Below are 72089 nucleotides of genomic sequence, written 5' to 3'. Positions count from 1 at the left end.
GATCCTTAGCCTTTGGCTTCGGCTGCTTCAATGACTTCACAGGTGGTGGCCTTACAGGTGAAGGCACCCTTGCCGGCGCCTGCAAGTGCATCTGTGGCGGTGGTACATTCGGGTTCGAAACAAAGCCCGATACCCCTCCAATTCTATCAATTCTATCAGATCTCGACACAAAATTAGCCGAATCATCCCTATCGACAATTATCCTCTCACTATCTCTTTCCCTATCTTTCTTCAACCTATCAGGTTCACCGTGATCCCAAGAACTCGCCTGCAACTCTTCCTCGTAATAACCCCTTTCGGGAGGCTCATCTTGCGCCTCCAGTTTCAAGCTCAACGGCCGGAAAAGTTCCTCGAATTTTGCAAGAAATTGCTCGGCCAACACATAAACCTCATGCCCCTTAGGGTTATACAACATGGCGTTATTAAAAGTGAGCCTTACATCCGCCGCAAATTCCAAGGGAGACCCGTAGAAATTCTTCGACATCCTCGATTTCACAGTTCCCAGATCCATCGGGTTCTTGATTATGTCGTAATAGTCATGAAGACCCATTCCAACAACATCCACAGGCGAATTGAAGATGTAGCCGTGCTTGTTTTTCATCAATTTGGTCAAGATTTGGGAACAGCTTTTCATCAAATGAGCCGTGGAAGCTTTTCCGTTCTCTTGAGGGTTCAATCTCTTAAATTCTTTGCTGAAATTCGACGGTAAAGGCCGTTTGCTGCCGGAAATGTTTTTCTTGGGCAACGATTTCTTGTTTGAGCTGGATCTAACGTGAAAATCATTCGACTCGATCCGATTCCTCAATTCACGAATCTGCTCCAACTCGGCAACCAACTGATTTTTCAGATCAATCAACTCCTTCCTGGAATAAGAGCTGATGCGAAAGCTGACGTAAGCGCCCGAGCTGAAATCATTCAGCTTCCGATTAATCGACGACGCATCATCAGAAGCTGCGGATTGGGTCACGGCGGGAGAATCATCCACGACATGGCCGGCTACATCATCAGGTGGCGCCAAATGATGGTGGAATTGACGTTTCTTGTTGAATTTAGGGTTAGGGTTTGGTTTCGTTGCTGTGAAGGGAACCTTGCCCATGAATTTAGCGACACTGCCTTTCGGCTGCGGTGGCCAATTTGAATCGCTCCGATTCGCTAACACGGCAGATGCCATTAAATTATCGGGAGCCGGTAGGGTTCCGGCGAGGGATTCCCGATTCAAATTGACAGGATAAAACCATGAAAGAGGACACCGTTTCCGACACGCGCCACCTCAATAACCACCACGCGCCGACTTACACCAGTGTAGCGAAGAATTCAACACGAAAAAAGCCTAGAAAATTATTAAACGTGAAGACTGCGTTTGGGATCTAACCCCTACGTTGAGCGAGGAACAAGAGAAGGCTAGGCTCGGTTCTTAAAGGCGATGAGATCTGCCCGGTTGAGTTTCGGGCAACATTATAACCGTTGGATACAATCATCTTATTGATCGAAGGGCTGTTAGAGGTTTGAGAGGTGACCGAAGGGCTGACCGGGTGATCTGGCGTGAACGGTGGAGATGAGGCATTTAGGTACACGTGTAAGGCGTGGGACCGTTGATGGAGATCGTAGATTTGGGTTTAGGTTTGGGGTGAATTTGGGGTGCATGTGGCGTGAATTTAGGGTTTTTTATGGGGGGCGAGTGCGGCCCCCACCACGGGGTGATGACGTGGACGGAAAGCCAACTGGGTGGTCCGGCTTTAGCCGGAAGCCACACGGCATGTGTGTTCGTGAAACATCAAGGGTAATATGGTAAAATAAACTCAAAAACTTATGGATTAATTGCACTAAACATCTTTAATTATCGTCTAGATTTTAAATTAATCCCCGAACTTCACAAAAGTTCTAATTGAATTTATAAAGTATCAACATCATATCAATTTAAATCATTCTATCAACTTGAGCGTTAAATATTAGCTCCAATATGAAGGAAAGCATATTTAAAATGTAAAATTCAGAATTTCATCTCTTTACACTGAAAAGTTAGTCTATCTACTTCAATTTGTCAAATTTTTTCTTACATATTATAAGAATCGTTAAGTTAATCTAATTGTTAGTAAACACGTAAATTTGTGTTGTTGATTTTCGCAAACTTGTTGCAAATAAATCATTGGACTGATGATTTTATTAATTTCATGCATATTCATTGTTGAATTGCTATGCATTTAGGCGTGTTACCCAATTGGAATAACTTCTTAGTTTTTATAAAGCATGATGATTAAATTTTGATAAAATAAAGTAGAATGATTAACTTCTTAATTTTCGTAAAAGTATAAAATTTATAATTAAATCATATTTAAAACACAATGATCAAGCTTTAAAATCATCATTACTCATCACATGAATAATTTGGGTATGAGATAATAAAAATATTCAATTTTAATAGCGGTCTTTTCTTTTTCTTTTTTAATTTACACATCAAATCTAAGTTGCCAATGTAAAAGGTATATGCGTCTTTAAAGTTTTTTATCCACGTATTTTAAATATACTACAATCAAATTAGAGTTGACAATTAACACTTGGTGTTATGCTGATTAATGATTTAATTTAATTTTTTTTAAATTAGGATCAATTTAGAATTCGAATTATAATTTGGAGACGTCTTGTGAATTAACCCATTATATATTAGTTAATTGAAAGATAATAAGAATGGGGTAAATCAGTCAGCCTCGGTTCCCTAAAAATGTCCTCGTGTTTCTTCAAATCAGGTGTTCAACTACTATTAAAGTTCCCAAAAATACCTTTATTTTTCTATTTTAGTATTTTCTTACGATTAAATCGAAATAAAGTAATAATCAAAATAATTTAAACGAAAACTCACACGTAACAATTATATACAATAGAACTCAGGTCTAGATATTGAAAAATTCAAGACTTCGACTTTTATCAATTTATTTATAAAATTTTAAATTTTATTAAGTGTATGAATTTAGTTCCACGTTGACGATATTAAATAAGTTAAGACGTTAGATTAGTATAAATTAAGAATCATAGTTTGAATTTTTCTAGCTAGTCTAAGAAGATTTTACTATAACAATCTTTCTTTTTGTTATATAATATATTTTATTTCGACTTGGAAAAAACCCTTTACATACTTTTAAAGACTCTTAGAATTGGGGTTCTCCGAACTCCACTTTTTTCATTTTCTTCACCAGAAAACTCATTCCTCCAGACTTTAATCACCTCACCAAGAAGAAGATGAACTGATCAATTAGAGCTACCAAATAAATAATGCATCAACACTTTCTTATTAGTTAATTTTTGAAATTTTGATAGAATGAAGTTAACAAAACTATATAGTTTTAAAATTAAAAATTTTCATTATTAAAATATAAAAAGGAAATTATAATAATATATTAATTGCATAGTTATTTCCTTCAACAATTTCATATTATAGTTTTTTTTTTATCAAAAAAGGTTCTTTATTTTATGGGTAAACTATAAAAATAGTCACTTTTGTTTACTTCAAATTACATTTTAGTCACTTATATTTGAAATGTTACGTTTTAGTTACTTACATTATCGTTTTTTTACGTAGTGACCACTCTTCCATTGAGCTTTGTTACCTCTCCAACGGCAATCCGAATGGGTTTTAAATGCCAACTGGGATAAGAATAATTTTTTCAATCAAAATGGAAAAGAAAACTAAAAGAAAGGAGACAAATGATTTTTTTTTCCAGTTTAAGGTGTAATTAATTTAAAATTTTTAATTAATTAAAATTATTTAATTAAAAACCTGTTCTAGTCTCAATCAGACATTCAAGTTGGTATTTAAAACCCATTTGGACTGTTGTATAGGATTGTCGTTAGGGAGGTAACAGAGCTTAACGGCAGAGTGATTACTTTGTAACAAAACGGTAACGTAAGTGATTAAAACGTAATCTGAGATAAATAAAATTGATTATTTTTTATAGTTTACTCTTATTTTATTTTCTTTGCTAATATATTTTAAGAAAAAAAACTTAAACTAACACATTCTTTATAATTTAAATTTAAAATAAAAACACTTCAGAAGAAATCCTAATACCTGATTTACAAACAATGTTGATGACATGTTGAATTGTCAAATTTATACATTTATAAACAATATTGCATTATCTTTTATTTATATGTTTTTTCTTCAACACATTACTATAAAATATTTTCATCTGATTTTGAGATTTATTTTTTATTTCACGAATCAATATTTTAAATAATATACGAATGAAACTACTATTATTGGATTTCAATGTCAATTTTGGTAGACAAGGAAAAATAATAATATTTTTGGTCAGCAATGAGTATTCTTTAAATATTTAGGCAAAGAATTTTGGAGAATATTTATTTAAATATATCTCTCATAGAAAAAAATAAGATAAAATATTGTCAAGTCTCATTAGGTGGTATTTAAAAATGATATTGAATCAAAAGAAATAAATCTCTTATTTGTGTCCAATAACAAATCACAATTTACGACTTATTGATCAGTTGCTCATCTTCTTTAATAATTATTTTATATAAAAATATTTAATAACAGTAAATAGAATAATAACATTGTATCATAAGAACTTTATTTCATGTATTTTCAATGGAATTTAAAAATTCCAAGCGATATTAAATGAGTAACACCAACTCCTTTAAGGTGTAACAAAATAATATCTGATTGTAAAATTTTCACTAGCAATGTGTTAAATAATATATGATTTATTTAAGAACTTACATGAGTAAACCATGGTTAAAATATGCTTCATATTCTTTCGCTATTCGTACATTTGAAATTTAGTTTATGTATTTTTATTTCAGGAATATACCCCACCAACCTTTCGAGTTTAAAATACAAGACCAAATGTTAACATCATTAAAATTCTTTTATTGAATTCATGTCTATTACAAAATAATTTATGTTATATGACTATCAAGTGAGATTTTTTCCTAATTTCAAAATGTCACACAAATGAATTTAATAAAATAATTTGATGGTATTAACGATTGCACTAAGATTTTGATGGTTTAAATTTATATTGTAGTAATATAAGACTAAATTGTAACTAAATTATGCTTGACTTCAAGTAAATTAAGTATTTTAAATGTATATTTAATTCAATTATATATTAATATTGAGATAAATTCATTTAATTATTTTTATTTAAAATTAATTAATTATCATTATTTAAAAGGTTTTAATGGAAAAGAATTTATTTACAATAAAACCAAATAAATAAAGCGAAAAAGGATTCAACCCAAAGTGAATATTTAGTTTAATTAAAATTAAGTCAAAAGTATTTAATTTGTATTTTTATAGAAGTATAGTATTTTTAAAAGGATAAATATTAAAATTATACATGAATTATGGTTTAATGTGTAGCTGTATACATGGAATTTTGATTTGATCCTATTCTTGTAAATTATTAACACAATTATTGATATAACACCATTTTATGTTTATATATTGCATACATAAATAATATTTATCCAATATAAAAATAAATTGATGTATTTATTTCTTTAAATGTGTATGATTAAATCAAAATTAAAGTTTCAAGTATATATTTAAACCACAATTAGAGTTTTACGTGAATAATTGCACCAAATTAAAGTTTATATATACAATTACACCTTAAATCAAAGTTCATGTATAATTTTGAGATTTATCCCTTTTCAAAAAAAAAGTTATATACATAAATATTTTAAAATATTTATATTAAAATATAATAATAGTAATTTATAAATAATTAGATTCTTTTCATCACACTTTAAGGTTTTCTTTTTCTTAGTTATTTTTAATGAAAGAAGAATTTTATTTTATTTAGTAAAGAGAGCCTAAAACGGCACCGAATTGACAGCCAAACAAACGAAGACCGAAAGGGCAAAACTGGCGGAATCCGAGGTTGATTTTGGCGGGGTATCAACATTGCAATTGGCGGGACGTTAACTTTTAAAAGGGCAAATTTGGAATTAAATGGTCCTTAGGGTCTCGACGCTGATTGTGATTACAGCGCGCGTGACGCGTGGGAAATAACAAATTGCTAAATCGGAGGTGATGGACCCCCAAGGAAAGTAGTGAGCGCGTCGGAAAACTTTGTCAAGAAAAGGGTAATTATGGCATAAAATAATGGAAGAGGATTATATAGACCATGACTTTTGTTTTATTATAACAAAAACATAAAAAAAAATTAAAAATATTGTTCGTATTTTTATCTATTATTAATAATTAATCAACATTACTTATTTTAATACATTAAATCTAACTTCTCGATTGTGTAATTCAAGAAATACAAAATGAAAGAATTTATTTTATAAATGGAAGGCAAAGCTCGAACAACAAACGTAATTAGTGTGACTTAAACTTAGGCTCCACTTGGAGCGGTGAATATCTTTAATCATTAGGTCATCACATGGGGTTAACTAAATCTTTAGTTTTAATTTATATATAACTGTAACACTAATTAAGTGATAATTTATTTATAGTGTTAAATATTTGTTTTAATTCATATATAACCGTAACATTAATTAAGTGACAATCAATTTAAAATAATAGGTATAACTTAATATGAATCCAAAGTTTAATTAGTAATAATAATTGTGACACTGATAATTAGAAAATTTAATAAGAAAATAAATAAAATTAAAATTATTTCATGTTTTATATAAAACGCTATTGATGAAATAATTATAAAATTTATATTATATTAAGAGAAAATATTTGGTACAATGAAATTTTAAAATCCACAAACAGGATCATGAGTTTGACAAGTGTCTTATAGGGTATATTAAATATATATAAATATATATTTTAAAAAATTATTTGTGGAATAAAAAGAGAGTATATTATCAGTATACCCAATACTCACCTTTATATTACTAATCTTTTAATATACTTATTTGAAAAGAACCGTGAAAGTAAATATTTCATTAATGATTAAATTACTATTGCTATTATATATTTAATATTTTTGTTCAATTTTTTCAAACTCATACTATTATAAATGTTGTAGGTTATATTGTAATTCTGACCATAAAATTATTAAAATTTCACTCACAAACTTAAATAATTTATTTTTATTGTTTTGTTGCGTATAGATTATTTTTTACGTTAGTGATTTCACAATAAGATTTAACAATAATATATAATTGAATTAATTTCTCCATTTTCATAAAGTATGATGATTAAAATTTGATAAGTGAAAGTAATAATTTTTTTAATTTCATAAAGTACGAGAATCAATTTTTATAAATTAAAGTAAAGTAATTAATTTCTCGATTTTCTAAAATTAAAAAAATCAAAATCCGACCTGGTTAAATATATTATTAATTCTCCAACTTAAATATAAAGCAAGATTATAATTAATTAAGTAGAAGAGCACGTATGAAGTGGACCATAAAAGCATGAACAGTATAAAATTAACATTTAATAATTTTATATTTATATATTTTCTAACATTAACTAAATCTAAATTATATATGTATATTTTCAAATTATGTCAACTCAAGTCTATTAAAATTTTTTTTAATAATTTCATTATAAGTTCTGATCATATTTGTTTTTGTTTTTTACACAATGCTTAGAACTACCCATAGCCCCTCCCTAATCCATAAATAGAAAGATAATACGCATCAATGCACTCGAACATACATCCTCCTGTATTAGCAATAATACCCATGTCAATCGAACTAAGACTCAAATAAATACTTTTTTTATATTTGTATTTATTATTAAATCAAATAAATAAATATTTTTTATTGTTTAATTTGAAATCCATTTGATAAGTCAGAAGGTAGAATATTCTTTGTCTAAGCTCCATTTAATAACAGTAAAATTCGCTATTAAATTATATCATTTTTCTCATTTAGGTATTAAATAATAAGTTTCGTTTCATTTTACATCAAAATGATATAACATCCAGTAAGAACATGCCACGTGGTGTATTCTCTTTGATAATTTTTTTGGATTCAAATAAAATAAAATAAAATAAAATAAATAGTTTAATTACCACTTACAAAAAAAACTTTAATATTACATTTGATAGGAATAGTGTATAATAAATTAATTCAGTTGGTAATATTTAGTCATTCTCATAACTTATTTTTAGCAAAGAGATTTTTCGTTTATTTTGAATAGGTATTATTATTTTACAAAGAGTTTTTACTTGTTTTCTAATTTCAAGTTTTAAATTATATTAATTATTTTTCATTTTATGTCTAACTATTATAATACATATATAATGAATAAACATATTATTACACTAATAATTAAACGAAATATAAGTACTTAAATGAAAAAAATTGATATAATTTAAATGCGGATTTTATATTTAAGGGTAAACTACAAAAATTGTCACTTTTTGTTTGCCTCATATTACATTTTAGTCACTTATGTTTGAAATGTTACGTTTTAATTACTTACATTATCGTTTTGTTACGAAGTGATCACTCTACCGTTAAACTCTGTTATCTCCCTAATGGCAGTCTTACATGACAATCCAAATGGGTTTTAAATGCCAACTTGGATGTCCAGTTACTGAGATGAAAATAGGTTTTTAATTAAATAATTTTAATTTGGATTGTCATGTAGAACCGTCGGCAGGGAGGTAACGGAGTTTAACGGTAGAGTAACCACTTCGTAACAAAATGATAACATAAGCGACTAAAACATAACATTTCAAACATAAGTGACTAAAATGTAATCTAAAGCAAACAAAAGTAACTATTTTTGTAGTTTACCCTATATTTAAACCTTATTTAAATTAAACGCATTAGTATGAAGCAGAAAAAGGTTTCTTTCCCATTATTCTTTTCTTAAGCAGCCAATTTAGTACTTAATTTTGTTCTCAGACAAACCCTAGTTGTAGAATTTTTAAATATAAATATTGAAGTGAAAGAATATATACACGTATGTATTTATAATATGCTTTTTTTTAGTGAGTTTTGATTGAAATAATATTTAAAATAATTTAGAGTACGGCTTTTGTTGATCAGTCCTAGTTCGGTCGATGTTGATATTTTTGTCTATGTCGGAATATATGTATTTGAATGTGCTGAAGCGTATTTATCTTTCTATTTAAGGATTGAGGAAAAACTGTAAATAGTTCTAGGCATTTATATTAAAAAAAAGAGTAGACTTCCGTTGACTATTTCATTTTTTGGGGATTCTTGTTCAAAATTATACAACTATGTTAAGTTATTAAAAAGTTATTTTTTTTTTCTAAAATGATAAATTCAAGACTTTAAACAAATAAATTACTAAATTAAATTTATCATATTAAAGTCTATTATTTTTTCATTTGTTTTAGAAAAAATATATACACGTATGTTATAACTTGAAATTCAGTTATATTGTCAACATGGTTTTACTTTGACCGGTATAAATTGTTGTAATTCAATTCTAATAAATTTATTTAACTCAAAATTCTTTTACTCGATTTAATTTCTAACAATCTCAATTCAAATTAGGTTATTAAAATAAATCTTATCAATTCAAAATTTTTCTACTCAATTCAACACGTTAAAACTAAAGTTTTGAATTGCTTAATTCAATCGGTTAAACTTACTGAAATGAAAATTAGATATTTGATTAATTTGACTTTCGATTCAATTTTTAAAATTTAGGGTCTGTTTGATTGCCAGTAAAATATTTTCCGTAAAATGATTTCTGGAAAATGTTTTACTTTTTTGTAAAATGATTTACTGGAAAATATTTTCTGGTGTTTGATTGAATCTGTGTAAAATATTTTCTGCTGCTTGGTAGAATTTTTGAAAATATTTTTCGGAAAAGTTGTTTTTACATATATTAATATATATTAATAAAATTTTTATATTTTAAATTATTTTTACATATATTGCAATGATTTATTTATAATAATACTCAATTATTAAGCTACAATATTAATCATTATAAATTGAAAAAACTAATATCAAATAAATTATTTGTAATTGTGTTAAAAAACAAGTATTGAATAATTAAAAAACAAGTTCTTGGAAAATCGATAAATGAAGCGTTTTCTACGGAAATGAAGGAAGGAATGAAGGAGGCGATAGAGAGGAGAGCACGGAAAATGTCTTACGGAAATTGAAAGGGTAAGACATTTTCCCTAAAATGTAACCCATTTTCCCTTGTCTTGGAGTTCATTTTCCAAATGGAAAATGTTTTCCGCCAATCAAACGCTGGAAAAGTTGGAAATGATTTTCCGGAAAATTAATTCCGTATACAATGATATCATACATAAAGTTACCATATAACTTTTTTTTACCTGTATGTTTATATATGAATTTTGATCAAATATGTAATGTTCTATATGAACTATGATTTTATCCGATTCTAAATTTTTATTTGATTTAATTTTCACAAATCACTAACACAATTATCAATATAGTACCATTTTATGTTTACATGTTGCATAAATAAATAAACTTATTTATCTAACATAAAATAAAGTGGTGTATTCATTTATTTAAATGCATTCATTTGAACCATAACTAAAATTTCGTATATATAATTACACCAAATCAAAATTAATACATAATTTTGAGATTTAATTTGCAAAATATTGGTTAAATTGGTGGGTCCTGGACTATATGCTAAAGGTAAAATTAGTTGGTCTACTATAAAGTAAGTAATTTAGTCTTTGAAACAAAAGTAAAATTTTAAAAGGCAGTAAATTTTTTTGTCATATAATTAGGGTATTCATCATTTTGTAATCAGGGTATTTATTGTCTGATTATAAATGCTAAATAGTTTGGACATAAAATGTATTCCATTTCTAAAAACCGAAACTTTAAAAAATCCCAATTTATGGTGTTTAAAGTGACGTGAACCTCCTTCAATTTAAGATAAGAATTAAATTATTCATTTTTCTTGCCGCTTCCTTTAACGTTTATTCTTCCCATTGTTAAAGTATAAGAAATTTGAAAAAAATTTATTGGGAAAAAAAAAGGAAGTATAAGATTTTAGATTTTAGAATTTACTTGTTAGAAAAAATGGCAATGAAATACACGTTGATAATGACAATAGAATAATTGTAAAAAAAAAATGTACAGATTTTACGTGGAAACTCTTTCAAGAAAAAATTACGGACAGAAGAGAAGAAATTCACTAATGTTGAAAAAACGAATAATATAAAAAGAGTTCCGACTGCATCTATTTAAAGGTTGAAAAACCTTATCCTAATCAATGTTGAATAGAGAAGTGTAGTTTTATATAGATTCTACTTGTACGACACTCAGCCTCTCGCCTCCATAAATCCCTTTATTTTATTAATATATTTATTTCTTCAACAAGTGATTTATCAACAAGAAGTGTAGTTTTAATATATTTATTTCTTCAACAACTTATTTTTTGTATTTAAATTAAATTTAAATCCTAAAATTATCATTATCGAAAGCTCTAACCAAATTATTTATCAACATCTAACTCAACTTTGATAATTTGTTTTTGACTAAAAAAATGAAAGAAAAGACAGAATATTTACTAAGATTATTTTGGGGGAGGGTTAGTTGAGGGATGTATGACATTTCAAGATAGGGTCTAGGGTTTGAACTAAGAGTAAGGGGAAGTGGTGGGTATTTGTATCTTTCTTCTACATAATTCTAGAACCTTCTTCATAGCTTTGCCATTTGCATTTGCTATAATGCCATTAGAAAAGGACTTTCCTTGAAAAAGAAAAAATTTTGTTGCTCTCTTTGAATAATATACAAAAATGAAATTTCATTGTACTTTTTCTTTTAATTCCAATTTTTTCTCCTAATGATTGGTATTTGATTAAATTCATTATTATTGAAATGTTTTGAATGGAGAAACTTCAAATTATGTCATTCATTAATATATATTATGTAGATGACTAACTTATCTTTTGGGGAAAATCAAATTATTAAAATTTTGTTCTTTCACAAAAGTTCTGGGGTTTCTTCTTCTTCTACATTTAAGATGCTAGATTTAATTATGATATCAGTCTTTATACATTTTACATATTTACAATTTAATCTTTTATTTTTAATTTCAGGAATTTAATCTTGAACTGAAAATTTTACAATTTTTATTCAACCAAAACCTTAGAACCTCGTATTCAACATTTTATTTGCTTATTTGGCTTTTTATATGCGTAACATTAGCAACGTGACTAAATTTGTTTTGTGTTTAAAATGTAATAGTAATCTTTTAATTTTGTTATTAAGTGGGTTTCAATTATTATTTTTTAAAAAGAGAATCTTAGTGTAATTAGACCAAAATAGTATTGAATTTACTTAATGATTATGTATTTTTGCTTATTGTTAATTAATTTTAAATTAAATTCTATACAAAATCAAATCTTGCCCATGTTTCAAATCACCATCTCACCCTACTTTGACATTTACATTCTCATTTGTGCACTAAATTAAGCTCTCTTTAACAAATGGACATACAACTAAAACCATAGATGAAAATGTTGATAATACATGTTTTTCCCTCAAACCCTTTTATGCTATATCTCCAATTTAAACGAGACATTTAATCTTATAAATTATTTGGATTTAGTAATGTAATTTAATTGTTAAGTTCGATTTTTTGATAATTTAAACTTAACTTGACTCGATTACACTTAAACTTGAGAAACAAGCCATACACTGAATAATTAGTGGTTTCTGTTTGTAAATAGAAATGCTTAAAAAAGGAGATTTTGGGTCATCCATTGTGTTGGAGCCACCTACTACAAAGTGTTAAGCCATCAAGCCATTTATGCCCCCCCCGCCCCCCTTTTACAGTCTAAAATGATTGGATGGTGTATGTGGATCTAAAGTTAGGCATTAAGGTGTCAACAAGTGTTCCTTTCCATATATATATTAGTCGTCTTTTATCATGATCAATGGGTCAATCACATGATCCACAGCTTTGTTGTTGATAGCTTAACATGTGACTCTCTAAGCCTTCTTTTCATTTTCACTTTTTGATACACATTAAAATACCTGCAAAATCACACTCTCAGATTGTAGAAATATATAAGAATTGGGATTTCTGTTAAAAACTTATATATATGAAAATACATACAGATTTGTTAATTCCCATCAGCATAATATATAATATAATATAAGTTATTGCTGATGCAGGATCTCAGCCAAGAATCATATCACAGAGGGGTTGTAGTTGCGGCAGTCATCCAAAGAGAAAGCAACAGCATAAAGCTTCCATGGCTGCAAATGACAAACAAGATCACCTTCTTCAACAATATAATATAAGTTATTGCTGATGCAGGATCTCAGCCCAGAATCATATCACAGAGGGGTTGTAGTTGCAGCAGTCATCCAAAGAGAAAGCAACAACATAAAGCTTCCATGGCTGCAAATGACAAACAAGATCACCTTCTTCAACAATATCTTTGAAAAAATAATATTTGTGTGTGTATATATTCTATACATTTAAATGCAAACTTACAGTTTTTAAAAGGAAAAAAAAAAAGAAAAAAAAGGACTGCAGAGCACATAGGATCCCTCAAGAAAAAAAACCAGGTTTCTCCACTAGGTGGTGGTGGGGTTGCATGATACAGAGGAGTCGGCCCTTGATAAACACTTGAACCCCAAATTTTTGACATCTAAAAATGGATCTAAAACTGTAGAAAATTCATCAAACCAAGATTTCCCATTCGTATGATTTGATAAGAACATAAGAGATCGTGATGATTTGATACCTGGAGGTCTGTCAGGCATATAGGTTGTAGGTTTGGGATTAAAGCAGACAGCCATGGCAGGTCCTTGCACAATTTATGCATGACGAAACAGAGAATCGTAAGCAAAGAATTGGATCCAGGAAGGGAAATGGAAAAAAAAAAATCCTTGGAACAATGCTTACTTCATAAACAATACAGTGCTTTCACATCAATAGAACAAATTGTATAAATGTATTTTATATGAACTCAACTTTTAAGACAATTATTATGAGTATGTTGTCTTGATGAACATTAATAAAGTTAAAGGAAAATACTGTAAAAAGGGTAGGCGTGGCAAAAAGTAAAAGCTGTTGGCACTTTATTTGATTCTATCAGAAGTTTCCTGGAAGTGGGTTCAATATTTGTTCAGATTCCGACAGGTCTTTTGGTCTGGTCTGATAAACCAATAGTTTTGTTTTTCTTCTCCTTTTATTATTTATTATATTATCTTTGTTCAAGCAATTAGGTGATTATTGTTATGGTTTAATTAAACATGCGGGGTCATTGGGGTTTGGATTATGAGAATATTCACTTATATATGTGAATTGGATTAATTCACTTGATTTTAAGTCCCATTCATTTTTGTTTTAGGCTTACTTGAATGATCCCTTTTTAAATTATATCATTTTTACTTATTTCTCTAATTTTTTCTTGAATTAAATATTAAAATTATAATTTTGTGGTCATTATAATCATCAACCATCATTTCAAGAAATTATTTTATGTATTCACATGATCCTTTATTAATTGTTTAATGACATTTCAATAATTTTTTTCATGTCATTGATACATCGTTTTGATAATTTTTTTACCCAAAACTCTGAATGCTAAACCCTAAATATCAAACCCCGAACTCGAACCACGTTCAAGGTTTCGAGGTTCAAGATTCAAGGAAAAATTACCAAAATTATATATCAATGAAATGAATGAAAAAAATTATTAAAATATTTCTAAATAATAAAAAAAATCATAAATAATGTGGTAGGAATGATACATAAATTAACTACTAAAAAATTTCTTTGAACCAATCAAAAGTTGAAAAGGTGACATTTTTATTATATAAAAAATAAAATTTAATATTATAATTTTCCTGTTAATTCTTCTTCTTTTCGAATCCTCCATTTTTATTCCCCTTCCTCTCTCTATCATCTTCATGTAATTTATAATTTAATTTTCATTTACTTTACTCAAATAATCAAAAATAAATAAATAAATAAATAAATTTATTCAAAAACAATCATCTAAATACTTAAAATGAACAGTAAAATTGGGTTATGGAGACTAGATGGCCGACACCACTATTTTTTCTATTAAAAAAATAATTTTTGGGGTTTTGGGCACTAGATGGTTGACACCCAAATTTTTTTGCAATTTTTTTTTGTGCTAGCACCCCTTTATTTGATTTTTATTTTTTGAGGGTGTCAGGTGCCGGCCGACAAAGGCTCGAACTCACCCAACAAATTGCAACATTAACTCCTCATTGTTTTCTCTTCTTTTCTATTTTCTAAGTTTGATTACATATTTTATATTTTAAAACAATATTGGACTATTTATCATGTTTGTTAATTATTATTGCATCGCTGACATTATTATTAAATTTAAAAATTAAATTAAATATAATATGTACAATTAAATTAATTTTTTTTGATAAAATTAGGACATGCAATAATAGTTTTCATCTTTTATAATAATTCAAATAAACATTGCTCTAAATTTATATAGGCAACGTAATTAAATTTTTGGGTTATTTGAATAAAATAATCCATTAAAATCTAAATGAGAATTGTATTTATTTTCTTATTTATGTATTTTCACTTCTTTTCTTTAACATTTGTTTTTTCATTTTGGGTTTCGTTGAAAGCACATCTCCGGGTTTGATTCATCCTGTTCTTTATTTTACTTTCAATTTTTATTTTTATTTTTATAAAAACCATCAAAATTACTAGAACCGTTGAATTCCCCAAATACAAGCCCTAACCCTAGCCTTATTTAAACTTGAAACCACCGTTAAAATCCAAGTGGAGGCCAATGATTTCGAGTTTACAAGATGTAGCAGTAGTTCATCGGGTCGGGTTTTTAATCGATTCCCCAATCTGACCAATTTGGACCTCGTTAGTTCTTGTATTCGGATGCCGAAACACTTTTGACATATTAGTGACTCACACAACCAATTATGAATGGGTTGTGTAATCAAGTTGAGCCTAGTTCAAATATTGTTAAATTTGAGTTTAAAATTTAGAGTTTGATATTTGGTTCAAACTTAACCAAACATCTATTTTTGAGCTCGATCTCGGCTTGAGATATAATCGAGTTATTTGAGCTCGAGTTTAATTAAGTTTGTTTATCACTTGTTTTACTAAAGTTAGAACTCGTGCTCGACTCAATAATTAAGCTTGAGGTTAACAAAATATTAAGGGTAGTAATGTAGTTTAATAATATAAAAATATGAAAAGCTCAATAAGACTTATGAGTCGTTCGAGTCAAGTATTACTAAGCTCGAATTCAGCTTGACCGATAGCTCAAACTCGAGCTCGCTCTATATATAGTTACCGAATCGAATTTGAATTTTTTTCGAGTCAAGTTCGAGTAGCTAAAGGGAGAGAGAGTTGAAGATGAAAATAAAGGAATTGGAAAAGAAGAAGATGAAGATGAAGAGAGAAAATATAATATGGAATAGTAATCTAATTTTTATTTAAGATTTAATTTTTTTTATATAATCAAAATGACACGTATCAACTAGTGTTTGACTCTATATTTTTTTTTATAGAGGGTAACAGTTGTGGCTCATAATGGTTACAAAATTATGAGTTTAGATACCTAACTCAAAAAAACAATATAGTTTAAGGACACATCAACGCAATTTCAAGCAAAATATCAATGTGAAGTGCTAGATAATTTCTTTCTTCTTCTTGCTTGTCGATGTATAACCAGGTATCATGCAATAGAAAATTCCTGGAGGTATTGGCTTGGGCCTAGAAACGGAAGATTAAGTAACCCGTGAATCCAACAAGTTGGTTTATAATAATTCATGAAGGAAATTCTCATATTTTCGCAAGCCAATTAGATGCGAAATCTAAAAATTAACTTTTTTTCGTAGTTGCACAAGAGGTTTTGTTTTTTTGTTAGAAGCCATTTTTTTTAAGGAATTGCTTAGTCGTCTAGTAACAAGTAAGAGTAGTCGATAGTATTAGATATAGATTAAAAAAAAGAGAGAGCAAGGAATAAAAAAGATTTCTACGAATCAATATTTGTGAGGCGACCTTTCTTGTATTCTTGTATTAGATCCAAAGGTTTTTTCTTGACCTGACTACAAAGATGATGGATCGATTTCTTTTTCTTTTCTACTATTGTCCTGCCGCTCTATTTTTGTGAATACCATTTATAATGATTGATGAAGAAAAAAATTTCAATTGAACTTATTATTTCAATTGGTATTTTTGCTTATCCCCCTCTCGTTTAAAAATTGAAACTTAGATAAGTACTTTTATAAACATATGTATAAAAAAGAACATATTTCATTTAGCCCCTTCATGCCTACCATAACTAGTTATTTCGGTTTTCTACTAACGGCTTTAACTATAACCTCAGCTTTTTAATTGGCCTGAGTAAGATATGACTTATTTAAAAATTAATTCAATGAACGAACAATTCACAAAAACAAAGCTTTTTGTCCTATTCCATATATTCTATAGCTCCTTACCGTGTTAATTATCAATTATTAGGTATTGATATTCATGGGCAATAGAAATTAATATTTAGGGATAGATATTACCTTTCTTTTTCTCCTTTAAAAAAATTGAAATGATTGAAGTATCGATTTTAGATAGAATTCTAGGGGTGTGCATTTTTCAGATGTAACAAAATTAACTAGTCGAGCTGAATTAATTCGGTTAATTGGTCGGCTACCAAATCTAATTTGATCGGTAGTCAGTTAAAGGTTTTTTGAAATTTTTGTCATTAGTTAATACAATTCAAAATTAGGTAATTAATCGATTAATAAAAATTAATAAAATATTATAGGTCCAATATATTAGATAGATCCAATACAGTCCAAAATATAAAATTTAATGGATTTATATATATTCTTATAATGAGCTTAAAAAGTATTATGAAAATTAAAATTATTTGAAAAATAAATAAAACTAAATAAACAAAAGTAAAATTAAAAATAAAAGAAGAAACATGTCAAACCCAAATTAATTTGAAATCATCCACGTCCGTTAATAGACTTCTAAAAATTTGGTTAATTACATTAATGATAATTTAATTGGTATTAATTAAAATGACCGTTTGAACATCCTAATCATTTTAGTTCGAGTAATACAAATTATTTGATTGAATCATTTTGAATTCAAATAAATTAAGATTTGGAGTGTTAATATAATGAAATCAAGTTAGGGTCAAATTTTTTCAAAATTGAGCCAGCTTACCACTGATTAATTAAACAACTTTTAATTTCTTTTGGGACAAAATGAGAAAATTATCCAAAATATTGAGATATAGTTGGTTTAGGGTTAATTTAATTTGGATTGGAAGAATTCATATTTAAAGAAATTAAATTACTTTAAGTTTGGATTATTTTCAAATATTTGTTTAGGTATTTTGAGTTGGGACAAAACTATATTTAATCTTGAATTTTATACTTTTTTCAATTTGGTTTCTATTTTATTGGGTTCACATTAGTCTATAAACTTAACTTTTCTCAATTTGGTCTATGAACTTGAACTCCATTCCGGATTGATGATGTGACACTCTGGGATTGTTCCATGTAATCATCTAAAAATTACAAAATTTTATATAAAATAAAATAAAAACAAAAATTCTAAAAAAAAAACATATTGGTGATGGTGTAGTACAATCTAAGTGTGCCACAACATTATACACTAACAAAATCCAAGTTCAAGGATCAAATTGGAAAAAGCTGCCAAGTTTCAAAGCTATTGTAGATGAAAAAGGTTTAAGGACTAAATGTTACTACATCTCTTTTGAGTTCGAACCAATTCATGTCCAAATTGAATGGTTCAAACTGTTAACTTTTTATAATTAAGTCAAGTTAGATTGAGTTTAGAATTAAATTAATTGGATTAAATCTTTGAATTTGAGTTAGAATCAATTGATTGCTTAGCACTTCTTTATTAACAAAATTTAGTTCAAATTTTGGTCAAACAATTTGTGGGGGGGGGGGGGACAAAACAGAAAATTATCCAAAATATTGATACATAGTTTGGGCCCTGACCCTAAACCCAGACTCCCATTTACAAACTATTGTTCTTTGCAAGTTTCAATTACAACTCTCTGGCCAAAAAATTATAGGCTTCAAAACTATAACAATCTTGGGCCTAATGACAAAAAAGAAAAGCCGTCAGTATAATTTTATGGTCCAACTAATGACAAAATAATGCTACATTATTTTTCCACTTATAATAATATTAAATTGGGTTAATATGTATCGAGGTATTTGAATTTAGCAATTTTCATCTACTTTGTATTTAAATTTTTTAGACCTACCTGGTATCTAATTTTAAAAATTGTAAGTCAAATTTGATATTTTTTAGCTACCGATTAACACCATTAAAATATATTGATGTGACATTGACGACCAATAACATAGTGATACGACATGTGGAAAAAGTAAAAATATGTATTTAAAATTATAAAAAATTTATAGTTTTTACACATACGGAATGTACATGGACTAAAATTTGTCTAGATCCATTTAAATCGGACAACTATTTGTCTTTATTCATTTTAGGCATACTTTTAATATTTTAACATATTTTAAATTTTCTATAACATGACAGATTTTTATATTATTATTTTAAATTTTAAAATATTTAAAATATAAAATTAAAGAAGTATAAATTTATAAAAAATTAGAAATATTATTTGACTCTAAAATGGAGCTAGATAATTAGTTGTCTAGATATATTTGAACCTCCATTACCATTTATCTAGATGCATTCCAAATATGTTTTTTTAGTAATTTTATATATTTTAATTTTTCATAAATTATCATATTTGTACCTTTTATTCAATTAAAATACATAAAAATTTATTTTACAAAATATGATGTTTTATACTTTTTATATTTTTACACAAACTATATTGTATAAATTTGGACAAATATGATTTACAAAATTTGGTATTTTATATTTTTATAAAATATGAAATGAGATAATATATTACATGTAACGCCCTAAAATTTTAAGAATTTAGTTGTGAAAATTTGCAATAATTAGATTTCTGTATTTTTGGTTTTGTGCTCTATCTTTGTGTTAAAGTTATGGAGTTCGAGTCGCCTCATTAAAAGTTTATTGTTTTGAAATCAACCCATAAGCACGCGTTACCCGATTAAGTTCAGTTCAGTGTGAAATTGTGTCAAGAATGAGCCTGCTGGTTCATTAGTTAAGCATCTGTCTGTATTTTGTCTGATCTTGAATTTAAATTCCATCGTATGCGTTAGGGAAATATATTTTTGTCAAATGTCAAAATCTGCCTAGAAGTTAGGAAATTAATTAACGATAGTTTCTTCTTCTTTCTTTTTATTTATTTCTTTTTGGTCGTTTTCTATCTTCTTCTTTTCTTCTTTTCGTTTAGATTATTTTGTTAATCGGAGTAGTGGGGAAATCCAGGATTAATGGAAACTCTATTATTAGTCATCGATTAGAAGGCTATTGGGTAAGTAATTGACAATGTGAGCATCTCTGCAATCTTTCTTCACCTTGTAAATTTCTTGTAACGAGGTATTTTTGTGAGTTACGAGAATCTCTTATTAACGATTGTGTACTTACCTAGCAGGCAAGGCTATTAACAACGAGGAATAGCAACAAGACAATCTCTATGATTGTTGCTGAAGTTTCGGTAAGTTTGGGTCGGTTGAAAGTTTCGTGTCGAAACTTTCGACATAGGCATTAAAGGAGTAATCGGGAAATTCTGTTAATTAAATGGCTAAATTGTGTTACTGAATGCTTGTTTTAGGCTTCGGGAATCTTTTGAGTTGTTGTCTATTCGAAATCTTTCCAGTGCGTATCGAAAACCTTAGTTTTTGCAAGTTTCGGTTGCCGAAAATAGTGGCTGTCGACGCCACATGGCCAGGCACACGGGCATGTGACTAGGCCGTGTGAGCCACACAAGCGTGTGGCAGGCCGTGTAACTCACTGTTTATTGATTTAGAGCCACATGGGTGTGTGTATAGGCCGTGTGTGGCCATGTTAGTGCAGGGTTTACACGGGCAACGGACATGGGCGTGTGTCTGGACCGTGACATGAGTGTGTACCAAGGCCGTGTGAGCCACATGGGTAGGGACATGAGTGTGTACCTAGGCCGTGTAACTCACTGTTTATGCTTGAAAACTACACGGCCAAGGTACACGGGCGTGTGACCCGACTGTGTGGCAGATTATTGGGCCCAAAAACTGTCTTTTGGGGCCGAAAATATTACTTAATCTTGATATTGGTTCACTCAATGTGCGAATGATTGAATTTGATTATGTAAGAACTGTCTGATACACTAAGACTGATTTGTGAGCAACATAATTAAATGTGCAATGTAATACCTACTCTGTTATTGAATTGTCTTATAAATTGTATAATGACTTAGAATGACTGAACATATGACGGGTAGTTGTGTTCTGCATTGGCATGTGTTGGGATGTTGCAAAGGAGGAAGAAATTTGTTCTAAAATCGTGGTTACGCCACAATGTATATAAATCTGATTCTAGCACTTGTTGCATATTGAAATAGCAGCTAAGCTGCGTATCTATAAAAGTGTCAACGAACACTTTGAGGTGTGTAGGGTTGGTTGGGCATTGAATGTCTTAATGGTGTGTTGGGATGGTTGAAGACGGTGTGTAGTGGGCGGGGATAGAAATATTGCATTTGAATTTGGTCTGTATCGTATTTGAACTGAAGTTGCATATATATATATACATATGTAGCTCATCTGCTCTGAATCTGAACTGAAATTATTTCTACAACGAACTGAATTTCTTAATTTAGAATTTCGCTATAAATAAATTTTAATAGAATAAATTTCTTTTACGCACTGAGTTCACAACTCATACTATTACTATTAAATTTTAGGTGGTTCGCAGACTTGAACGGGTTGGTGCCGTGGAAGCTCGGTCGAACTATTAGCTTTCTTAAAACTATTTCAGTAGGAGCCTCGTTAAATTATAACTGAATGACCTTAGCAGATCATATACTTAACTAATATTTGTGTTGAATTTTATGTAAATCATGGTTTGGTATTATTGTGTCTTGTGTGATATTTGATTTATCATGTAACTCTCTAAGCTCAGACTGGACGTCTAGGCCGGGTCTAGGGTGTTACATTTCATATATTTTTAATTTCATCATAATAATATAAAAATATAATATTTTATGAAAAAATAAAATATATAAAATTACTCAAAAACATGTTTAGAATGAATCTGGACAAACAGTTGTTCAAGTTCAAATGTATCTTGACAAATGGTTGTCTAGATTCTTTCTAGTGTCAAATAAAATTTCTAATTTTTTTATAATTTTAAAATTTAAAATAACAATATAGAATATATGATATGTTATAATATATATATATATATATATATATATATATATATATTACTAAAAATATGTCTAAAATGAACCTAGGAAAACAATCATTTCTCCTAGTTCATTTTTATGAGTAAAAATATATTTCTTTTTATAAATTTAACTTTATTTTTTTCATGTGTCAAAATTTGAGGCTACCACGTATCACCATGCTATTGGTTGTCAGTACCACATTAATGTATTTTAATGTTATTAGTTTGGTACCTAAGAACAGTACAAAGTTGGATTCCAGTTTTTAAGTTTAGGTACCAGTTAGTTCTAAAAAAAGTGGAGGTACCAAGTAAGTATAAGTTTAGGTACCTTCGTATTGACCCTATTAAATTTTAAAAAATTATTTAAATTGAATTATGCCAAAACCACAATATTAGTGAAAAGAAATTATGTGAAGAACATATTTATAAAAAATTCATATAAAAACAAATGACTCTTTATTTGAAATGGTTAAGTTGAAGTTATAAATATCATAATATCTTAAGTTTAAATATCATTACTATAATATTTATAAAATAATTTATATAAGAATATAAAATGATAAAAACATCCTTTGTATTGTCTGTTTCTTTGTAAAGTAATCATCTTTTAGTAATTTTAATTGAATTAATATCGGTTGATTCGTGATGCTTGTTTGGTTGGCATAATGATTTAATTTAGTCATTCATTTAATTTTTTGCGTCTTTTAGTCGTTGAAATTGTATTGTTTGTTAAAATCATCCCAAAATGGATGAAAAAAATTAATATCTATCAACTTTACTGACGTGGTATCTACATGTATGCCACGTTGGCAACTAATTAATTTTTAAAAAATTAAAATATTAAATTTTTTTTAATAATTTTTATTAAATTTTAAATAATTTTTAAAATTAATTAATTGCTGACATGACATTTACATGGATTGCCACATTAGCAAAGTTGATAGATGTTAACTTTTTATCTATTTTGGATGATTTGACAAACAACGTAAGTTTAAAGGATAAAAGGAAGAAAAAATAATGGAAGGCTAAAATAACTTTTTGTAAATTTGAAGGACCAAACAAATTATTATGCATTTTATAAATGACAATTACGAGTTTAAATAATATTATAGATTATCATAGACAAGTTTTATATATTCATAGATCTACATGGCATTTATATTGCTTAAATATTTTGAGCTATTTAGGAATGTTATTATTACTAGAAATTTTATCATATGTGTATTCGTGTGGAAATTATGTACTTAGAATACAAGCGTATATTTAAAAATAACATATAATAAATAATGAAACGTAAGGTTCGATACTAATAATTATAACAATACATATGCATATGTACTATATTAAAATAAAAAATTGACTTGTGACACCAATACAATTAGTGACACCAACTCAGTCAAAAATTATATTTATAGTATATATACACAAATTTGGATGAGAGAAAATATTTTAGGCTTAAGAATGTAAAAAGCTCTTGAACTTTTTCAAAAAAAGCAATTAAGTCTCTGTTTTTTTTTTGCACTCAATTAGGTACTTGAACTTTCAAAATGCATCAAAAAGGCCCTCAAACTTTTTCAAAAAAAGCAATTAAGCTCCTTCTTTTTTTTGCACTCAATTGAGTACCTGAAGTGTCAAAATTAAGTTTATAAATTGTTTATAAATGCATTAAACATGAGTTTGATTTAATCCCTAATTCTAGTGCTTTTATTTAAAAACTATATAAAAGTATGAAAAGACATAAAAACCAACAAAATAATAATAGTAGTCATTTAATGAAAAAAAATATTAATTATTTTTTAATTAAATTGATACTTAATTAACTTGTGACTAGAGGTGCTCATGGGCCAAGTCGGGCTGAATTTAGGTCAGGCCTAAGCATGATATTAATATACTTTATATTTACACATGCCCAACTTGACCTGAAATATGGCTTAAAATTTTGTCTAAACCCGCCCATATTTGTAAAAGATGAACCTAAGCCCATTTTAGTCCCACCCATATTATTTTTATTTTTTAAAAAATATTTATATTATATTATTTTAATATTTAATAATTTAATAATTTAATTTATTTATTAAATTTTTTATATAATCATCTTAACATTATTTTAATGTTTATAATAGAATAGTATTATATATTCAGTATAAGTTTATTTTTTAATATGTTTTAAATTACATAATATATAAAAATAACATAATATTTTTACTGAATGTTCGAGTTTGGACCCGACTCATATTTTAACTAACCTTACTTTTTTGACCAAACTCATTTTTCGAGCATAATATTTTTATTCAAACCCTCCTAAATTCCGAGAAAACTTTCAGATCTGGACGGATAACGGATTCATAAACAAGTCTACCTGCAAAACAAATTTAATCAAGAATTTTATTAATAATATAAATAAATTACGTGACCCGCATTAAATTCGGAAGAACGCTTTATAGCTTTCAAAGTCTTCCAACTGCCAGCCAACCTTCCCACCCACTTCACCTTCCAATTTTTAAACCACTCTGACACAATAATATGGTGTCTTTTAAAGATGAATTTCAATTATTTTTATTTTTATAATATCCCAGAAGGTCTTTAATTTCTGCTTTATGAAAAATTAGTAAGTTAGTTTAATTGGGTAAAATTGATAAATTTATTCGGATTTTTTTCAATTTTTTATTCATTATATTTGGTATTGATCTGATTCTACGTTATAATTACTGAAACATGTATTTATATTTGTATATGAACTCTATTTGTACTTTCGGAAAAAAAACTTATAGCTACTAAATTAACAATAAAATTAGTCATTGATGTTTATATATTTACCAACAATTAGATTTACTTCTAAGTTTTTATGAGGTGAGAGTACTAAATAGTATAAAATTAAAATAGAATTAGACGGTATGAATTATATTTGAGCTTGATTAACTCGACATCAAATTTATGTTGCTCAAACTTGACTAGAAATTTTAGCCAAGTCTTTTAATTCTCCATTAACTTTGTAAAACTAGTTTTTGATTTTATTAACCATAATTAAAATATATTAACTTATTTAACATTTCAAATATAATCAAAATAAAATTTCAAGTATCATATTAAAATATTAATATTGTGTAGATTAATAATTTTTAATAATATTAAAAAATTCAAATCATAATTAAAATATATGTACTATTTCTAACATACAATATAATTTTACTTGATGTAATTATTATTTAAAATAATAATGAATAAACATTAATTATTTTGATAATTCAAATATAGTACTAATAAAAATTTCCTATCACTAAAGCATTTGTACTAACAATAAAAATTGATATATTGTAAAATAAACTCATCACTACTCAATTTTTATTTTCTTAATAGTCAATAAAGTATAATTATTTGTAAATGATTGTAATTGTAAAATTTTACGTGATATTTGTAAATTAAAATATAAATATTTTAAATATATAATTATCACAATTTCTATTAAATTATAATTATTTTTAAATGTATAATTATCGTAAATTATATTTTACATCAACTTTTTAATTAATAATAGTTTTAAATTAAATATTATAATTATTTTTAAATGTCAATTTAGTAATATGTTAAAAAGAAAATATATTCTTGTCGGCTTAGAATTTTTCTAAACTCGTGCTTATATATATATATAGATTATAGATTATAGATCTATGCTATTAAATATTTTTAATAGAATTTGATTTCATGTTGAATAGTATTTATTAAATTAAAATTTGATCAAAGTTTTTAAGAAAACATATAAAAATAACAATATAGTTAATATTTAGTATACTAGTAGTATATATTTTTATTTTATAAACAACCTTAAAGAATTGTAATGTATATATATATATTTTAAAATATTTAAATATTTAATATTTCATTATTATACCTCTATAGGACACTTGTCAATCTCCTGATCCTAATTGTGTAATCTAAAAACTCCATGATCAGTGTATTAATATTATTCCTTTAAATACATATAAACGCACCGCTCATCCAACCCACCCTAAGTGTAAGATTACATTTTACTTTCTTTACTTAAAAAATAAACAAATTAATCATTGTACATTATATTTAAAAGCAAACTGATCATTTCTATTAAAAATTATCTTATACATGACATTTATGATGACCTTATCCTAGCTTATAGAAACTAATTTTAACGGTAAAATGAAACTTTTCACAAAAAAAAATCAATTTACCTTTTCATCTAATATATATAAACTAATTTACTCATTCCTTCTTATAAAGAGACGAAATACGGACTCCTAAATCAAGAGCGTCTCTATATGACATTTCTTTATAATTTACAACGATATTGTCGTCTAAAATATGCCAAAGACCCAAATGTCACAACGGTATTAACAACGCACTAAATAGCGTTCAACTCTCAAAGAACCAAGTCGTCAACTTTCACGGTGCAAGCCATTGCCCATGTTTCTTTTTCCTTACCAAATAGCCCATAGCTTATAATTCACAACATCCTTTGGTAAGTCAAAGCTCATTAGCAAAGATGGGGAAGAAGAGGGTTATGGTGCCGGCCAAGGACCTGGACTTGTCCACCGTCAAATACGAGCATGAAGTGATCAAAGGTATTCATTTTTCATGAATTATATGAGTTTCAATGTGTTTTTCGATGTTTGATCCCCCCTTTTGCTTAGAATTTGATGATTTTGTGGTTTTGGGGTGCTTTGCAGCTCCTCATTTGATGGGTTTGATGCTGAAGTTGTTTGTGAGGATGGTTGAAGCTCCTGTTTTAGGCTCTTTGATCATGTCTTTTTTGAAAAAACAGAACAAAATGGTTGAGGTCCATTTTTCTTGCCCTCCTTTTGTTTGCTTTAATGTTCTTCATAGTTATTACTATGGGTATTTTCAAGAGAATTCAATGCTGATTTCATGTTTTGGTTATTATGCAGATGTTGCAGAACACTGTGATACCAGAAGCACCCATGTTTAAACCTGAATTTCCTCCTCAAGGTTTAGTTTATTACCACTTCCTCACAATTTTTTTTTTGTTTGATTTTACTTTTAGAAGAAACTTTTGTTCTTTTGATGAGGGTGAACACCATGCCTTTAATGTTAATAATCAACACTGATTCTAGATGTTAAGAGTAATTTTTTTTATAGGTTTATATTTTAACCTAACTAACCATTTGTATGATATCAAACCAGATGCAGAACCTTCTGTAGTCATTGTGGATGAAGAAAGAAAACCCGAGGATCGAGCTGAATTGGCCTTGAAGTGTCTTCCTCATTATGATCCAGCCAGTTGCTGGAGTGGGGATTCGCTTCCATCATTCCGGTACTGGAAGATTCGTGATTATGCTTATGCTTATCGATCTAAACTTGTGACACCTTCTATGGTAAGTCAACATTAAACCCCAGAGAGTTGCTTTCACTCTAAATCTATTACTAAGGAAATTTTTTACTTTTTGGTTTATAGGTTGCTGAAAAGATCATCTCGGTAATTGAGGATTGTAACTATCATAAGCCCCCAACACCATTATTGATTTCATTTGATGCTGAGGATATAAGGAAGCAGGCTGCAGCTTCAACACGAAGGTTCGAGGAAGGTATACCATTGTATTATTTGTTCATGATGCTATTTCCTCCTTTTCATCCACATATAATGGATAATAAAAAGTCCTAATACAAAAATCTCTTATAAATCAAAACAACTGAAAAAGAACTATGGGTGCGAGTCATGCAGGAAACCAATTGTCAATCTTGGATGGAATTTTCATGGCAATCAAGGATGATATAGACTGCTATCCCCATCCATCTAAGGGTAAATTAATAAGCTTACCACTCATTCTATAGAGTAACGTTTCCTAGAAAACTTTCTTCGTAGTTGCAGAGAAGATAGATTATTTTGTTTTTGATGATAGGTGCAACAACTTGGATGCATGAGGTTCGCTCCGTTGAGAAGGATGCAGTTTGTGTGTCAAGATTGCGGAGCTGTGGTGTGATTCTTGTTGGGAAGGCCAACATGCATGAATTGGGCATGGGCACAACTGGAAACAATCCAAACTATGGGTAAATTTTTGGATTAGAAGATATACAAAAGATGCATGTTTCGATATGGCTAGCATACTTGAACCATACTAATATTTTGGAACCGATCTCATTTATTTACTTAATTTATCCGTATATTGAGGTACAGAACAACCAGAAATCCTCATGCAGTGGAAAGATATACAGGTGGATCCTCCTCTGGTCCAGCAGCGATTGTAGCTTCTGGACTATGTTCTGCTGCCCTTGGAACAGATGGTGGAGGTTGTAAAAGTTATTACCTTAGTTGGAAACTTGTTTATTTCATTCACAATATACTGATGCTATATGCTTAACTGAAAAAAAGGGCAGGTTCTGTCCGTATTCCTTCTTCCCTTTGCGGTGTTGTGGGCTTGAAAACAACTTATGGACGGACGAGCATGGAAGGGTAAACTCTTGTTCTATAGGCTGTATAACAGATTACTGATTTACATTTTCTGGAAACATAACTCTTTTCCGTTTTTGTGGCAACCAAAATTCTAAGAAGCTCAAGCAAGCCTCTTTTAAGAAGTTCAGGACTCACCTTTTCTTTTTTGGCAATGCTTCATCTCTACAGGTCTATATGTGATGCTGGGACTGTGGAAATCATTGGACCAATAGCATCAACAGTGGAAGATGTCATATTAGTGTAAAAATCTGGCACTTGTGAATAGGTTTTTACAGAAACTGTAGTAGCAAGCAGTTTCTAAGCTGTTAGGCGATGCGTATTTTGCATTTTTTGGAAAACTGAGATGTAGAACTTTCCTGTAGTGGGGGAAAGCTATGTTACCCCGACAGTTCGACTCTTCTTTTGTCTTGAAGTATCCTTGTTTGACATCCTTTTCTCATACATATCCGGATATAAGTTGGAGATGTGATCCTCCAAGGACTCCAAAGTCCAAATACATGAAAAACTTGGGGAAAAAGTAGCATACTAGTGTTCGAACACATGCTCATATCTGACATTAACACTTGAGTCTGAATAACATAGTTGAAAAATGTTGGTAAAGTTTTCTTTTCTTAATATTGCTGACTCCGCTGAGACATTTTCAGGTATGCAGCAATTTTGGGTTCTTCTCCAGATAACAGAATCTGTTTGAGACCGGTATCCTCGAGAACCTTAATAGTACTTGTCCAACGTTTTGAAATATTTACCTGTGCTGAATTTCTGTTCCTTAAAGTTTCTCTAAAAACTTTTACGGACCATGTGCACCTTTTCATGTTATGGAACCATATATATCTCTTTTCAAGTATCTAGTTGAATTAAGCTACTCTTGTATGTGGAGATGCAATTGAGTCGATCCAGTGCCAGGTTTGAGCTGGCTTGATTTGAAAACTCGAGTCTGAAAGCCTTGTTCGAGCTCAACCTAGCTTTGTTTTTCATACCCAAGCTCGGCTCATAACTTACTTGAGCTCAACTTGATAAACTTAGTAAAATTGTAAAAACTGATATCAGACATTAGATTTTTGTCATTTACTTATATGTACATCTTAAATATATTAAACGTTAAAGGTTTGATTAGGCTCGCGAGCCTTCAAGTTCGGTATTAAATTACTTGAGCTGACTTGACTTGTTATTTGGGTAGTTGCAGTTTGAGCTAGACTTGATAAACAATGAGCCAAGCTCAAGTAGCTTCAATCATTTACATTCCTACTTTTCATCTTTCTTGAAGTACTCGTGTTTAAGCGTATCTAGATGTGTCTAAGGGGTTATGACCCTCTAAGGACCCTTCACATACATGAAAAAAGTTAGAAAAAGAATATTATATCTCTGTCTGACACATACAAACCCCCTATGTTACATCTAAGTTTAAGTCACATATGACTGCAGTTTACTTTTTGTTGTTTGCGTCTCTATTATTTAATCATCACTGTATTGTATTTTTGCAGCCTCCCCCCTGTTTTCCAGATTTGTCATCACTTGAGAATGCAAACACTTTGGGATCATTAAGACTGGGGAAGTATACAGAGGTAGTTCCCTTTCCTTTTCTCTGGACAATACATAGATTGTTTTTAAAGTAAATATATTCTTTCTTTTCTAAGTAAAATACTACTAAGTACGCAGTTTCCTCCTGCAGTGGTTTAATGATGTGCATTCAACTGATATCTCGGATATCTGTGAAGATGTTCTTAAGCTTTTGTCAAAAAGCCATGGATGCGAAGTAATTTTGTCTTAGTAGTTATTTTTGCTGTCAATTCCCATTTTCTTCAACTTTAGCATTTACAGTATTTCATGTTATATGGAACTTATGTTGTTATGTTTCAAGACAATAGAGATAGTAATACCAGAACTACATGAGATGCGCACTGCTCATGTTGTTTCAATTGGATCGGAAACACAATGCTCGTTAAATCCGGATTGTGAAGACGGGTATGCTTCTTTGCTTTAGAGTATCCAACCTAACTAAAACGGGTTATGACATTGTAGTTGTCTACCTTCGATGCTTTATCAGATGGTTGACAGATAATGGCCTCATTTCTTTTGTAAATTCTGTAGGAAAGGTGTGAAATTGACGTATGATACTCGCATAAGTATGGCACTTTTTCGATCATTCACTGCATCGGATTATATAGCTGCCCAATGTCTTAGGTAAGGCAAAATGACAACGGTATGATTTACAACTCTGCTGCTTGATCTTGCGATCTATACCCATACGTCTGAAATGGGTTGCAAGCATCTTAAAATTAAGTAAAAATTGGTATATTATCTAGAACCGATAGTTGATTATCCTCACAAGTGGAAACTTGAATGCCATTCAATGGCCTGACTTGCTTTAGCCTTGCAGACGAAGGATAATGCACCATCACATGGAGATCTTCAAGAAGGTTGATGTCATAGTGACCCCAACAACTGGGTATGTATGTATGTTTAAACCATTTTACTAAATGAAAATTTTATCAGTGGACTCATCATCATTTGCCTTGGTAATGATTTTTTAAGCCTATTCTTCAAAGAATTTAACTAAAAAGCATGCCATTCTTGGCTCAAGTAGTTAATTATAGCGTGAGGCTACAAAGAATTACCAAGGCATTAGAAAAGATTGGAAATGGTGAAAATTTAGCAGATACCATTCTTTGTAGTGCTTGAGGACTAAGTCTTGATTTAAGTTTTGCTGCTTGGTATTGATTTTTTACTCCCTTGCATGGTTTACACATGAGAATTTCCTTACGAAAATATTAGCACTAAATGATTATGCTCTTTTTTGCACCACAGCATGACAGCACCAAAAATACCATCTAGTGCTTTGAAAGATGGAGAGACAGATATGCAGGTTACAGGTTTGTCATCTTCATTATACAGAAGTAACATATACATGTACTCTGCTTATTCTAGACTTGCCATCTTTTCTGATATGTGGTTCACTCTGTTTCAGCTTATCTCATGAGGTTCATTATTGCCGGTAATCTTCTTGGTCTTCCTGCCATTACCGTCCCTGTAAGTTCTGCATTATTTTCTCCCTAATGATGTAATATTGAATGTAATAATTGACAATAGAGAAAAGGGTCAAAACTCTAATTTACCACAGCGTTATCTGCAAAGAATTTGAGCATTTTACTGGCCTTGATTTGAGACAAGAGCCAGGAGATCTTGATGTGATTTCCATTGCTACTGTAGACAAAGGATTGATTGCAAAGGGTCCAATGTCTCAGTGACCGAGCACTGTCTAATTACTTAAGGTCCCAAAACAGATCTAAGAGTTGGACCCAATTATGCTTGCCAAGTCTAGCCATGGAAGAACTACAGTATCTGGGGGTCCATTTCTTCTATCTTATTGAATTTTGTTCATGGCTTGACCTGGAAACATAAATCAGCTTGAGGGGTTAAGTTTTACCCTGAGGAATACTGAAACTATTGCTGTTATTAAACCATTTCTACCCTTGTATTAGTTTTCTGACAATCTATGGGTTCCTTCTTGTTATATGCTGGTTCAGGTTGGTTATGACAAACAAGGCCTTCCGATAGGCTTGCAGCTCATAGGCCGTCCGTGGGGTGAAGCGACAATTTTACATTTGGCTTCTGCAGTTGAGGTGCAAACAAGTTTTATATTGCTTTTAAGCAATATATTCTCAACTCTGTATGACTGTATGAGGTGGTGCATCACTAACGTTAAAACAATTCTCATGTTTACAGGAACTTTGTGCTAAATCCAGGAAGAAACCTGCATCCTTCTATGACATTTTAAATATCAAATAAAAAGCCTTTTACAGCTCCAAGATGCATGGACTACATTTTACAGAAGACCCTCAACAACCCTCAACCGGCTCCTCAAGAATCTAGTATGATCTAATCCTGAAATGATGTTTCTTAATACATGTTTGAATAAGCTCTGTTCTCTGAACTGATGTTCCAATCGATTCTACTATAGCTTCTCCAAAAACTACCTGGTGTTGTTTTCAGTTTTACCGTTCCTTGTACTCTTCCATGATTAGGAAGCTAAAGGAAAAGAAGTTCTAGAAGCAAATAGCTATCCAATAAAAGATAAGCTGATATGAATGTCTACATTGAAAATGTTACAGTAAAACATATAGATAGTTGAGATTTGAGGTACCTGTAACTTCTTCAGTCTTTGCAAACCAAGGGAATTCCAACAACTGGTTCTTTACAAAGTTCTTACAATCTATTTGTATATCAATTACCATGTTGAATTTCCTCATCCACATGCCAAAATCACCATATGAATATATAGTACCATCACAAGCATGAAACATAATGCTCAGAGGACAATTTGTATCAGGTCCTTTAGTCAGCCTTCTCATCGACAACATCACTTGGGAGATCCAATCCTGATGGAGTCTTTCCAGGGTAATTGGTCATCGAAGGGTCAAATCCTATCATACTAGAGAAAAAAAAAAGAACCAATAAGAACACGAACCAGCCAAATAGGAGTTTAAAACAAGCTGAACTGGCAACAGGTTTGTGTTTTACATCAGCTTACCTTCTATCAACAATGACCATGGAACGAAGCTCGCAATTTGCAAAGCTGCAAGTACAAGGTAAAAGAGTTATTTCTTGTGGAGAAAGGTAACACCACCACTTAATTCTAGTTGATGAGATTGTACTTAAGGCTCTTTATTATTGTCATTTGACGGAAGTATTTAGACTAAGTTAACGGTGTTTGCTTATCATTCTCCTTTTAACTCGCTAAAAATCATTATGCACTTTCTTTTCGGCTGGATCAACACTCTACTCTTGTTTGAAAATACCTTACAATAAAGAAAGTTTTACTGCCTTACAATGTTTTTGAGTATAACTGGAATTAGTCAAAAACACTAGAAGCATAAAAAGTAGTTTATCTGGAATTCGTGCATCAAATGTGACTAGATGCAAAAGAAGGTTCTTTGCCTGCTCAAAAGCTAGTAGCTGTATAGCGAAAGGAGAGGCCTAAGAAGCAACTAATAAGCACGACAACATGCAGCAACAAGTATGCAGGCAGAGTATAAACCTTTTTAAATCTTTCAGAGCCATACATATGCTACAGATGTGAAGTGTATTACATAATTAAAAGTTGCATTATAAGGCAGTTTTCAATCAAGCTCATCTAGAACAGCCAGGGACATCCAATTGAAAAGATTTGATGACCAGAAACCGCACGCATTGGGTGCAACAGAAGTTACCAACCTAATAGTCAGAGTTCTCTTTGGAAAACGAACCCTATAGTCACAGGATTGACCAGCTAAAGTAGAAGGCACCTAGCATACTTACTGTTTGCAGATCTCTTTCTTCACCAATGGATGACAATCATTTCCAAGTGCACTTAATGTATGAAACAAGAACCCACTATGGGTAACAATGGCTATCTCCTTCTCTTTCCGTGTCCACAACCTGTGAAGTGAATATAAAGAAGCCTGAGAATCGGTACTATGTCTTGAGTCAAATTAAACATCTACATGCTCTCATTGTAGCTTTCCATTTGTCTCCTCAAAGGACATGTCAAAAGATATCAAGAACTTTAAAGAGCTATCTTTATTAAAAGTTGTAAATTTCACAAAAAGAGTAAATCAAATAAAACAACAGAAAATGGGATCAATTAGAAAGATTTCCTTGATGCAGGAGTTTTGAAATTGATTTTTGATGACAGTACTCGAAAAAGCCATATCAGAAATTTAGGTTGCAAGAAATTGTGTTATAATGCGGCAGCTATATTGTTTATTCAAGTTTACCTTACCTTCCGGCATAGGATCAATTCTGGTTATGCTCCTCAGAAATCTAAGATGATTTCAAATAGTGCCAAAGATGTAGTTTCTATGTACTATCCGGTTAGGGTCTTCTTACACTCATGTGTGATGATCTAAACATTAAAGGAGCAAAATGGTAAATGAAGAGCGAAATAAGGTATTCACCAGTTCAGGAACTTCTGCCCCCTGGCTGCAACTTCCTCTTTTGTCTCCCTAACATCAGCCTTCCACCATGTATCCTCGTCACTTTCTATCTAAATAGCAGTTCAAAAGACATTCAACAACACCTTTGAAATGACAAAGCATCTAACACATTTGGTTCAGATAACAAAATTTGAAACAATAACCCGTTTCAGGGGCATCCTAGAGATCGAAATCACTTGCCAGTGAGAAATCAACCGCAGGAAAAAGGAATTGATAGTCACTGATATTTCTCCTCTTATCGCAAGGATGGACTCCCTGCAAAAGGTAAAAAGGAAAACATTAAGAGAAGAGACTAAGCCTGAATATATTGCAGAAATGAAACCAATTTTAAAAGACCAAAGCCTAAAGATATAAAATAAAAAATGAACCCTGGAACCGATTTGCACTAAGTGATATCACAAATCTGAACTTGAGCTATCAAACACCCAGTACAACGTGAGAACCCTTGACCGTAAAAAAAAAAGAGATAAGAACAATGTACTTATAGATGCTAACAACCTTGCCTAGGTTATCTGGAAGCAGAATGAGTGTCAAATATGGGGTATGTCCGTATCTATCTGACATGGGTATGCTAATTTATTTCTCCTATGCTTTTCCATATATTAGGTGGATCATATGACCCTCCATATCCATATCCAAATATGTCAAACACATGTCAGTCATAGAACAATAAGAAAAACGAAGCGGCTGATTAGCATGGGTCCTCCTAGTTAACTACTACTATTCAAGCAATCTTAAGGTTGTCCGTGAACAATACATTGAGAGGGAACCTTTATAGCAAAAAAGTGAAATGAGACTAACCAAATGTTCTCGACAAAGTTCTACTGCAACGATCGGTGGGCAGTTTAGACTTGAAATTGCAGCACGACCACTATTTCCTGCATTTGCCACCATAAGTGGCACTACATCCATCCTTTCCGTATAACCATCACCACCAAATACCCCAACAGCTGTTTGCAATGTCCTAGAACATAAAGCGACCATTGTCAATTAATACATGTCTGATGATTTAATCATGTTTTTTATAAACCAAATTTAACTTCAAATAACATCAATGTTAAATTATGATTCTAAACAATAAAATATCTTCACCAAATTAATATGGAGCTTTACTAAACTAAGCTTTTACCGATTCAAAGCAGACTAACATCTTTTACAAACCAAAAGGAAACAGCTTTGATGAAGATCAGATGACTTGGAATAAATAAATAAACTAGTCATAAGAACTAATAGTGATAATCCCAGCTTTGTCGAAAAGGTTTATTATTGAATTTGGAATCGAATTTTGTGTCCACGCTTACACAGATTAACACTAAGGTAGCTTTTGATGTTTTCGCATATTATGATTCCAATGGAATGTGATTGCCGGAAAAGTTACTTTGCAACGTTTGGTATACATTGAAAGGTATTGATTAAAATCCAAGAAAGTTATATTGTCACGTTTGGTTTAATAAGTAGTTTCCTAAAATGTAATGTTAATTTGCGAATTTAGCCTTATTAAAATAAAATATAATATTCATGTATTTAATTTTATAATAAACTTTATACTTAACAAATATTTGGATTAAATATTTAATAAAATTTTTAATTGATATTTTTAATTTTTAGTTTATAATGTAAATTGTTTCAAATTTGTCCTACATATAGTTTCTAAATATAATAATGCACATATAAAATCATGTATATATACAACTTATTTTGGAATAAATTAAAAAAATATTTATATATAACACTTGCGAAGAATCCGTTGAAGTAATAGAGAAAATCAAGTAGTAGGACACAGGAAGAAGACAAAAACTTCTCTTTCTTTTTTCTTTTTTACATTTATTAATAGACTAATACCCTAAACCAATATAAAATAGGGTTAATTTTCTCTTAATATCTTTTTTACTTTCCAATCTACATGGGAAAGTAACTTTCTCACATTTTATCATGGAAATCACATTGCCATGTTTATGGGAAAGTGACTCTGAAGGAAAAGTTAGATTTTAAGGACAGTAAATAAAATTTGACATACCAAACAATGGAAAGTGTTTCCAACCGATTAAATTTCCAGGGAAGTGACTACTTTCCATCATACCAAAGGCTACCTAAATCTTAATATGAAACTCAGTGGTTCCATTAGCATTACTCCTGTCACATTCTGCTTCAATTAACAAAAGTTCCCTTAAAGCAATATTCTAATAAGGAAATGTTCCACAAAACTATTGAGCATCAATTATCAATCATAAATGGACTGATCCAGAAAGTTAAAATTTCATAGGCAACATGATTTAATTCTCCAAAGAGGAGAATGCGGTTATTAGATCCCTAGGCTTCCCACTCTTTAGCTAACATAGATTGAAGAATTCGGCAAATTAGAAACCTGCACGATTCATATAGGCCCGAACTCCATGCATACGATGGCATAAGAAGACATATATCAAGGAATGATTCTTAAAAGGAGTACGAAATCCTGGCACCATTACCTTAGCAAAGGGGATGTAATCACTAAATCAATCCTCTTAGCAAGGCCACATTCATGGACATGCTTACGCAAATTATCCACCTGCAGAATTACCGAAAATGAGGCTTCGTATAATATTCCTCTCATAAGTATGCTTTGAATTACAAATAAGAACATGACTTGAATGAAAATAGATTCAAAATGCGCCCAGGGGCATATATTACAACACAATGACTGCTACTCACCTGTTGCCAGCCAAGAGGGGTAATGTGTGCATCAAAATATTCTGGAGACATGTATGCTTTATAGTTCTTATCTCCATCTACATTGTGGATCCCCTGAGCATGCCTCACCTGGATGTATTGTTTCATAAGACCACATTACCTTGTTTTGCGAGCAAAAGCCAAGAAAGAAGGCAATCTTGAATATCCTTCAAACCAAATATATAGCAGCTTCAAATCTGCAGTGGATGTACTGCATTAAAAGGAAAAATAAATTCAATACCAACCAAGTGAAGAGTTTTGCAACGGTGCAAAGGGAACAAGCTCGGGCCAGCACTGGTATCCATATCTGCAACCAATAATGTAAGCTATAAATTGAATGTATGACGGCAAAAGAGTGTATAAGGAAATCAAATGCCTTAAAGAAGTTCAATTAGAACAAGGATTTCAGAAATGCATACGGTCAATAGTATAATTACGTCATCAGATCAAAATATTGTGTACAATAGCAAAAATACATGCAAGTTCAAAAGCAAAGCTAACTCAAGAATGATGCATGGCATAAGGCAGTAACCAATGTAATCAAAGACAACAGGAATCAACAAGGATTCCAAAACTGCATATAATCAAAGTATAATTATGTCAACAGATCAATACATTCAGTTACAAATAGCAAAAATAAAATGCAAGTTTAAAAGCAGAACTAGCTCAACAATGATATATGGTGTATGGCAGAAACCTATGTAATGCACCATGGAAACAGGAACTAACATGGCGACTACTGATATATTAGGGGAGCTCAACTGAATCTGTAATTAACATTTTACAATAACCAAGTTTGAAAACACCAAGTCAAATCTAGCTTTTAGGTGTCGTATTGACACCTTAATATGTATTTATAATTATATTTTGTCAAAAAACCTCCAATTTCTAAGATTTGCCTAATTCATGAATATCATAAAAAGAGATCCAAAGTACTTAAAAAAACTTGAGATCCCATCTTCTAATAAGTTCAGTGACAACTAGATAATTCAAAAAGCAAATGAATTTGCCCAACTAACCCAGAAGCTAAAAAGCACTAAAAGTAATTCAAGCTGGTGTCTTTCAGAGAAAAACCACAGATTTCCAACAACCCCACTTTTTTTTCGTCAAAAAGTCACCAAATCTGCACCTTCAGGCAAAACCCATAGAACAAATTTTAAAAAAGAAAAACACACTGAATCAAACAAGAAACATAATAAGATAAAACCAAAACGAAACCCATAAAAATTAAGACTTTTGGATGCTAATCTAAATAAATTAAAAACCAGATGGGTGTAGCGAGAGAAATTGAAGATGTTGACTGACTCTGACTGGGATCTTACTGCAAACAATAATAGAGGAAAGGGATGATGAAGAGGACACAATAGTTGGAGAATTGGGTCGATGACGTGGAAAACAATGACTGCAGTTTACTCCGATAGACATGGTGCTGTCTTGTACTACTTCCTATACACCATTTTAATTTAAGAATAAAATAATATGTACCTAAGATTAAAAATGAGATTAATGATTATAATGGGTGAGATTTAAGGGCAATTTACCAATAAAAGCCTTTTTTTTCAAAAGTTATTGAAATGGGCCCATTTTTAATTATTTACCGGAATGGTCCTTTTTCCGGGAAATCGCGTCCACGTCAGCACGATGTCAGGGTACGCGTCAGGAAATCACGTCCATGTTAGCGCGAGATGCTGACGTGGACGTGATTTCGGCCCGTGCGTGAACAGTACCCAACGGTCAAAAAATAAAATACCGGGCCCATTTCGATAAATTTTAAAAAATAAATTTTGAATCTTTTTTTACTTGTATTTATTTTTTTAATCAATTAACTCTTCAATATTACATCAATAGCAACAAGTACAAAAAAGATTCAAAATTGTTACCAGCAAAATTTGAACCAAGGTTCTAAGGGAAAAGAGCAAGCATCTTAACCAACTAAGCCAAACTAATTAATTGACATATTATAGAAATACTGTTATTATCTTAATTATATTACTTACGTTCTAACGATTTATCGGACCTATTCTATACACGTGTCAAATCGAAAAAATAATACAACAATTACGTAAAAAAATCCGTGTTTACTTCAAATAAATAAGGAAAATAATGATTTGAATGTTTCAAAATTCAATTTTAAACCGAAAAATCGAAATTTAGGGGCAAAAGGATCTTTTAGATTAAAATCATGCAAACCGTCTTCGCTATTTTTCAGCGTAAATCTCGAAAAGTTATTCAAATAAAAAATCGTCTCAACCGCAACCGAGCCAAAAGTTATGGCCTTTCAAAGTTTTCCAAGCTAAAAACATAAACTGTTCATCACGTCGACCAAATCGCGTCCTCGAGGCGCGATTTGTGTCCACGTAAGCAAAGCGCTACCGACGTGACGCGATGTTCTAACATCGCCCCCGATATCGCTACCGACGTGGACGCGATTTCGGGAAAATGACCCATTCCAGTAAATAATAAAATACCGGCCCATTTCGATAAATTTTAAAAAAGGGTTTTTTGGTAATTTGTCTGAGATTTAATACTATAATACTTAGTGAGAATGAAAATGAAAATTATTATAGAAGATGTTAGTATAAAATTAAAATTATTTTTATTAAACCTTTATAAAAGTAAGTAATAATTGAAAACTACTATAATTACATTTATATCAAATAATGACTTTATTAATAACTGGCTAAAAATAATAAAATGTTAGAAATATATTATTGACACATTATTTTAAATAAAACAATTACATAAATCTATTTTAGAAAAAAGTATTATTTATAATTAAGAAAACACAAATAATATAATTATAAATGAAATATTATTTTAAACTTATTACAATATAAAAAAAGAAATCGTTTTTTTTTTATTCTGCCTACTTTTATAGCACGTTTTCCGTTTGTTTTTATAGCCCATATTTTCTTTGTTTTTTTCTTGTTCTTGAAATTTTTTTGGATTTTCTTCCATTATCTCATATATTTCTACAGGTTTTCATTTAGTTCTATAATGGAGAACAAGATTGCATGGTTATCCATTGCTGATGGGGAGGAGGAAGCACGGCAGATCACGTTGGAGGGAAATGAAGCGGTTTCAGACACTGAGTTTTGTCTAGTAGGTAATTTCTTAACTATAAGTTTTATACATTTTCAATCCATAGGCAACACTATGGTGAATCTATGGTATCCCATGGGGGTGTGGCGATTACTAACATTGGTGAGAAAATATTTCAATTTTGATTTTTTCTATGAGGTGGATGTTGATAGAGTGGTGGATGGTGACTCTTCGACATTTGACAATCACCTTCTTGGGTGTCATAGGTTGTCTAATGGTGAGGATATCTCTTTTTTGTTGATTTCTAAGTTCAAATTTATGATCTTCCAAATGGCCTTATGTTTGTAACGATGGTTAAGCAATTTGATAATTTCATTGGCTTTTATATTGATTATGATGCAAAGTCGATAACATGAGGCTATAGAAGTTGTATAAGGATTTGAGTCAAGGTGGATGTTCACTTTCTATTGAAACGAAAGAAGCAAATAGTCATTCCTTATAAGGGTCAAATTTTCGTTCAATTCTAGTATGAGCGATTATCATTATTTTGTTTTTTATAGTGAAAGACTTGGTCACGGTGAGAATTTTTATTTGATTCGAATTTTTCAGGGAAAGAAAGATTTGGTGATGGAATGAGACCTTTCAATCAAAATTGCACCAATGAGGGCTAGTCGAGTCTCCTATATTTGGTTGAGAGATGAGGGTGATTCAAACCTCCCTAATTTTAGGGACGATGACAAGGGAAAGGAGAATTAACAATCATCTTCTTGTGTGTCATAGGTTGCCTAATGGTGATGATCCTTCATAGGTTCCTCTATCTTTTTATTGATTTCTAAATTCAAATTCATGATCTTCCATATGGCCTTATCTTTGTAATGATGGCTAAGCAATTCAGTAGTTTCATTGACTTTTATATTGATTATGATGCTAAGTCGATAACATGAGGCTATAGAAGTTGTACAAGGATTCGAGTTAAGGTGGATGTTTACTCTCTATTGAAACGAAAGAAGCAAATAGTCATTCCTTATAAGGGTTAAATTTACGTTCGATTCTAGCATGAGTGATTATCATTATTTTGTTTTCTTAATGAAAGACTTGGTCATGGTGAGAATTTTATCTAATTCGGATTTTTCAAGGAAAGAAAGATTTGGTGATGGAATGGGACCTTTCAATTAAAGTTGCACTAATGAGGACTAGTCGAGTTTCCTATATTTGGTTGAGAGACGAGGGTGATTTAATAATTGTTGATGATATGAGGTTAGATATGGAAGAAAGCTAGATTGAATTGGTGGATGGAAAGAAAAGACCAAGAGTTGATTCGATTGTTTTCAGTGTTTTCAAACATAAGTCTTGAGACATAAGTTGCAGTCACATTTTTTTAGCCCCAAATTAATGTTTCCAATAGTTTTATTTCACCCTTAACGGTCATAAATGCCCATAAACTTATTTTTAGTCTAAATATTTTTAAAGAACACTTCAAAATATAGGAGAACAATATCAAAACTTAAAGATCAAAAGAAAAATCTTCAAATCTTTTTTTTTTCATTTCTCTTGTAAATTCCTTTTGAAGAGATTAATGTCAAAATTTTTTATCATTCACATATCTTTGCATTTAGAACTTAAATTGGTAAACATCCACCTTCCTAGAGGTTGTTGTTGTTCGTTTTCCATTTCGCTAGTTATAAATTGTAAGAGTTTTAATTAAGTCATAAAAGCTAAGAAAGGTTCAGTTTAGCCAATGAGAAAGGGGAAAGGTTCTATATAAGCTTTAAGAAGAAGAAGAAAAAACTAGTCTTGTAAAGATTATACCTTCTCCTTGAAATGTATCAATTCTAGTTTTGAATTCAGAAATCTTTAGTGGTAAAAAGTTAAAGTAGTGGAGGTAGGTAATTGGGGTCAAACTACTATAAATTCATTGTGTCAAGCTATTCTCCATTGATATTATCATTTAGAATAGTTTGTAAGAAATTTTCAAAATACCAATTCATCCCCACTTGGTATTTTCAGGCCTAACGTATATAATGATACTAAAAAGATATATATAATTACTAAATATTAACTAAAATAATAATATGGGCCAACCTAAACAAAATTAGGTTAATCATTTATAGATATGAGTGAGTCCAACCAAAATTTGAGGCGTATATTTGAATCGGGCTTGGATATATAATATTGACATGACGCAAGCATCGGGTTTGAGAACACCTTATGTAATATTTTGGCATGATAAAGAGAGCAAAGACTAAACCTAGAACTCAAGCATAGTACAAGACGCATAGCAGAACTTGAATTAATGAATTTAATTGCTACCATTTTGGTTAAGGTTAAATTTTTCTTAATTCGAAAAGTATAAGAGCTAAAATTAATCAAAATAAAGTATAAGAACTAAACCCATAATTTATGCATACTATAAGAGCTAATAACATAATTTGACCTAAAATAAAATATCCCTCTATTTATATTTTTTGGGAATAATAACATAATTATTATAAAACTAAGAAAATTATAGTAAAAACAAGAGAGAAGAGTAGACACAAAAGTGAATGATAATTCTACTTTTACTTGGAATACTATAAGTTTATACATACTCTCTATTTATAGGGTCTCAATTCCATGCGTTACAAAACATAAATAAGAGAACTTAGGCACCGTATAAATTCTTTAGGGGTTACAACTTACAAGAGAATAATTATTTTTGAGTGTTATGAAAATTGTATGAACATTCATTTATCAACTTCCCCTTACATGCCCATCAACGAAAATGTGTCTCGTTAAAATTTGTTAAAAAATCTTGAATCTAAAACTAATAGATAAGCTTTATTTTTATTTTTAAAAGAAAATGAGGTATTCAAATAATCATATTTGATTTTTATCCAAAACAATCCAAATAACATAAAATATTTTTGTTTTACCAAATAATAAAACTTTTTAGCTTATTAAATAACACCTAATGTAACGAGTTTAACACTTACCTTTGGATCAAGATTAAAATTTCAAAAAGTAAAATGTTTATAAATTACCAAATTAGAACATAAAGATTAAATTCACAACTTTTACAGAATATAGGGGCTAATAACAAAATTTAACCTTATTAATATTTACTAAATAGATGCAAAGTTGAAAGAAAGTAAAAAAGATACCATACAAATTCACACATTAAGTGGAATTACATTCCAATAATAGTAGAATATTTATGAAGGAACTAATTAACATATGGAGAAGAGGAGGGTTGAGAAGGAATATTTTAACCAGATAGAGCAGAATATGTATCCTCCAGCTCCTTAGCAAGTTGAGAAGATGATTGGGGAGTTTTGTCAACAAAAGGTTTCCAGGCAGCAATTCTAGAATATTTATCCTCCAGCTCCTTAGCAAGTTGAGAAGATGATTGGGGAGTTTTGCCAACAAAAGGTTTCCAGGCAGCAATTCTGGAATATTTATCCTCCACCTCTTTAGCAAGTTGATCAGAAGACAACTTAGTACTTTTGTCCACCAACACAGAAACACTAGAATATATATCCTCCAGCTGCTTACCAACTTGAGAAGATGACTCCTCAGCTGCAGGATGTCCTATATTAGAAACAAGAGAATATTTATCCTCCACCTTTCTAACAAGTTGAGCATCCCCTTGTTTTTCCCTCAAATCCTTCACACCATGTATCCCACTGCCACACTGTATAAGAGTTACTTTAAATTCACAGCTTTCACTAAAACACAGTATTATATATAATATAAAATGGTAAGCAAAGAAACTGCCGATTATACCATCAAAAGTAGAAGCTGAAACCAAAGAGCCATAGTGTATGGAAGACCCATCTTCTTCCTTGCTTGCTTTCTTCTTCTTCTTTTCTTTTTTTAGAACTATTTATTAAAACTATTTTAAACATATTTTCAGCTTTGAAGAAGGCTACGATTCCCTTTTATAGGCAAGGGAAAAACCTTTGTTGTGGCTTAATTGATAATTTTAAAATTCTATGTCAGATAAACATATTTATATGTATTTGTTATTGAGGTACATTTGTATGTGTATAATACAAATATGAAAATATTTTGTAAGAAAATACTAATAAACCTAAAATGGTATATCTAAAATGATACATCCATTAATGCCATTCAAGTTATCTTAATTAAACAAACTTAAATTCAATTCTTAATTTTGGAAGAGACTAAAATATATATATTTTTCATTTAACAAAGGAGAAAAATAATTAATTTAAGTTATTTAAATTTAACAATAACTAATCGATTGGGTTTTAGTTTGATTGGTATCGATATTATTATCAGCATAGGTGTGTTGAAATGCATTATGTTCCTATTTCCATTTTTGATATATTTTTAAAAACTGAACTTATTTGATAATCAATAAAAAGATATACACCCTACTTTATTATAAATTTTAATCTGCTATAAAAGGAAAAGGTATATGAATTAAATTTAAAATATTAGTATAAATTTTAATTATTTATATAATAAATAATTTTACATTTTATACATATAATATAAATGGTAACATTATTTATTTCAGTTTTACTTATGATTTGGTATTATAAATACTACTAAAATGTATCATATTTTTATTTTTATTTTAGTAACTATATTTCACTACTTTATTTTTATTAATTTTGTTTGTATTAAGAGTTTGATTTTGATTGAAGGATGATAAAGATGATTTTATTATTTGTGAATTTGGATATTGCATATTCGAAAGGGTGGGCTCATGCATTGAGCATAAAAGGTTAGTGTAATGTATATTAATGGGTTTCCTTTTATGTGTGATATATCGTGATATTTGAATTCTTTGGTTTTTGGAGTAAATTACTTAACTAGTAACACTTATATTTAGCCAAGTCCAGATTCGTTGAACCTTTTTAAAATTAATTTTGGCTAAAACTATATTTAACCAAAATCGAATGAAGTTATATTTAGCAAAGTCTAGGTTCGTTAAACCATTTTTAAACTATTTTTGGCTAACTAGTAACACATATATTTAGCCAACCTAAAAATAGCTTAACCGACTGAAGCTATATTTAGCAAAATTTGTTGAACATTTTCTAAACTATTTTTGTCTAAGTCAAATCCATTTAGCGGTTTTAGCTAATAAAATCCTATATATATATATATATATATATATATATATATATATATATATATATATATCATGATTCACTTTCACTTAAAACACACCTTAAAAATCTATTCTTCTCCACTCGCTTATCCTTTTAATCTTTTGAGATTGCTGAGTGTTTTTCTATTGTAATATATTGTTGATTCCTACTATCTTTTTAACAAAAGAATTTGTTGAATCTTGAAAATACACTATACTGTGAAATATATTTAAAGATAGTGTCCACCACATCAAGCTATTCAACTCATATTCCTAATTCGTTAACTTAGGACAATGTTTACTAACAATAAATACATATAATTAACAAATTCCAATTTTCGACGGATAATTAATTAATTCATAGAATAATATTTAAGTTTAATGGAATGGCATGGTCCAATCTCCATGAATCTTCATCGTTTGATATAAATGGAAACACATTCATTCATATTAATGGAAATATAAGGAAAGATATTAAAATAGTGAAAGATGGAGTAACTGTACCAATATGAATACCATCAAAATAACGAGGTTATCCCTATCAATAATGAACTCAATTATTACAATATGGGTTTGTAGCTGCTTCCCATATCAAATTACCAAAGAATAAATTACATTATCTCTTTTCTTTTCTCCTTTATAACAAATAAATAATAGATGAGTGGGGACATGTTAGTTGGATAATAAATAGAACATGTCAAAATTCATTTATTTCTAATAAATAATAGATGGGTGGAGTATTATTACATCCCAAAATTTGGGTTAGAAAAAATTGGATTGGAGAAACCAAGAGTGGTTATGCCCTGATTTTTTTATTAAGATTATGAAAATTTTGTAAAGTGAATTAATCTGGTTTAGTAGATAGGTGTTGTGCTTATATGTGTGGGGTTCTAGGTTTGAATCTTTTCCTTGAGTTTTTGTTAGTTTTTGTCCTAACGTCTATCCTTGATCATCGGGCATAAATAATAAATTTGCTCAACTAATGATAGAATGAGCCTACTGGTTCAGTGGTAAGGCTTTAACTTACTCTTAGGTTCTATGTTTGAGCCCTTGTGCGTACAAGCGGGTATTATTTTTGTTAATTTCCTTTGTGTCACCTATTTAGTAGTGTTTGGGTCAAATTTGGATTTTAGAAATCTGTTTGGATGAGGATTGGATTTAAGGGAGGTGATTAGTGTGTTTTAGTTATATTGTTATTTTTATTTTTCTTTTAAAAATATTAGTTTTGTTTTCTCAAAAACCCTCCTAAATATGCTCCTACGGCTCTCACTTTCTCAATTTATTTTTGACTTTTGCTTCATGCCCGTTTCTATTCTTTTTTATTTCCAAATATTTTCTTTGTTCTCAATTTCTTTTTCTTCTTTTGTTTGTTTAACTCTTGTGTCGGCGTAGAATGAATCCCTTAGCTATTCCAATTTCAATCGGGTAAGAGAATGGTTTGTTTATTATTATTATTTGGTGATGTTAGATGTTGGGTTTTCTTTGGAGATAAGTGATTTTTATATTGAGTTCTTGAATTTAACTATATCGGTGTGCTTCTAGGAGAATATCAAGGAACAGTTGGTGTTCCTCTAGCTACTTAGGCGTCGTTAAGTTGCTATTTCGTCTGAGAGTAAGTGTTCTAGACGTTGTTAAGGTTGTTCCGTTTTGAAAATTGGGTTTAATTGATGAAGGTTGCATGATATTATTCAGTCGAGTGTGGTGAAAATCATGTTATTAATTTGTATGAGTTGTTGTTTTTAGGTTCTGGTGCTTTCAATCTTGAGCATACATCGTATCCAATTCAAGTGTGTGTTTCTAACTCGAAATCACCGCGAACAATTTGGAAAATCTGGGAAAAACCCGAGAAAAATTGAAATTGTTCTACGTCACACGACCGTGTGTGATTACACGGAAAAATCAGGTAGGCCATGTGGGACATACGGGTGTGTGAAATCACACAGGTAAGATAGGTAGTTCGTATGGGACACACGAGCTGGTCATTTGGGCCATGTGATTTCACACGCCCGTAGAGCCTATTTTTTTGAAATTTTCATTTAGGGTCATTTTAATCTGTAATTTGTAATCAAACCCCCATGGGGTCTATTTTGCTTAAAAAAGACCTGAAATGAAATATATGTGTTGATACGTTTGGTATGTGAGTTACATGTATAATATATGTGTTGGTAATTTTTGAGAGCATGGCTATTTTTGTAAAGCATGTGTGACATTCGTATTTCGCTTTATGTTATGGTATGATATTTGATTCGACTATGTGATATGTATGTATGTTATTATGATTTTGCATGAGCATTGGGGTGGTTTTTGATGATGGAGAAAGTGCTTTCAAGCAGTATTACTGCAATTTTGGCGGTTAAACTGCAATATATATTCGGCAGCTTAGCTGCACCTTTATGAGTGGCATACCACCACGACCTAGTGTGGTTGGATGGATGGACTCATGTAGTCCTATTGGTGTGATTGGTTGGACGAAGTTGGAGTGTAGCGGATGGGGTAAGATTTGATCTGATATGATATGACATTTTTTATATGATATATGTTCTAGAAATATGATATTCCAATTTCATATATGTTCCTAGTATTATGTCATTCTGATATGATATTCGTATATGTGAACATTATAAGTAAAATTCTTTATTGGTATTTACATTTGTGTATGTTATAAGGAAATTTCATTTTGTGGGTCGAGATACACATTGGGCTTCTAGCTTACTAGTTTGTTTTATACGTTTCAGGTGAACTACAAACTTAGGAATGGACAACGTTTGTTTATTGGTTAAATATATAAGTTGGTTTGTGATTTAAATATTTTTGGACTGTAAATTTGTTTTGGGCTTTGCTCTTTGGTTTTTATGTTGTTTGCTGGATTTTGGTATTTTAACGTTAAACTGCAAAATCACATGATTTACCAAACTAAAAATGTAACAACCTGTTTTAGTAAAACCGGAATAGTGGTTTCGTGACCAAAAATCACAGTCCTAAAGGAAAATTATTTTAATGTTATTGTATGGTCTACATTATGATAGGAATGACGTATGAAAATTTTGTTAAGAAAATTTTACTGATTACATGTTTAATTAGATGGAAAAGACCAAATTGCATAAAATGCAAAAGTTGAGTTCTAGTAGCTATAAGTATCAAATAGCTATGGAATTTAAAATTTGAGGTCCTTATATGGCAAATAGACCATCAAGAGGAGTTAGTAGATAAGTATGATGATTCATCCATGGAAGATTGATTAAAAAAATGACTAAATTGGAAAGTAAAAATAATAAAAGATGATAAGTAATTACATAATAAAAATATCATCATATTATCATCTTTCCCAAATTATTTTACATGGAAACCCTAGTTCGAAGAGCTTGAAGGTAGCAAGCTTATTTGGCTCAATTAGATCTAGATAGACCAAATACGGAGATAGATCGAGGAAAAGAAAAAGTACCGAGATAGTAGATTTTGTATACACGAACATTGTCGAGGTAAGTTCGTGTAACTAAATAGTGTATATTTATATGTTTGAATTGAATGTTATATATGTGAATTGTGTAGTTGCTATTTATATGAAATTGATTACATATCCGTCAAATCTCGATAAATGTTAAGTCTCGTTTAAATAAATAAAATTCGATGGATACAGGATTTCCCGTATTAGTTGTAGTCCTACATGTGTTGCGGACAAACCACAACTCGAAAGAGTGTTCCGTTATTAGCCTTCTCAGCTTCCTGTTATATGGTTCTTATGAGCTTCCCGTTAATAGCTATTCGGAGCATCCCGATCGGTTGTGATCTTGTATGTACTGTGGACACACCGCAGCTCTTATAAGCATCCCGATATATGTCTCTTCGGAGCTTCCCGATTAAAAGCTCTTTGTGAGCTTCCTGATTAATAGCTCTTCAAAGCTTCCCGATATGGCTCGCTTGAACTTCCCAATATATAGCTATCCGGAGCTTCCCGTTAATGGCTTTTCGGAGATACCTGTTATTGGCTCTTATGATCTTCCCGTTATACAGCTCGGATAAGCTTCCTGTTATATGACTCGAGAGAGAACTTCCCGTTTATGTGCTCGTATGAGCATTCCTGAAATGAATTGACTGATTACAATTTTGTACACTTCTAGTGTACTACTCGTGTATCCATCGATATTTCAAATAAATTAAATGGGCAAAGTTCTGACATGGGATAATCAGAACTTGAGACGAATTATTATAGAAATGTATATGTTATATGAATATAATAATGTGGAAAACATATGTATATGAAAATTGTTACATGATGAGCTCATCCTTGTTTCTTGATTTTCATATGAAGTACATGACTAACATGTTTCTTGAGGTTATATGTGTTAAGGAAAATTGCCAAATTTCTTTGGATGAATTTTGTATGCTTACCTTAAATGCAAATGAATGGTAAGTTAATTTTCTGTTATATGAACTTATTAAGCTTAAAAGCTTACTCTATTTTATGTCATCTATTTTTATAGTGCTCATAAAGGTTGGAAGCTGGTCGGAGCCACATAACACTATCCCTCAGACTTTTCGGTATATAAAGCAAGCTAACTTTGGTTATAATAACATGTATAGGTTAAATTGGCCAAATGATAACATATAAATACTTGGTTTAAAATATCCATTGGAATGACTTGTAATGGATATATCTTGATGTATATATATATATATATGTGTAACCTTATCATGCTTGGTATGTATTTGATATGATTAAATGATGGAAAGCATATAGACATATTGATGGTTATTTTGAGAGAGCATATTTGGTAAAATACGCATATAGGTTTATTTGGTTAATTTAGCAAGCTTGAATACTTAGAGATATGTGATAATATATCATGCATAAATCTTGGTTTTGGCTTGATTCAAATGTTTTATATTAGACTGGAATATATTTAAGTGTTTATGTTGGTGGAAGACAAATTTGGGTGAGAAATATGACATGGAAATGACCTTATTTCGTCCATACGGGTAGAGACACGGGCGTGTGTCTCAGCCGTGTGTGATACGCGGCTTAACACATGGGCATGTGACCTAGTTGTGTGTCCTCTGTATTTTTAAAATTTCAAAATAGAATGCTCAGAATTGATCACACGGCCTGGCACATAGGCGTGTGGCTTGGTCGTGTGACCCTTGCACTTACACATAGCCTAGCACACGGGCATGTGACTTGGCCATGTGACCCATGTTAGAGAGTTACATGGGTACGAATATGACCATGTGCCCTATTTTGAATACCCACACGGCTTGACCACACAGACATGTGTCCCATACACCTAGGAAAAATTTAAAAATTTTGTGAGAAATTCTCTGAGTACCCGGTTCAGTCCCGACTTGTTTCTAATACATATTTTGGGCCTCGAGGTCTCTTATAAGAGACAATAATGATTGAATATGATTGATTTCTGATATGAATAGTAAATGATATGGAATAACTGTATTTAATCTATAAACTCTGGTAATGCTTCGTAACCCTGTTCCGGTGACGAATATGGGTTAGGGGTGTTCCAAAAACTTTGATTTTCAAAATTAAAACTCTAGAAATTTCCACTGCAAAGATTAAATAATCATTTAAGTTTTTTTAAAAATAATGAAATGGTTTTTAACGAATGGTTGCCTTAGTTTTGGAAATGATCTGCCGTCATTAGTATTTTTAAAACACACGATTTTGAATTCAAATTCTGGGTTTTAAATAAGAGTTTCGGACTTCAGTTTTTTTTTTTTTTACATTTGTGAGAGTTTTACCAAATTTTATGCTTTTGAAACACGCACTGGGTTTGATTAAAACAAAAGCTTTAAAACAAGTTGATGTAATTTCTCAATATCTGACCATAACTTCTAAGCTAAGTTTGAAGTGTTACATTTAGTGGTATCAGAGCCATGTTACAAAACTCAGACTGTGATTTTTGGGTTCCAAAATTTTCTATATGAAATTGTTTGAATTTAAAATATGAAATTCTGATAAAGTTTTGATAATTGGTTATAAAATGTGAATCTGAGGCTCTGACGCCAATTCGAGTAAGTATATTTCAGTTAATTGTACTTTAGTTACTTTTACTTTAGTACTTTAGTAAAAATATTAGATATCGAGACTATAAAATAAAACAGCTCTACCTTAAGATAAATATATCGACTAAACTATAGACTTAGGATTTAAACATAAACCTAAGCTAGACTTTGGGACTTCTGAACTATAGAAAAGTAAGATGATTTTCTGTGGTATATGTGATCATGGTGCGCGAGGACGTGGCAAATGTTGTCAAATGGCTCACGTCGAGTCCTCTTCTCTGAGCAGCGTGCGCAATTTAGAAATTAGCGATACTGTAGAGACGCCCAATTCTGAGGGCGGTAGTCGAAAAACTAGAGACCACGTTGCATCCTAGGATATGTTTAGAGATTTGCAAAGGGTCGTTAGGGCCCAATCTGTGTTTGTGAGTTGAGGGTATTTGATTGAGGGACTTTAGTCGAATGAGCCCGAGTTAGCGGAAGAGATTAATCGCTTAGAGAGTGAGGAAAAAGAAAGGAATAATTATGGAATAAGAGAAGTTCTAGTCCTGTTAACTTGAATCTGTGATCTGAGAAATAGGCCATAATAGTTAGGCCTTAGTGGGATGAGGCAGCTGTGAGCGTATACTAGGTTTCGATTTGTGCTTTCTGTGATAGTCACTATCCAAACAAGTGTTGGAGGAAAATGGAAGCGTGTTTAGATATGGATCTGTTGAGCATCGTGTTAGGGACTATTCATGACATTTCCTTCGTCAGTGCAAGCTTCAACTCAATGAAAAAATTAGAGACTGGTTTGTGCAACTAGGGGTTGAGAAGATCGAGATGCACCTTGTAGCAAAACAAGTACATTTGCGATCCATGTCAATCGTACCCTGCATTGATTAAGTGTTTGGTTGTACTCTAGTGTTTGATTGTCACTAGAGTTTCTAAGACTTTGGGATTGTAGAATTATTTGTAAAATTAATGTAGAAAGTTTCTTGAGATAACCTGAGGTAGTGAATGGGAAGTTAGTTAGATAAATTGTCTGTTCAGGAGTGGAATATTGTCTAAGCCTGCATTGAAATTAGAGTTGCGTAGCGATAGTGTGGTGATCAGTTTGGAACGAGAAATTTTAAATTTTGTGGTTAAGTGAGTGGGGTGACAACGAAAATTTTGACGATAAATTCTTTTAAGGAGGGGAGGGTTGTCACATCCCAAAAGCTAAGTTGTAAGAAATTGGGTTCGTGAAACCAAAGTGGTTACGCCCTGATTTTTGAGTTAAAATTGTGAAAATTTTGTAAAGTGAATTAATTTGGTTCAGTGGATACGTGTTGTGCTTAGGTGTGTGGGGTTCTGGGTTCGAATCTTTTCATTTTTTGTTATTTTTTGTCCTAACCTCTATCCTTGATCATCAGGCATAAATATTATTTTCACTCAACTAATGACAGAATGAGCCTACTAGTTCGGTAATAAAGCTTTAGCTTACCCTTTAGTCTTTTGTTCAAGCGGGTATTCTTTTTGTTAATTTCTTTTGTGTCGCATAGTTAGTAGTGTTTGGGTCAAATTTGGATTTTAGAAATCTGTTTGGATGAGGATTGGATTTAAAGGAGGTGATTAGTGTGTTTTAGTTATATTGTTAATTTTATTTTTCTTTTAAAAATATTAGTTTTGTTTTCCCGAAAACCCTCATAAATATGCTCCTACGGCTTTCACTTTCTCAATTTCTTTTTGAATTTTGCTTCATGCCCATTTCTATTCTTTTATATTTCTAAATATTTTCTTTGTTCTTTTTTTTTGTTTGGACTTTCACCTTTGTTGTTAATTGTTTATTCCTTGAATTGCTCTCTTATTGGCTTGGTGTTTTCTTCTTTTGGTTGCTTAACTCTTGTGTGGGCGTGGAGTGAATCCCTTGGGTATTCCAATTTCAATCGAGAAAGAGAATGGTCTGTTAATTATTAGTTGGTGATGTTAGATGTTGGGTTTTATTTGGAGATAAGTGATTTTTATATTGATTTCTTGGCTTTGATGATATCGGTGTGCTACTAGGAGAAGATCAATTAACGATTGGTGTTCCTCCAACGACTTAGGCATCGCTAAGTTGCTGTTTCGTCTGAGAGCAAGTGTTCTCGATGTTTTTAGGGCTATTCCATTTTGGAATTTGGGTTTAATTGATGAAGGTTGCATTATATTGCTCAGTCGAGTGTGGTGAAAATCATGTTATTAATTTGTATGAGTTGTTGTTTTTAGGTTTTGGTGCTTTCAATCTTGAGCCTACATCGTATCTAAGTCAGGTGTGTGTTTCTAACTCAAAATCATCAGGAAAAATTTGGAAAATCTGGGAAAAGCCTGAGAAAAATTAAAATTATTCTGCATAACATGGCCGTGTGTTAGGCCGTGTGGGGGCACACGAGCATGTGCGATTACACGGGCAAATCAGTTAGGCCATATGGGGGCAGACGGGCGTGTGCTATTACATGGGCAAATCAGGTAGGTCGTGTGGGACACACGGGCATGTGAAATCACATAGGCAGGATAGGTAGTGCTTGTGGGACACACGGGCCGGTCATCTAGGCCGTGTAAAACCATACAGACGTGTGACCCATTTTTTGAAATTTTCATTTAGGGTCGTTTTAATATGTAATTTGTAATTAAATCTCCTGTGGGGTCTATTTTGCTTAAAAAAACCCAAAATGAGGTATATGTGTTGATACGTTCGGTATGTGAGTTACATGTATAATATATGTGTCAATAATTTTTGAAAGCATGATTATTTTTGTAAAGCATGTGTGACATCCATATTCTGCTATTTATTCTGATATGATATCTGATTCGACTATGTGATATGTGCGTAAGTTATTATGATTTTACATAAGCATTATGGTGAGTTTTGATGATGGAGGAAGTGTTTTTAGGCAATATTACTGCAATTTTGGCAGTTAAAACGCAATATATGTTCTACAGCTCAGCTGTACCTTTAGGAGTGGCATACCACCAAGACTCGATGTAATTGGATGGATGGACTCATGTAGTCCTATTGTTGTGATTGGTTGGATAGGGTTGGTGTGTAGCGGATGGGGTAGGATTTGTTCTGATATAATCTAACATTTTTTATATGATATATGTTCTGGAAATATGATATTCCGATTTCATATATGTTCCTGGTATTGTGTCATTCTGATATGATATTCGTATATGTGAAAATTATAAGTAAAATTATGTGTTGGTGTTTACGTTTGTGTATGTTATAAGGAAATTTTATTTTGTGGGTCGAGCCACACATTAAGCCACTACAGACTTAGGACCGGACGACGTGCAGGAGCTTAGATCGTTTATCGGTTAAATATATTAGTTCGTTTGTAATTTAATTATTTTTGGACTGTAAATTTGTTTTGGGCTTTGCTCTTTAATTTTGGTGCTATTTGTTGGATTTTGGAATTTTAATGTTAAACTGCAAAATCGTATGATTTACCAAACTAAAAATTTGGTTTTCAAAATTAAAACTCTGGAAATTTCCCCTGCAAAGATTAAGCAATCAGTTAAGTGTTTCTCTTTAAATAATTAAATGGTTTTTCACGAATGGTTGCCTTAGTTTTGGAAGTGATTTGCCATTGTTAGTACTTTTAAAACACATGATTGCGAATTCAAATTTTGGGTTTTAAATAAGAGTTACGGAATTCATTTTTTTTTTTTACATTTGTGAGAGTTTTGCCAAATTTTATGTTTTCGAAACACACAATGGGTTTGATTAAAACAAAAGCTTTAAAACAAGTTGATGTTGTGACACCCCAAACTCGACCGAGACAGACCAACCCGAATTCGAAGCGTTACATTAGCCACCTAAGTGACTCTCTGGCTAACGACTACCCAAGATATACCCCGACCTTACAATACCTCAATCTTATCTGATTATTAGTTATTTATTATTGCAGAAGCAAACTATGAACCAATTTTAAACTTTTCCTAGGTAATTTTAACCTAAGAGCATTTTCGTCATTTTACCACCTATGGTAAAATTAACCCGATTTTAGATCTAAATGTTTACCAACCTTCTTTTAGTCAAAATTATGCAAGCCTAAAAATTTCAGCTTAAATTGAGCTCGTTTGCTATGTCTAATTCAAGTTTTACTATTATGGCCTAAATTGTAACAAATACAAACTATTAGTACTATACCCAAATACTAAATTGAGTGCGTTTCTAACAAATTTTATCAATTACAAATCTAATCCTAAAATATTATCAAGTTTCCTTATCATTTAAGGCTCTAATTGGACTTATCAAGTTATATGACTAATTTGTAATTTAAACGGACTAGAGAACCAATTTAAAAGGACTAGAATTCAAACCCCCAATAGTCCACTGCAGTTTTTTGGTGCGAAAAATGCAATATTAAACCCGATTTTGAGTACTTTAATGACCAATTATACCCGATTTAGCTACAATTAAACGTCATACATATCCATACACATTCAATTGAATTTATTAACACTAATTAAGCCTCAATTAAATTGAATGAAACATTCAATTTTATGCATATCACCAACCGATTAATTCAAAAAAGTGACGTACCTTAGTCACTAGTAAACCACTCCATGGAAGCTTCGATTAAACAATCATTGGTGAAAATTTCATGCTTCACATACCGTGTTATCAATCATCGTGTTATCAAGCAACAATACACCGTAAAACAATCAATAATTAAACTCAAACATGCCTCAAAATTATTATAAACCATTCAAAATAAATATCCAATGTCTAAAGTCCATTTACAACCAAAATCAAACTAATTTCTGGGAGTGCCACAATGCTCGACAACAGTCTCTAAAATGTGTAATAAAGCCTCTACCAAGCCTAAATCTCTTGGAACTCTCTTGCTTGGCTCCTCAATCTGATGAATATCTGCACGAATGTGAGGGTGTGAGCTTTAAAAAGCTTAGTGAATGTTAATAAAAACAACAAGTAAATTAACATCCAATTCATGTTTAATTCACAACCAATCATGCACCAATTGTCAGCCAAAATAATTAAACATGTAAATTTAATTTTCATAAATATTTTTAATACCGAAAATCAATTATTCATGGCTTTCAATCATCAATTGATATAGCAACAATCACACAAAAATATATATTGGCATTTATTTCTCATTGCTTAATCGAGTGATTATACATCGGATAAACGGATCCACTACACCAAAACGAGCTTTTAGCGGCGTTTTTAGCGGCGTTTGAATAAAAAACGCCGCTAAAGATCGAGCATTAGTGGCGCTTCCTGGAAAACGCCGCTAACAATAAGCAAAAAGCGCCGCGAAAAACCTAATCTAAAACGACGCAGTTTTGTGAGCTTTGTGGATTTAGTGGCGTTTTTAAGGAAGCGCCGCTAATGCTCAGGGCTTTAGCGGCGTTTTTGAGAAAGCGCCGCAAAAAACCTAATCCAAAACGACGCTGTTTTGTGAGCTTTGTGGATTTAGCGGCGTTTTTAAGGAAGCGCCGCTAATGCTCAGGGCTTTAGCGGCATTTTGAGAAAGCGCCAAAAACCTAATCCAAAACGATTTGTTTTGTGAGCTTTGTGGATTTAGCGGCGTTTTAAGGAAGCGCGCTAATGCTCGTGGCTTTAGGCGTTTTTGAAAGCGCCGCAAAAACCTAATCCAAAACGATGCAGTTTTGTGAGCTTTGTGGATTTAGCGGCGTTTTTAAGGAAGCGCCGCTAATGCTCACGGCTTTAGCGGCGTTTTTGAGATAGCGCTGCAAAAAACCTAATGTAAAACGACGCAGTTTTTGTGAGCTTTCGGAGATTTAGTGGCGTTTTTAAGAAAGCGCCGCTAATGCTCAGGGCTTTAGCGGCGTTTTTGGGAAAGCGCCACAAAAAACCTAATCCAAAACGACGCCGTTTTGTGAGCTTTCGGGGATTTAGCGGCGTTTTTTAGAAAGCGCCGCAAAAAACATAAGGCAAAACGACTCCGTTTTGTGTGCTTTCGGGGATTTAGCGGCGTTTTTAAGGAAGCGCCGCAAAAAAACCTAAGCCAAAACTACACATTTTTTTGCGCTTTTGGGGATTTAGCGGTGTTTAATTGATTTATTATTTATATTAATTATTTAAAATTGAACTTATTTCTAATTAAATATTTAAAATCTTCAGAAAAAATAACACGTGGAAATAATTTGAAATAAAACACATGGAAAAATTAAAAGGCTATTAGTTAAAATAATTTTAAAATTTTTTGGGTACATGATTACTAATTATTTTTTAATTTATATAATAAAAAATTTCTTATATAATCGTAAAAGAGATATTATTAATTTTAAAATATTGAATTAATTATCACTATAGTTTAGGGTTCTCAGTTTAGGGTATATGATTTTATTTAAGATTTAAGGTCGGTTTAAGAGTTCATATTTTAAGGTTTTAGTTAGGGAGTATTTATGGATTTAGGGATTATGGATTAATAGGGATTATGGTTTAATTAAGGGTTGGGATTTAAGGCTTAGGGGTTAGGGGTTTAGGAGTTAGATGTTAGCTAGGGGTTAAGAGTTAGGGATTTAGGGTTTAAGGTTTTAGGGGTCGGGTTAGGGTTTTGGGTTTAGATTATTATTATATTTAAAATATGTTATTATGTAGTTGTAAAAGATAATAATAAAATTGTTTAGGATTTTTAATTAGTTTAGAGTATATGATAAATTTAATATTTAAGGCCGGTTTAGGGGTTCATATTTAAAGGTTTAGGGAGTACTATATATATGGATTTAGAGATTATGGATTAGGGATTATGGTTTAATTAAGGGACGTTGGTCGAGATTTAAGGTTTAGGGGTTAAGAGTTTAGGGGTTAGACGTTAGTGGTTAAGAGTTAGGGATTTAGGGTTTAAGGTTTTAGGGGTCGGGTTAGGGTTTAGATTTTTTATTTATATTTTAAATATGTTATTATGTAATTGTAAAAGATATATAATTTAGGGTTTAAATTATGCCTTGAAAGAGATGTATATAATAGATAGACTTAAATATTTATATCATTTCAATGGTTCATTTAGGGTTTAATAAGGTTAAGGTTTACTTGAGATTTGGAATTTTATACAATTAATTAATGTTTTATATTTAAAAAAATTGAATCTAAACCATTTGATATATTTAAATATTACCTTAAATCGAATTAATAAATAAGTTTAAAAAGTAATAGATTGCTATGGATAATGTAGGTATAATTATTAAATTTGGAGAGGCCAATTTATAAGAAATAAAATTAAAATACAAAAATAAAAATGAAATAAAAACACTAAACTTTTAATTTTATCTAATTTTTATAAATATTACTTAAAAAACTAAAATTTTTAATTTTATCTAATTTTTATAAACATAACTTAAAAAAACCTATGTATTAAAATTTTCTAAAACGGCGCCGTTTCAATAAAGAATTTCATTTATTAGTGACGTTTTTGTCCAAAACACCGCAAAAAAATTCTTAATAATATAGACAAAACGGTGTAGTTTTTGGCTACAAATTTAATGGATTTCGCGGCGCTAGGAGAAAAATGCCACTAAAGGTCAGCATTAGCGGCGCTACGCTAAAAGCGCCGCAAAATTTCATTGTTGTTTAAACAAAACGGTGTCGTTTTTTATGAGCATTAGTGGAGCTATGATATAAACGCCGCAAAGTTTGAAAAACTATTTATTAAAAACTATGATTTTTTGTGGCGTTTTTTGTAAAACGCCACAAATACTTTTAAAAGAATCGCGCCATATTATTTTCAAATTTTCGAAATCCCTAATTTCCCCCTGAAATCCCTAACTTTACAAAATGCAGACTTCTACTGTTCCAGGTTAGCTATTCTATTCTACTGTCCTCTGGTTTCAGTTTTTAGTTCTAGGTTTCCTCTTAAAATTCCCTCCCACACACTCTTTTTTGTTCTTTTGTTTTTCGTTTTCATGGTTCACACACTTAGAGAGACCCAAACCGACGCTTCGCCAGACACAAATCGTGGGAAGACAAAGTTGTAAAACGAATATAAAGAAAAGGGGGGAGGGGTTGAAAGGTGGCTCCTTCTTGCTTAGTTGTGCTCCAAAATAGATGGGGGCTTTGGCGCCAGCCCTTTCCACTTGGATACCTGAAGATGACCTTTTTTTGAAGAACGCTATTGAGGTACTTGCCTTTTCTTTTCTCCTTCATTGGTTTTTAAGAAAAGGAATAAAATAAAGATTGGGTTTTTTTCATACTTGTTTCAGGAATTGGTTTTACTTGTGGTCTCAATTCGACTTTTCTTCTGTTCGTATTTGCTGTCAACTTGAAGTCTTCTTTGTTTTTCTAGTAGCTAGAAAATAATGCATTTTTTTTTCTTTTAAATTTCTCGCCCGTTCTATTTCCTTGTTTTATTTATTAGAGTTGCTGAGCTTATTTACGTGTCCTTCTTAGTCTTTTGGATGTATGGCACTGCCACTGTTCTAGTCTTCAAATTCTGGGTTTATTGTGTTAAAGCGTGGATTCATTGCAATATAAGTTGGTTGTGTTAAAAAAAAATTATACGATTCTTGCATTATGTTTATAAAGTTAGGATATTCATAAGATTATCCTCATGTTGTTGTTGTTTCAGAGGAATTCTATTGCATAATGCCAAAATTTGTCAATAGATAGATTGCTTGTGAGAATGCGATGTAGAAATATTACTAATAAACATGGTTTGCGCTGTGCCAAAGTGTTCCTATTCATGGATGCAAGTAGCTTTTCTAAAACATGAAATGACATTACTATGGTTGGTCTGGTAGTGCCCTTATTTGCAAAGAGTGCATGAATATCAACAGGAAAATGGGATCCAAATTGTGCATTTAGCATGAATATCAAGAGGAGCAGCATCCTTGAAGATCCTTTACCTGTAAATGGCTTCAAAGAAAGTGTCTGAATATTTGGAAGATAAAGTTGACAACGAAACCATCAACTGGATGATGGAGAACTTTAAACTCTCAGTCAAACAATAGGTAAATTCAATCTTACTTTTAAAAGAACTTGATTACATAGGTAGTAATCTCCAATCACACTCTTAAATAAAGGTTTCATTCACTTCTATAGATTGAGGCTGTTTTAACCAAGGACGAACATCAACACCTTGCTTTCTTATGCAAATCCGAAGTTGATTCAATTGGTAGGTTAACTGCTGGAATCTTGTGGTTGCTCAAGCTTGAAAAGTGTGCCGCTCTCATCACTGAATCATCTAATTCTGAGTCTTCCCTGGTGAACCTTACTAACATTAAAGAACTTAAACAGAAACTGGATAACATGCATAGTTTACTGCTGCAATTGCGGGTTCAAATTTGAATTTCTTTATAAAAAAATATTTGCTTTTGATCATATATTTTACTCATTCTTTATGTATATAGTAAACATACTATAATTACATGTCCGAGTATATGAGGTTTATTAAGCATTGATGAAAGAAATTTAGTTGGTGTAATCCGAAATTTTGTTAATGTTTTTTTACTTAGTTATAAATAAGGTAATGACTAGTTCAATCAGTTCAATCATCGGATTTTAATTATTTTTGAGAATTGTTTTTAAAAATTGAGGTTTTTCCATTATATTTTAGTTCATTTTCATCCTTTGTTTTTGAAAAAAATTATGATATTTTTTATGCATTGCTTGAAGTAATTTTAAAATTTTGGGGGGTTAAAAGTAAAAATTTAACAAAATTTAACGAAATTGAGAGATTAAAATTGATATTATTCCATTTAACAAAAGGTGTAAGGCCATTGTTTGCCCCTAAGCATATATTCTGAATATATTCATAGACATTCATATATCCAAATGAAAATATTAATCTTTATAATAAAAAAAATTGAAAAAATAATTAATCAACTTTATCTTCCAAAGTGTTTCTATTCGTCCTATGAATTGTGTTTCTACTTTATTGAACCCTGTTTCAGTCTATTTCTTTGTACCCTTTTGCAGGCTGGTGCTTCTTTGGAATCTCTTGCTAAGGGTACTAAGAACTCAATGGGCTTGTCAACAATTGCACTGAATTGCACAGAAGGTGGTCATATTTATTTTCTTTATGAAAATTTTCTTCGCTTCATTTTCTTTGATATTTTGTTTTGTTTTTTTAGTATTTTTTCCTCTTTATTTTGATTTTAATTTTTTTTCATATTTGAAGAATCTTCTATTGTTTTCTATATACTCATTTCTTGATCGGAGTTTAGTTTTAATTTATGTCGGTTTGAATGTCCCAAAGTAGTGACAAGTGGCTTGTGGTTTTCATAATTTTATTGTTAAACTCTTATAATTTCTTTAAAAATAAAAGAAATGTATAGTATATTTTAGTCGCTGATATTTTGTTTGAAAATTTATCTAATCTCCTTTGTACTTAATTTTTTCTATTGTTGGTCGGGATCCACTTATTGAGGTGTTTATCGACAACCCTCCGGATTATTTTCTTTTACATAAAGCAACTAACCTTTTCCCACACCTAATCTGTTTTAAGTTCTTCATGATTGAACTTGAATGTTTCATGGTATGTAAGCTGATCAAGGTATAATAACGCATGGACTGAGAGTTCAGTCATGTTGGCTTCATATTTGGTGGCAAATTCCGTAAATAATATTATGTTTTCTAAACAGGGATTCATTAGTACTTTGTAGTTTGTATAAGTGACATTCTAATTTTGTCCATGATTTCTTTGTTTACTGTAAATGTTTTAATATGCTTTTCTCTTGCCGTCTATCATTTTCCCCTTTTGCAGGTAGCTATTAGTTTGGAGAAGGCCGCATAATCTGACGAATATTTTATTAAGAGGAAGCTTTATCCAAATGTTGATTTCTATTCTGGGTTAATATATCGGTAAGATAAGATTAATTTCACTGCTCACTTTGAGAAACTAGATGAATGTATAAGATATATTTTAGATATTGGACCAGTGACAATTGAGGTTTTATTCAATAGGGCCATGGGATTTCCACCAGAGTTCTTCACTTTGTTATTTGCAATCCCTCGAATGGCTGGGTACTTGGCACACTGGCACGAGTCTCTAGATGATCCCGATACAAAGATAATAAGACCCCAACAGGTCAGTCAATACTTCAGGACTCAAAACCTATATTATTATAATTATACTTATGATCATGACTGTGGAACCGAAATAAGCAACGAGGCATGTTATTTTCTTCTAGTGTAGTGTGATTCCATATTATTGGTTGGGAAAATCCCTACCAACTTTGACTTGCTATGCTGTTATGTTTTATCTGGTACTCAATAAAAACCCTAGATAGTTGGCTATGAATTTTTCTGCTTTTTTTCTCAGCATCCAAAAGTATAGTTCTTTTTTTTTATCATTTATTTTAGGTGAACGATTGTAGTAGAAGATCTCATGGGAATTGAGTTTAATTGATGAATGCTACTGTGGTATAACAGCAGAAATTGTGAGAGTGAAGGAGGGGGAAAGAAGATGAAAGCAAAAAGGAAACTTGGTGATAGTGTAGACGTAAAACGGGACTTAAAACGGCAGAGGGTTGTGGATTCACCATCTTCACCTCCTGAAGAGTCACTGTGCCTTATAATGACGATGAAGATGATGAAAGGAGAGCACTGAATCACATAGGCAGCAGAGAAGAAGATGGTCACAGAGTTGAAAGTGAAGAAGAAGATGATGAAGATGATCCATTTCAGTTTAATTTCAAAAGGTTTTTGAATTTCCATTTTAGTCTATAAATTTTACATTTTGAACTTGTGCAATTTTTTTTTTTGCAATCAATTAGTTGCACTATTTGAACTTGTAATATTGCTATTTAAATATTAACATAATTTTTCAATATTTTGACTAAAAAAATTAATTTATTATATGATTAAATACTATCTTTTTAACTAAAAGTATATATTTAATACTAATTAATTTTTGATATTAATAATGTTTGATTTTAATATTTAATATTTCTAAATGTTTTTTAAAAGTTAGTGGTGTTTTTTCATAAACGCCGCCAAAGAATGGTGTTTTTAGCGGCGTTTGTAATCAAAGCGTTGCTAAAGGTCTTTGATCTATAGTGGCGTTTGTGGTAAAAGCGCCGCTAAATATCTAAAGCTATAGCGGCGTTTGTTAGAAAAGCGCCGCTAAAGATCCTGATCTATAGCGGCGTTTGTGGTAAAAGCGCCGCTAAAGGTCATGATCTATAGCGGCGTTTATTTCTAAAAACGCCGCAAAAGTTTGCGGCGATGACAACAGTGGCATTTTTTGCAGCGCTTTCAAAAACGCCGCAAATACTTTTAGCGGTGCTAAAAAGCGCCGCTAAAGGTATAAAAAAACGCCGCTAAAAACTTGTTTTGGTGTAGTGATCTCTGAACTCACACAAATATCAAATACATGTTGGAAAATATGGACATCACATATATAATAAAGGTAATTACGTGTTATTATTTACTATCATGAAAGGTTAGCTCAAATTAAAAGTGATCTAATTTGGTTAGAATTTTATTAGGCTTTAATTATTAAATAAAGTATGGGTCAAATATGTGTAGATACTCTAGTAATTGAGTTCTAATCAAATTCTAATTAGTGATGGGCTAATTAGGAATTAGAACTAATATGCCAAGGTTATAAATATTAGGGTTATGGTCCCCAAATTATACACAAGATATCTTTTCTAATATCTCATTCTTAGAAAAGAAAGAGTAAATATTCTTTGAATTTCTTGTGTGCTAATTTGGAAGATCAAATCCCCAAGATCGGGAAAAGCTTCAAAGAATTCATGGATTCAGGTACACTTTCGCATTTAGTTTTATTCTTGATGATTTGACATGATAGATCCTGGTTTATTTAGTTTTATTTTAGATTTATTTTACAAATCTAACAAGTGGCATCCGAGCCTCGTCATATCGAATCATTGGGAATTAATTAAGGTTTTTCATTTGAATGATTGATTTATGAAATTTCATAGGTTTTATATTTCAGATATATATGTTGATCTTTGAAGATTTATATTAAAGTATTTTTTTAGATCTTGATTATCTTGAATTCATATTAAAAATTTTAGGGTTTTGTTTTAATTTTTTAATTTGGGTGATTTCGGTGATTGTGCGATCTGTATTTTAATTTGTCAGTCACATGAAGGTTAAAGTTGGTGCTTTTGCTATATGTATTAATCATGTTTTGTTTTAATTTATGCTTCGATTTGCTGTATGTATATATGTATATATATTTACAAAACATGTGGTTATTATTATTAATATTTTTAAATCATATAAGGCACTTAAAAATATAGAAATTGATTCATATATATATATATATTTCGTTTATATATACAAATATTAAATATATATGCATGCTTTGATTGGTTTAATGCATGTTGTTTTGGAAAATTATATAAATATATATGATTATCTTTTAATTTTATTGAAAGATGAAATTAAGGTAAATATTTTGAAACAAATAAATTCAGGTTTTGGCTTTTAATTAAGGATGCCTAATATTTTAAATAAATTAGTTGAAACAAAATGCCGCCTAAAGTGACCTCTTTTGTGTAGATTAGTTTATTTGAAATATTAAGATGATTATATGTTTTTGTGATTCATGTGTTTATTGGTTGACCCAAAGGTAAGTTAATATTTGGCAGAATTTCAACAACATCTGTAGTGATAAATGTGTGACAATTATAAGGTATTTTATGTGAGCAATAAGTTAGTCCAAAGATTAATTCATTGTTTGACATAATTTATTGTCAATGTTTGATTGCTACAACAAGAGTACCGCTTACTGTTAATATTACTGTCCAAAGACTTGATATTAATGTTGTGTTTGGTATCTTGAGATGGGATTAGCCATTATCTTGAATTTATTGTTTACTTATGAATATTGATTTAAGTTTGTTTTTATTTGTTCTATATTCAGCTAATTCATCTTCTGCTACCACAATATCTGCTAATATAAATTCTATGGCCATGCTTAATGGAACTAATTTTAAGGAATGGAAAAGGCACTTACTTATAGTGCTTGGCTGTATGGACATAGACCTTGCGCTAAGGGAAGAACAACTTGCACCTCTTATTGCGGAAAGAACCCCTGATGTCAAGAGGGATTTTGAGAGGTGGGATCGTTCAAATCGCATGAGTCTAATGATCATGAAACACAACATTCTAAAAGCCTTTAGGGGCACAGAATCTAAAAAGATTACTCAAGCTAAGGGTTTCCTTGATGAAATTGAGAAGCGTTTTGCTAAAAACGATAAGGTTGAAATGACATCACTTCTGACTTCTTTGATGTCCATGAAGTATAAGGGTCAAGGAAACGTAAGGGAGTACATTATGGAGATGTTCTATACTGCTTCAAGACTTAAGGCACTTAAGATCGAGCTTTCTAAGGAATTACTTGTTCTTATGGTTTTGGTATCACTTCCTGCACAATTTAATCAATTTAAAATTAGTTATAACTGTCAAAAGGAGAAATGGACCCTAAATGAGCTCATTTATCATTGTGTGCAAGAGGAAGAAAGGTTGAAGCGTGATAAGTCTGAAAGTGATCATTTGGCCAATGCCCCTAAAGACAAGGGCAAGAAAAGAAAATATCAGAATGAAGTTGATAAGGGTCCAGCTAAAAATAAACAACAACAAGCTACAGAGAGTTGTTTCTTTTGTAACAAGTCTAGACATGTAAAGAAAGATTGTACCAAATATCATGCTTGGCGTGCAAAGAAAGGTATAATTCTTAATTTGGTCTATTCTGAGATTAATTTAGCTTCAATACCTAGAAACACTTGGTCGATAGATTCTAGTGCTACTACTCGCATAAGTGTTTTTATGCAGGGTTGCCTAAGTTACCGAAAGCCAAGTGATGGTGAAAGACACGTCTTTGTGGGCGATGGAAAATCGGTAGAAGTGGAAGAGATTGGGCATTTTAGGTTGGTATTAGGAACTAATTTTTATTTGGATTTAAAATACACTTTTATTGTACCGTCATTTAGACGGAATTTAGTTTCTGTTTCTTCGTTGGACAAATTTGGATATTATTGTTTATTCGGAAACAATCAATTTAGTTTGTCTTTAAATTCAAATTCTATTGGAATTGGTTATTTAAATACTTATGAAAACCTTTATTTACTAGAAACAGTTGCATCCTATAATGAAACCTTGCATGTGAAATCACGTGGTATTAAACACAAATTAAATAAGGAAAATTTAGCATCATTATGGCATAGGCGTTTAGGTCATATCTAAAAAGTTAGAGTTGAACGCATTGTGTCTGATAGTATTTTAGAGTCCCTTGACTTCACAGACTTTGATGTCTGTGTCGATTGCATTAAGGGAAAACAAACCAAAACCAAGAGATTGGGTGCCAACAGATCTTCAGACATCTTAGAATTAATTCATACAGATATTTGTGGGCCATTCCCTACGACATCTTGGAATGGTCAACAATATTTCATAACATTCATAGACGATTACTCACGTTATGGGTACCTATATCTCATTCATAAGAAATCTCAGTCTTTGGACGTGTTCAAATCTTATAAAGCTGAAGTTGAGAATCAACTCAACAAAATGATTAAAAATGTCAGATCTGATGGTGAGTACTACAGTAGATATGATGGCTCAAGTGAACAATGTCTAGGACCATTTGCGACATTCCTAGAGGAATGCAATATTGTCCCATAGTACACCATGCCAGGATCACCTAGTATGAATGGTGTAGCTGAAAGACGAAACAAAACTCTTAAGGATATGGTAAGGAGCTTGATTACTCATTCTACCTTACCTGAGTCCATCTGGGGAGAAACATTAAAGACAGTAGCTTACATTCTGAATAGAGTACCCAATAAAGTAGTTGCAAGAATGCCTTATGAACTTTGGACAGGTCAAAAGCCTAGTCTAAAACACTTTCACATTTGGGGATGTTTAGCTGAGGCAAGGCCTTATAGGCCACATGAAAAGAAATTAGACTCCAAAATAGTAAGCAACTACTTTATTGGTTATTCTGAGCGATCTAGGGGCTATAAATTTTATGATCCCATAATAAGGAATACTTTTGGGACGGGAACTGTAATATTTTTTGAGGATGTTGAGTTTGGGGGGAGAAATAAGGTTAGAGTCATTGCTTTTGAGGAGGAATTGGATTCTAACTCAATTCCTACCATCACTTTCGACGATGTTCAGGTTCTTATACCTATAATTGATCAAGAAGTGAATCCAGAACCTCTTCAAGACAATGTTGAACAACTCCCCATTGAAAATGAGGTAATTGTTCCAGAAGAACAAACTCAACAACCTCAAGAACAAGTTCCATTAAGGAGTCCCACAAGAGAAAGGAGAAATATTATTCCAGATGATTATATTGTATTTCTCCAAGAACATAAGGATGATAATGGAATGATGGAAGATGATCTAATCAACTTTCATCATGCCATGAAAATTTCTAATTCTTAAAAGTGGGTTGATGCTATGAAAGATGAGAATAAATCTATACAAGACAATAAAGTTTGGGAACTTGTCCCACTACCTGAAGGTGCAAAACCAATTGGTTGTAAATGGATATTTAAAACCAAGAGGGATGCAAATGGTAATGTGGAGAGGTATAAGGTGCGTCTTGTAGCTAAAGGATACACTCAAAAAAAATGTATTGATTTTACAAAGACTTTCTCTCCAGTTTTATCGAAAGACTCCTTCAGGATAATCATGGCGCTTGTTACTCATTGATCTTAAGTTACATCAGATGGATGTTAAGACTGCATTTCTTAATGGTGACATTGAAGAAACAATTTATATGGTGCAACCAGAAAATTTTGAGTTGGAAGACTCAAAGAATATGGTTTGCAAATTGACAAAATCCATCTATGAACTTAAATAAGCTTCTCGTCAAGGGTACCACAAGTTTCATCAAATAATTATTTTGTTCGATTTTGATATGAATATTGTTGATAATTGTGTGTATCACAAATTCAATGGGAGTAAGTACATATTTTTACATATTTTTGGTTCTATATGTTGATAACATTTTGCTTGCCGCTAATGATATAGGCTTATTGCACGAAACCAAGAGGTTTTTATCTAAGCATTTTGAGATGAAAGATCTTGGGGACACCTCTTTTATTTTAGGAATTCAGATACATCGAGATCAATCTCGAGGTATTCTTAGATTATCACAAAAGAGCTATATCAATAAAGTGATCAGAAGGTTTGGCATGCAGAGTTGTAGACCAAGTGACACCCCTGTCACTAAAGGAGACAAATTTAGTCTTACTTAATGCCTTAATAGTAACCTTGAAATTCAAGAAATGCAAAAGATTTCCTATGCATTAGCTATTGGGAGTTTAATGTATGCTCAAGTATGTACGCATCCGTACGTTGTGTACATTGTTAGGATGTTAGGCAAATGTTTAAGCAACCCTGGTATAGACCATTGGATAGCAGCCAAAAGGGTTATGAGATATCTTCAGAGAACAAAAGATTACATGCTTACTTATAAGAGATCAGATCTTTTAGAGGTCGTAGGGTATTCTGATTCTGATTCTGATTTCGCTGGATGCCATACATCAGGCTATATTTACTTGTTAGCTGGAGGAGCTATATCTTGGAAAAGTGTCAAACAGACACTTGTAGCTTCGTCCACTATGGCAGCAGAGTTTGTAGCATGCTATGAGGCATCAAACCATGGATATGGTTGCGAAAATTTATCATAGGGCTGCGCATTATGGAAAATGTAGAAAGACCACTCAAATTATTTTGTGACAATAAGTCAGCAGTGATGTATTCTAATAACAACAGGAGTTTATCTAAGTCAAAGCATATTGACATAAATTTCCTTGTTGTAAAAGAAAGAGTGCAAAATAGTCAAATATCCATAGAGCACATTGGGACAAACTCCATGATAGCGGATCCGCTCACAAAAGGTTTACCACCCAGGGTCTTTCATGAGCACACTGCTCACATGGGTGTTACATTGTTTGAGGATATCATGATTTAGTGGGAGTTTATATTTTATTTGTTTTATGTTTGTTTTCAGACATTTATGTATTTGGTTATTTTCTGATCAGAAATGAAGTATTTAGTTTATTCACTCTGTTTATTATTTTGATACTGACCTCATTTAAGTTTAAAGAGGATCAGTTGGAAATAGACATGTTTAGATCATATTGCATATAATTTCTATGCTACACATCCATACTTGATCTATGTCATTTATTTGTGTTAATATATGTGATCAGGGATGGATTTAGTTACAATATATGTAACGAAAGTCGCCTTGGTTCTATGTTAGCATAATTAATGGATGAGATTGTTCGGAATATCTTTTGATATGATAGTAAAATTTTGAGCTCATAAGGTTGTATAATGACATTTAATTATAAAGGAATTAGTATATATGTGTGTGGTCCAAGTAGGAGATTGTTGGAAAATATGGAAATCACATATATAATAAAGGTAATTACATGTTATTATTTACTACCATGATAGCTTAGCCCAAATTAAAAGTGATCTAATTTGATTAGAATTTTATTGAGCTTTAATTATTAAATAAAGTATGGGTTAAATATGTGTCGATACTCTAGTAATTAAGTTCTAATCAAATTCTAATTAATGATGGGCTAAATAGGAATTAGAACTAATATGCCAAGGTTATAAATATTAGGGTTATGGTCCCCAAATTATACACAAGATATCTTTTCTAATATGTCATCCTTAGGAAAGAAAGAGTAAATATTATTTGAATTCTTGTGTGCTAATTTGGAAGATCAAATCCCCAAGATCGGGAAAAGCTTCAAGGAATTCATGGATTCAGGTACGCTTCTGTATTTAGTTTTATTCTTGATTTATTTTTTGATGATTTGACATGATAGATCCTGGTTTATTCAGTTTTATTTTAGATTTATTTTACAAATCTAACAGTACAGTCCACCGAGTTAAGTGGGCCAAAGCACGCGCTCCCTTATAGCGTCTCAAATAACCCATTAAGTGGAGACTCATGCTCAACACTCCCTTATCTACTCCAACAAATCAGTCCACCTAGAGCCATATGCTCACAAATAACATATCAACATGGTGAGTCCTCATAAATCATATGGCATGTCAACTATATCCAATGGACCCAACATGCATGTTGCCAATATATTCAATCAAACATAGCAAATACATCAGTCATTATTATGCTCAATTTAATGTGACAAAATGATTATGTATGGCTTGTAACATAGCCATTTAACATCTAATTAAATCAAGCAATTCGCACACCAATTTCCCAGATTCAATTATTCAATGTAACACCAACATATCATGATAAAAAATTTACTACCAATCTTGCAAAAATTAACTATTCAACTATAATTAATTAATTGCAATAGTTAATTAAACTTCTAAATTAACATAATTGAGGGTCAATTTACCAAATCGTCCTTAGAAACACTCATCACACAATTTTTTTCTACCATAACAAGTGATCAACTACGCAATTTCGAGCTTCAATTCCAGTTATCCCTGTCCTTTTCAAGATTTGGAGCTTTAACAGGCATTACCACCTTTCCAAAGATATACTAAACACGAATTTTAAAGTTTATTTGTCAAATAAATACCCCAAAATTTCTCTTATTTTACAATTAAATCTAATTTAATTAATATTTAAATTTAACTCAATTTAACCCCTAATAAAAATTATTTTAAAATTATTTTCGATCCAAATTAATTATTTTCACTACTAATTATTTAATTACTTTAAAATTAATTTTCCAAAAATATTTTTATTTTTCTAGATTATTGTTTAATCGATTTTAAATGAAATTAACCTCCTAAATTAAATTAAAATTACTAAAACCCTATAAATTCCTAATTTCATACTGAATCCAAAAATATATCCAAAATTTCTAGACCCGATTGAAGGATATTATAGATGTAATTCCTCAATATCGATCATAACTTCTAGATCAAAATTGACGTGTTACGGGTATGTTAAATGTATGTGGGTATAAGAGATACACTTACAATGAAATATATTTAATAATAGTATTCAACACACACCAAGCTATTCAACTCATATTTCAAATTCGTTAACTTAATGCAATATTTGCCAACGATAAATACATATAATTAACAAATTCAGATTTCGATGGATAATTAATTAATTGAGAGAATAATATTTAAGTGTAATGCAAAACAACTCTATCAATCACATCATGCAATTTCCATGAACCTTCACCGATTGATATACATGGATACACATTCATTCATATTGATGAAATATATAGAAAGATATTGAAAGAGTGAAAGATAGTAACTGTACCAATATGGGTTATCCCTATCAATAATAAACTCAATTATTGCAATATGGGTTTGCAGCTGCTTCCCATATCAAATTACTTAAGAATAGATTACATTATCTCTTTTCTTTTTCCCATTTATAATAAATAAATAATATGCTAGTTGGATCATAAATAGCATATGTCTAATCACCCTTTTTTTTCGTTGTCCATATTTATCTGTGATCTATTATGATAGGGAATGGGCCTGAGCTCGACTATTTTTAACTGGCATACGAGCTAATTTAACCATGTTTTGAAGAAGTATTTTTGGATAAAAACGATTTTGAAAAAATTTTAAATTTTTTGTTTCTTTAGTCTATTTTTTGTATTTGAAAAACA

At 31.0% G+C, this 72089-nt stretch overlaps 5 protein-coding genes and 2 long non-coding RNA genes across 16 annotated transcripts in view; 3 read left to right on the top strand and 4 right to left on the bottom strand.

The window, feature by feature from the left end:
- LOC105782115 (transcription factor GTE7) overlaps window positions 1–1394 on the bottom strand; it is a 2874-nt gene extending 1480 nt beyond the window's left edge. The window contains exon 1 of the mRNA XM_012606621.2: window positions 1–1394. This exon is cut by the window's left edge and continues 278 nt beyond it. Within this exon, the coding sequence (XP_012462075.1) occupies window positions 1–1171 (1171 nt within the window). The 5' untranslated portion in view covers window positions 1172–1394.
- Window positions 1395–12676: 11282 nt separating this feature from the next.
- On the bottom strand, window positions 12677–13910 carry LOC105784533 (uncharacterized). 2 transcript variants are annotated; one of them, XR_008192918.1, is made up of 3 exons: window positions 13671–13910; window positions 13034–13321; window positions 12677–12951 (listed from the first exon to the last, which is right to left on the bottom strand). It is a non-coding gene; the product is annotated as an uncharacterized LOC105784533 (long non-coding RNA). The 2 variants fall into 2 exon arrangements; XR_008192917.1 differs by lacking the exon at window positions 12677–12951 and having other exon boundaries at window positions 12973–13321.
- Window positions 13911–26542: 12632 nt separating this feature from the next.
- Window positions 26543–32919, top strand: LOC105782553 (fatty acid amide hydrolase). The gene is made up of 20 exons (XM_012607355.2): window positions 26543–26847; window positions 26953–27062; window positions 27172–27232; window positions 27428–27618; window positions 27699–27828; window positions 27966–28043; window positions 28144–28291; window positions 28419–28531; window positions 28619–28694; window positions 28863–28934; window positions 29339–29390; window positions 30176–30256; window positions 30364–30447; window positions 30553–30656; window positions 30783–30875; window positions 31072–31140; window positions 31500–31564; window positions 31660–31721; window positions 32219–32314; window positions 32418–32919. Exons 1-20 carry the CDS (start codon window positions 26769–26771, stop codon window positions 32478–32480), a joined length of 1827 nt encoding a protein of 608 aa, XP_012462809.1. The 5' UTR covers window positions 26543–26768; the 3' UTR covers window positions 32481–32919.
- Window positions 32736–38844, bottom strand: LOC105782554 (phosphoglycerate mutase-like protein 1). 7 transcript variants are annotated; one of them, XM_052626842.1, is made up of 11 exons: window positions 38641–38682; window positions 38395–38504; window positions 37621–37682; window positions 37358–37465; window positions 37135–37214; window positions 35468–35630; window positions 34843–34921; window positions 34628–34712; window positions 33990–34109; window positions 33223–33267; window positions 32736–33123 (listed from the first exon to the last, which is right to left on the bottom strand). In XM_052626842.1, exons 3-11 carry the CDS (start codon window positions 37678–37680, stop codon window positions 33027–33029), a joined length of 837 nt encoding a protein of 278 aa, XP_052482802.1. In that variant the 5' UTR covers window positions 37681–37682; window positions 38395–38504; window positions 38641–38682; the 3' UTR covers window positions 32736–33026. The 7 variants fall into 7 exon arrangements, with proteins under 7 accessions (XP_052482802.1, XP_052482800.1, XP_052482799.1 ...); XM_052626840.1 differs by lacking the exons at window positions 38395–38504; window positions 38641–38682 and adding an exon at window positions 38698–38844; XM_052626839.1 differs by lacking the exon at window positions 38395–38504 and having other exon boundaries at window positions 38641–38730.
- A 4643-nt stretch (window positions 38845–43487) lies between these two features.
- Window positions 43488–44347, bottom strand: LOC105784249 (uncharacterized). 2 transcript variants are annotated; one of them, XM_052626265.1, is made up of 3 exons: window positions 44180–44347; window positions 43949–44087; window positions 43488–43864 (listed from the first exon to the last, which is right to left on the bottom strand). In XM_052626265.1, exons 1-3 carry the CDS (start codon window positions 44228–44230, stop codon window positions 43662–43664), a joined length of 393 nt encoding a protein of 130 aa, XP_052482225.1. In that variant the 5' UTR covers window positions 44231–44347; the 3' UTR covers window positions 43488–43661. The 2 variants fall into 2 exon arrangements, with proteins under 2 accessions (XP_052482225.1, XP_012465529.1); XM_012610075.2 differs by having other exon boundaries at window positions 43488–44087; window positions 44180–44345.
- A 17070-nt stretch (window positions 44348–61417) lies between these two features.
- On the top strand, window positions 61418–63189 carry LOC105784918 (uncharacterized). 2 transcript variants are annotated; one of them, XR_008192439.1, is made up of 4 exons: window positions 61418–61519; window positions 62225–62322; window positions 62425–62548; window positions 62893–63189. It is a non-coding gene; the product is annotated as an uncharacterized LOC105784918 (long non-coding RNA). The 2 variants fall into 2 exon arrangements; XR_008192438.1 differs by having other exon boundaries at window positions 62896–63185.
- Window positions 63190–65403: 2214 nt separating this feature from the next.
- LOC105781942 (uncharacterized) lies at window positions 65404–66299 on the top strand. The gene is made up of 2 exons (XM_012606460.2): window positions 65404–66163; window positions 66271–66299. The coding sequence occupies exons 1-2, from the start codon at window positions 65404–65406 to the stop codon at window positions 66297–66299; spliced, it is 789 nt and encodes a 262-aa protein (XP_012461914.2).
- Window positions 66300–72089: the final 5790 nt, after the last annotated feature.

Source organism: Gossypium raimondii, chromosome 13 (assembly GCF_025698545.1).
Source record: "Gossypium raimondii isolate GPD5lz chromosome 13, ASM2569854v1, whole genome shotgun sequence".
Classification (NCBI taxonomy): Eukaryota; Viridiplantae; Streptophyta; class Magnoliopsida; order Malvales; family Malvaceae; genus Gossypium; species Gossypium raimondii.
This window is presented reverse-complemented; position numbering and strand designations above follow the sequence as displayed.

Coding starts and splice junctions, on each gene's coding strand:
- LOC105782553 (XM_012607355.2), top strand. CDS start 26,769: ATGGGGAAGAAGAGGGTTATGGTGCCGGCCAAGGACCTGGACTTGTCC. Junction 28,695..28,862: donor GGACGGACGAGCATGGAAGG/GTAAACTCTTGT, acceptor TCATCTCTACAG/GTCTATATGTGATGCTGGGA. Junction 30,257..30,363: donor GACTGGGGAAGTATACAGAG/GTAGTTCCCTTT, acceptor TTCCTCCTGCAG/TGGTTTAATGATGTGCATTC.
- LOC105782554 (XM_052626840.1), bottom strand. CDS start 38,800: ATGTCTATCGGAGTAAACTGCAGTCATTGTTTTCCACGTCATCGACCC. Junction 37,466..37,620: donor GTTGCAAAACTCTTCACTTG/GTTGGTATTGAA, acceptor CAATACATCCAG/GTGAGGCATGCTCAGGGGAT. Junction 34,110..34,627: donor GGGCAGAAGTTCCTGAACTG/GTGAATACCTTA, acceptor TTCACTTCACAG/GTTGTGGACACGGAAAGAGA.
- LOC105784249 (XM_012610075.2), bottom strand. CDS start 44,230: ATGGGTCTTCCATACACTATGGCTCTTTGGTTTCAGCTTCTACTTTTG. Junction 44,088..44,179: donor TTCAGCTTCTACTTTTGATG/GTATAATCGGCA, acceptor ACTCTTATACAG/TGTGGCAGTGGGATACATGG.
- LOC105781942 (XM_012606460.2), top strand. CDS start 65,404: ATGGCCATGCTTAATGGAACTAATTTTAAGGAATGGAAAAGGCACTTA. Junction 66,164..66,270: donor TGCTTGGCGTGCAAAGAAAG/GTATAATTCTTA, acceptor GTTTTTATGCAG/GGTTGCCTAAGTTACCGAAA.